Source organism: Coptis chinensis, chromosome 4 (assembly GCF_015680905.1).
Source record: "Coptis chinensis isolate HL-2020 chromosome 4, ASM1568090v1, whole genome shotgun sequence".
NCBI classification, from domain to species: domain Eukaryota; kingdom Viridiplantae; phylum Streptophyta; class Magnoliopsida; order Ranunculales; family Ranunculaceae; genus Coptis; species Coptis chinensis.
Window position 1 is genome coordinate 48,097,322 of NC_141459.1, and position 72,089 is coordinate 48,169,410.

The 72,089-nt window shown below is 37.2% G+C and overlaps 1 long non-coding RNA gene across 5 annotated transcripts; it reads left to right on the plus strand.

Moving 5' to 3' along the window:
- Nucleotides 1-18,776: 18,776 nt before the first annotated feature.
- Nucleotides 18,777-39,344, plus strand: LOC147503781 (uncharacterized). Of its 5 annotated transcripts, none has more exons than XR_015220259.1 (5): nt 18,777-18,962; nt 20,462-20,533; nt 20,821-20,912; nt 21,261-21,493; nt 39,155-39,340. It is a non-coding gene; the product is annotated as an uncharacterized LOC147503781 (long non-coding RNA). The 5 variants fall into 5 exon arrangements; XR_015220257.1 differs by lacking the exon at nt 18,777-18,962 and adding an exon at nt 20,305-20,355; XR_015220258.1 differs by lacking the exon at nt 18,777-18,962 and adding an exon at nt 20,306-20,351.
- Nucleotides 39,345-72,089: the final 32,745 nt, after the last annotated feature.

Sequence of the window (72,089 nt, forward strand, 5' to 3'; positions counted from 1 at the left end):
CGGTACAAGCGGTAGGATGATGGAATGTTGTAAGGACTTGTTCAATCCTACGATGTGTTGGTAAGGTTTTTCATGGTCTAGACCATGGAAAACGGGTAACAGATTAAATATGTTTGGGGAATTCGAAAATCCCCGTTGGTCCGCTAGAACGATGCAAGATTTAGGGCTATCGCCAAAGCTTTATAAAAGTCGAGAGAGGAGTCTCTCTTTCTTCACCATAATATCGGTGTAGTGTGTGAAATTCTAGATAGGCGTGTTGTATTTATTTCTACGAAAAATAAGCCCGATTATACTAGAATTAAAAACCTCCTCGGTAAGGCGAGGAGTGGAAGAAGGAGTACCGAATGCCTCCTTGCTACGGCGTTTGAATAGCGCCTTGTTTTACGCGTGTTCGGTAAAAAAGAGAGATTAGAACACTGAAAAACTTGACAAGTCGGTTGAATCAAACCCGGGAAACGGTTTATCTTCTTGTATGGCGCCCGCATGTAAATTCGAAGTTCCAAGAACTTAGCTGGTCGCTCTCCTTCGCGCCTCGTGGTAGAAGAAAATTACAAGTAACTTAGCTGGTCGCTCTCTTTGGCTGCGCTGGCAAGTTGTATTGATGAAATTCCAGAACATAGCTGCGGGGCTCTCCTTTGTATTGGCGTATTTTTTTTTCCGAATTTTTCGACAAAAACGAATAACCACGATGAATCAAACAAGGGTGGGTGGGTGAAATGGGACTTAAAATGACTACTTCTACAAAGAAAACAATGCTAAAGTGCAACTAAGATGGCAAATGTTTCATTTGATAACTATAAAATGAATAGTCTACCTACGAAATGAACGAAGAATTCACAACGTAAGTAAACTAAACTTATGGCTTTTACGAGTCTCAATTATCAAAGCTTCTACTCTCAATGCGAATTGCACTAAATGGAGTACGAAGTTCGTTCCACTCCTAGTTACCTAGCATGGATTGTTTTCTAAGTCTAACTAGTCACTCTTAAGTCAATGAGAGCTTTACGAAGGGTGTTATACTACGATGAAACTAAAATGAGTCTACGTTGAATTTAACTACGAATACTATGGGAATATGCTTGTTTTTGAATCTAGATAAAGGATTAGAGGGGAATTGAATCCACCTCGAATCTAACTTAATAACCTAGTATAGATTCTTGTATCTCGATTCTCACGTTCTTACGGCAAGAAATTCGAGTTCTAATCCCTAGTGTTCATGGCATTTCTACCGAGTACTAACTAGCATGTGAAGTCGTCCACCCATTCTCATGGCGAAACACGACTTTCTAGAGTGGAATAGAATCTACAAACAATTCTACACTAACAACTAAGTTTTCATCAAGGCTTCATCAACCCCTCTAATGGAGGTTTTAGCCTTGATTCATTAAACTAACATTTCCCATTGAATCTAAACTAAACATAATATAAAGATTCTAACTTTATGAAATTTAACTAATCTAAATTAAACAATAACAAAAATCTAATTAACAACTAAAATCAAACATTGAATAACAAGTAGTAAATGAAATTAGATCTAACAATTGTAATTGACAAATCGAAATTGAATCAAGAACAACTAATTTATTATCTAATTCAAGGGAGAACAATTATTCAATACTAAATTTAAAACAAGAATAAAACTAATTACTTTAATATAAAAACTAGATCTAGAACTAAGGTTTAATGGAGGCTAACTAATCTAATTTATTTTCTAACCTAACTATCTACCATTATCTATCTACCAAGCTTTTGTTCTTATACATTCAGATCCAAAATTCGTGCATGGGCTTGGAGCCATGGGTTGGGCCAGAGAATCAGGCCCAAAACCCAATTCTTTCAGTCCAAAAAGGCCTCTTCAGCTGCAGTTTGCTTCCATAGACTTTTCGTCCACTTCTGCTCCTCTGATTGGGTCAAGGCTTGGACCATTGCAAAGCTCTTTCCGAGCCGGTCGTTTTGACATAAGGTATGCCCAATTCCGAGGTCTGAGTCCAAAGATACGGCTTTCGGAAGTTCTGCTGACTTTTGCTCCTTTATCTCGCTAAAGTGGTACATTTCTGCACATAATGGACTTTGAAGCCTGAAATGCATAAAAACGCGTAATCAGTGTTAACTCTTACTTATTATTCACATAATTGGTCTATCAGTATGATTATTAAGGGGTTAAAACTACAGTTTTGGGCTCTTATCACCTGACCCGGCAAACATTTTCGTCATCCTCCTTCTATATGAGGTTCTTTTCGCATCTGCCATGCCATAACAACTTTGCCTTCCGTGGGTGTATCATCAACTAGTGCTAACCTCTCTAGTGTTACTTGGTCTGATGGGGTGTAAGGGGCAACCAAATGTGGTTGCACCCGCCATCCCGACCAAGTCATGGCTCGGAATGATCTTACCACCACGATTGGTGGGTCTCATGGTTTCGACCCTTTTCCCAATCTGTAATGCGGTAATACGGTGAGAATATGGGTAGGCAAAGCGCGCATAATGCGGCAAACCAAGACAGGCATAAGAAGGTACTTATGCCTCAAGGTATGGCCTCGCAAGAGTAGCAACTAAAACTTCGGGGAATGTCATACCGACGACGTCCCTCGCCTAAAGCAAGGAAAACGCACCACCGTATTATTATCGCGTAAGTAAACCGCCGTTCCCCTAGAATGTTCATCATGATGAATAACATGGTTGTGCCTACATTTAGCGATAGGCTACTTCGAGGCGATGTTATATTGGTCTTGGTCCATGATATGAAACACCCTCCCCATAATACTCATGGAAATAGGCATATTCATATAGGTATGAAGTTATCGTCATATATCCCCACGTGTGCATAGGGTCGGTAATGGCAACCCCGAAACCAAAGCTATCAATTGCTTACATGAATTCTATAGTCGTGCCATCAATAGCAAAGGGAAAATTTTTGTTCTCCTTCTTGGGTACAAAAAAAGTAATATTATTATAGAAGAATTCAGGTTAGCTTAGGTGAAAAGAATCATCATCACTCACCGAAGATGCCGCCATCCTAATCGCATCGATCATTTCATGAACAATGCTCTATAGGTATCGGTTCCCATCAAGTCTTCAAATGACTGTTCGGGAATCACTATAGGAGGTGTCATCTCAAAACTACTGTAGAACAGCTGCGAAAACACGGAAGAAACCTCAGAAAAATCGAATTTCGCTTACTTACGGGAAGGCGCTCGTATAGATATAGCAAGTCGCTCGTAGGTTTTGGAAATACTGGTGTTTGCTGGTCGCGCTCTGCTTGGCGCTGGCACTCGTGAGATTTTTCGATTTGGTGTTGTAGGGCGAAGTCGCGCTCTGCTTGAAGCCGGGCGCCTCGACAAAAATTTATGGCAACTAGCAGCGCTCTTACGGCGGCGGCGTTCGTAAATCAGTAAACCGAGTTTACAAGAAAAACAAAGCAGAAAAAGCTTGGAGTGAAAGGTGAGAGATGATTGTGGGGTGTAGTATGGGTTGTGAGTGTAGAATGATGGAAGTTTAAATAGGTTACGGGTTTCCAAAACGAATCGGCAAGTTGCCAAATTGTTTTAAGGCAATTTCGAAATAGAAAACTCCGCCAAACCCGAAAACGGAAACTAACCCTAGTTTTGATTTCCTAACAACCCTGGTATCTTTTAAACTTGGTTTAGAATAGTAACTTCTAAACTCTCCTACATATCATGCTACCACTACAAAAAATCATAGATATGCCGATATCGGCCTAATTTTCAACTTTGACTCCAAGACAACCTTACGAAAAGATGATCAAAATAAATTATATTAAAATAATATGAAATCCAAGCAATCTAAAACAAACAACTTAATATTTAAATCTAACTACTGAAATAAAATTCCACTAACAAAACAATAAAAAACAATGAAATAACAGGACACAACTGATGGTGAACACCTAGGCGTGAAGAAGATGGTCCCCGAGATGGAGACCGGTTCGTGGTGAAGAATGGCTTTAGCCATCCGGCTGGGGGCGACGACGCTCATGCCTCTCGGACTTCAACCGAGACGGACTCATCCACGAAAGTGGCCGCGCGTCGTAGCATCTCTATCCCTGAACAAGTGCTTCCATCATCGATCTTTGAGTAATCGTGATACCGGGCTTGGTGATTACGGTGGATAATCTCCAAGTTAGACAAGATATCTTCGACGACCCTTTCGAAAGCATTTCAACTCTCGTCTGAAAGTTCGTTTGCTTATTTCGGTACAATTTGTCTATGTCGGATATCTTCACAGATCACGATAACCGCGATCGCGAAACCAGTTTGCAGTATTATCATTCGTTCTAAATTAGAAGTATGACTATCGAAATTATCCTCAACCAACCATGTCATATCTTCCCCTTCATTATCCGACTCAACTTCATTCTCTGCAGACAACGGCCAAGTCTCTTGGATGCATTCCTTATAAATACTTACATTATAATGCAATTTGATCTTAATAGGAGCAGATTTAGCGGCGACTCTAAATGAGAGCATAATCTTAGTGATCAATACGGGGAAGAGGCCATGCTCTTTTCCCTCCTCTAATCACATTCAAAATTAGATCGAGGATGCAGAAATTATACTCATTCGTTTGCAAAATCCAGAGATATTAATCGAAGTCCGATGTCGCTGACTTTGTCTTTCCGAGGGCGTTCCTACCAATCCACCGAGCTCTGACCGGTTGATTGGTTCTCGTGGTCGTCGCTTAACGAATGAGATATCGTGATTGTATTCACCCTCTATGACCGTGATCTTTCATCAAAGCAGGAACTCCAAAGATAATGGGATTCCTGAATGGTCGTATCTAGGTTGGTTCAGGCGTGATTCCTAATAGCTCGACCAACAATTGTCCGTTACTTCCCTCCTCGTCCTATTTATCCTAATGAAAATCCTATTTCCTCCAATTCTCGTTTCTTATAAAACTGTTCTACCAAATCGTAGTGATAGAACTCCTCTGTCGAATACCACGGTCTGTTCCAATCCCTCTTAATCATATTGGCCGTAAAATGGTGCGAAATGGTCGGCCTCAAACGCGTGCTCGGCAACATTCTTCGTCAGTAAGCGCCATTGAAGTTTGAACCGATTTGGGGTTTGTAGATGGTGGTGGATGCAAGTTTGATGAAAACCAACTAAAACACGACGGTGGTGGTTATGGTAGGTACGGTGGCAGGTTTGAAGACTTGAATTGGTGGGTGTTTTCTTGGTGGAAACGGTTGGAGATTGTGTTGGTGTTTCACAAAGGGCGTGGGTGGTCTTTCTATTTTGATGTATTCTATTTTTTTTTTTATTTTTTTTTTTATTTTTTTTTTTGGTTGCTAGGGTTTAATTAGTGAAAGGCGGTTTGAGAAGATGAAGTCGCGATTATGTTTTGGAGGATGGGCGTGAGCGCGCTGTAGGTGCGCGTGAGTTGGGCCCAAGCCCAATTCGATTTTTCGACTTCCGTCGATTTTTAGCGCAACTTCAAACTAAATTTCCCCGCCGTTATCGGTCCGATTTTTATAATGAGATATGGAAATGATCAGGAGAGAATTTCCAATCCAATGATCCATAAACTACTCTATTCCGACCTTGGGTGACATATAAGATAGTGGAAAACGCCTCGAAGTGCGTGCATGACGTAAGTTATGCGAACGAATGAACACTAAATTAGATGACGTCAACCCCAATGAACTATACTAATGGACCTAAGGAACACAAATAGAAAGTTCGAGCAATCCGGATGGAAAGACTGATTTCCCACCCCCAAACAAATTTTTAAACACAAAATTTGTTTTAACATGGGTCGTTTAAAGTCAGATTCCCAAGACTTGTTGTATTGCTAGTTCTCTGGGTTTAGATATATATCTATATCTAAAAATGAAAACAATTATTATTATTATTATTATTATATTATATATATATATATATATATATATATATATATATATATATATATATATATATATATATATTTTTTGACAAACTAACTATAAGCAAATAAAGACATAATTCACACCATAGAGAAAATGACTCAAAAAATCTGAGAAAATATGCAAGAGTGGAAAACGTGAAATATGTGAACCGTGGACTTAGGATCCCGACTTACTACCACACACTCCATAGGGAGGGCCCGTTACCTTAATGGTGCACTTACCATTAAATGGAAGTGAAAGGAAGTACACCAATGACAAGGGTCATTCCTCATAGATAGGGTCCTGTAAAAGGACTTCCTCTATATCGAGGGTGACAGAAGTTCGTGAAAATGTTTTAATCGTTGACCATTAACTTGAAAAGGTCTTTGTTGTCCTGGGATTTACCAAGGTAATTGCCCCGTAAGGGGTGACTTGATAACCAAAAAAGGACCGGACCAACGGGTTTTAGTTTCCCGGGAAAATATGTAGGCGGGAGTTGTAAGGCAAAACCTTTTGTCCGACCACACAAACTCTTTTGCGCCAAGATATGTTTATCATGAACACGTTTCATGTTAGCTTTATAATCCTTGGCGAGATCGTAAGAATCGCCACGGATTTCTTCAAGCTCATTTAATTGTAACTGCGTTTGACACCCGCCTCATCAATATTGAAGTTAAGGCTTTTATAGCCCACGAGCACGGTGCTCTAATTCAACAGCAAATGACATGGTTTCCCAAATACAAGTCTAAAGGGAGACATACCTATAGGAGTTTTGAAAGCAGTTCTATCGCCCATAAGGCATCCGATAGACGCCGACCGGTCTTTCCTATCGGGGTTTATTGTTGTTTCTAAAATCTTTTTGATTTCCTATTAGAAGCTTCTACTTGGCGCTAGTTTGTGGATGATAAGGAGTTGCTACTTTGTGTGTAACTCCATACTTTTTCACTAGGGATGCAATAACTCTGTTGCAAAATGTGTTCCACCATCACTAATGATGGCTTTAGGAATGCCAAACCGACGTAGAAAATATATTCTTTAATAAAAATACAACGGTCTTATGGTCATTGCTACGGCAAGCTAGGGCCTCTATCCATTTAGACACGTAGTCCACGACAACTAGAATATAAATATAACCGTGGGAAACAGGGAAAGGGCCCATGAAATCAATACCCCAAATATCAAAAATTTCTACTATCAAGATTGGATTTAATGGCATCATATTACGCTTCGTGATTCGCCCAAGTTGTTGGCAACGAATACATGTCTTGCAATGCACTTGGGCATCCTTAAAGAGGGTAGGCCAATAAAATCCACATTGGAGAACTTTAGCGGCTGTTTTCATACCACTAAAATGGCCACCACATTCTTTGTCATGGCAGAACGATAGTACTTCATTATATTCCCACTGGGGAATACAACGACGAATAATCTGATCCGCACAATACTTAAAAAGGTATGGCTCATCCCAGTAGTATAACTTAACTCTGGCCAAGAACTTCTTACGTTCATTTCTTGACCAATTATAAGGCATAACATCAGCTGCTAAATAATTTACAATGTCAGCATACCATGGTGCTGAAAAAATAGCATAAAGATGCTCATCAGGAAAAGAGTCCGGTATGGACTCAGAATCACTACTATCGTCATTTGTAAGTCTAGATAAGTGGTCGGCAACTACGTTTTCGACCCTCTTTTTGTCCTTTATTTCTAATGTGAACTCTTGCGGAGAAGAATCCATCGGATTAATCTCGCTTAGCATCCTTCTATGCAAGAAGGTACCTAAGGTCTGCATGGTCCGTGTAAACTAAAGTTTTAGAACCAACCAAATAAGGATCTAAACTTATCTAAAGCATAAATGACAGCTAAGAATTCTTTTTCAGTAGTTGTATAATTCCGTTGAGCGTCGTTTAATGTTTTACTAGCATAATAAATAACATTGGACTTATTATCTAGTTTTACGTCCCAAGACGGCACCAACCGCATAGTCACTAGCATCACACATGAGTTCGAAGGTTTAGACCAATCGGGAGGCTGTATAATAGGTGCGATGGTTAGAGGCGGCTTTTAAGGTTTCAAAAGCCTGTTTTCTGAGTTAAAATTAAAATCAAAGATTGCATCATTCAAAAGCAGGTTAGTTAAAGGCCTAGCTATTTTCGAAAAATCTTTAATGAAACGCCTATAAAACCCCCGCATGGCCTAGAAAGGCTCTAATCTCACCGGACAGTCCGTGGTTTAGGTAGGTCGCTATCTTATCTAGTTTGGCTTTATCTACTTCGATGCCATCACTAGATACAATATGACCTAGTACTATGCCCTTTTGACCATGAATTGACACTTTTCCCAATTTAAAACGAGGCTCTTTTCTTCACACGTGTCAAGACCTTAGACGGAGTTAGACAAGCATTCTGTAAAGGAGTCTCCATAGATAGAAAAATCATCCATGAACACTTCCATAAAGCTCTACCATGTCACTAAATATATGAAGCATACATCATTTGGAAGGTACGGGGGCATTACAAAGGCCGAAGGCATTCGTTTATAGGCATATGTTCCGAAGGGACATGTGAAGGTTGTCTTTTTGGTCATCAATATCAATAATAATCTGAAAATAGCCGAGTAGCCATCCGTAAAACAATAAAAGGCATGACCAGCTAGACGTTCTAGCATCCGATCTATAAATGGTAAGGGAAAGTGATCCTTTCGTGTCATAGCATTTAAACGTCTCAGTAATCAATCTGATTCTCCATTTCGTAGGACCTTGAGTGACAACATAGTCACCCTTCCCGCTACGCACCATGGTAACTCTCGATTTCTTAGGAACTACATGAATGGGACTTACCCATTCGCTATCGGAGATTGGGTATATAATACCCGCGATCGAAGTAATCGCAAAGACTTCTTCCCTAACCACCTCTTTCATGGCGGGGTTCGGGCTGAGGTTCGCGAGAAGTCTTTGCTTTATCCTCCAAATGGATACGATGAGTGCAAACATTAGGGTCAATTCCCTTAATGTCGGCTAGGGACCAACCAATCGCAGACCGATGTTCCCTAATCACCCTTATTAAACATGTCTCTTCATCCTTAGTTAATAGAGAAGATATAATTATCGGGTGACTACCATCCGGATCAAGTTGAATGTATTTTAACTCCGGGGGAAGAGGTGTAAGCACTGGTGTGGACGGAATGTCCGTTGATGTTTCATAAGTGTCCTTATCTTGCGTAATGAAGACTTGCTTAGGTAGCAAGTCTTCGTAATCAGTATATGGAGCAACCGACGGGTCTACAATTGGTGTGGACTCCAGGATGGTGTTGACTTCCTCTAAGTATGAGTCATTTACAAAATCTGAAGTTCCAAAAGAAAGGAATTTGTACATATCGTTTTTCAGGAAACGTGTTGTTAAAATAATCTTGAGCTAAACTCTCGATCATGCTAACCTCCCCATCTACGCATCTAATCCGTAACTGTTTCATCATTTTAAAACATTTACCTCGACAAAAGATGGCCAAAAGATAAGGACATCTTTCCATCGCGACAATTTATAAGCGCATTGGGTTGCCAAGAAGAAGGGCGCCCTAAGATGATCGGTACAGAGTCATTAGCGACTTACGTATCGAGGATAACAAAATCAGCCAGGATAGTAGAAATCCTAAACCTTAACAAGCACGTTTTCCACTACACCTTTAGGATATTTAATTGACCCGTCCGCTTAATTCAACGCGTTATTTTTGTAGGTTGCATTTCTGTAGACCTATTTGTTTATACAAGTAATACGGGGAGTAAGTTAACACTTGCCCCCAGTGTCTAATAAAGGCGGTCGTCGTGTGGGAATCTCCTAAGGTGCATTTCTGAGGGATCGACCGGGGTCCTTGTACTTAACAATTCCATTATTTTCGGATAAAGTTGGGAACCTGCTATTCCGGTTAAAAGGCGTCTTTAGGTATGTTGGTCTTACGCCTAGTAGTGCACAACTCTTTAAGAAACTTAGCGTGGTTAGGTAGCTTTTTAATAGCTTCGAAAAGGAAGGTTTATCGTTAGATTCTTGAAAACGTTCCTAATTTCCTCAAAGTTTGTATCCCCGGGTTAGCATGGCTAATTTTTGAGGAACGGTGGTTTCGGCTTCTATATATTTAGATGATATGGCTCTACTTGCGCGTGTAACCTTGGCTTTTGGTTTCTTTGGTTGTGATTTAACCGGTACCTCTACCGTGGTAGGCTCCTCGGTTTCTATTGCGGTATCTAGTTCGATATCCGGTGTAGGAGAATCTTGATGGGGTAACTATAGGGCGTAGTTACTTTGTTATCAACCACTCTTCTAGAGCGGAGAGTGGTGATGGCATTTAGGTCACCTACCGATTGTAGTTTCCGTTACTAGAATTACCGTTTACCTCAAAGGTCGTGGTTTCTTTGTTTTAGGGTTTGGTATCGCTTGTCCCGAAACACGCCTTTTGGTTGGGCTTTGCTTGGGCTAACCGTTGTATGCCCCGATTTATGGATTGTAAAATCTGTTGGTTTGATTGAGTCATTGTCGGAAAAGTTGTTGGGTAACTTGTATAAAGGCGCCGATAACGATCCGGTTGTGTAGGTGTAGTAGTCACGGGTGGTGTGCGACCGAACTATCTCTCGTTGATTATTTATGGGTGGGTTGTGATAGTTATTATTGTTAACCGGAACGATACCTCTATTGGTATTATAATTATTATAATTATTCTGACCTTGTGCTTGACCTTGTCGTGGTTGCGCTTGGTTGTTATAATTATTATAATTCCCTTGACCTTGTCCTTGTCCTTGTCCTTGCCTAGGTGGAGCTTGGTTATAATTGTTTGCTTGCCTAACGTTTTGATTATTGTACCCTGGAGGTGTTACTTGTTGATTATTTCTCCAACTGAAGTTGGGATGTTGTCTCCAAGGGGCGTTAGGAATAGGATAGTTATTAATAGAGTAAACATTATCTTGTTCTGGTGGTTGTTGTTCATAAGCTAGAGGACAATAATCGTCAGGGTGCTCTGGACTCAAACAGAAATTACATGGGTTGGAGTTTACATTCATGACGCGATAGGCTTTTGTTGAGCAGAAATAGCCTCTACTTTTTTAGTTAGAGATTCGAGTAAATTTTAAGTTCGGATCGGTTTTCTTCTCAAACATATACGTGGCCTTGATTTATTTGAAGAAGAACTAGTTGAGTGGGGGATATCATCACTACCCCCAATTATTATTCCGTTTAGTTTGGTCTTCTAAAAATTTGTACCTCAGGGGCTCCTTTACTTAGGAAACTACCCCATTCATTATGTCAAGGACTTCTTTATGGTGGTGTAGAAGACCTTTGAAAAGGCACTAACTAACGTGTCTTTCGCTAAGTTATGATGTGGACACTCTATAAGGAGATCGGTGAACGATTCCATGCCTCATAAAATGATTCATGAGGATTACGCCGGAAAAAATGAATCTTGGAAAGCATCTCATCCGTCTTTAGGGGTGGGTAAAAATGTTCCATAAACAAATTTGAACAAGTTTAGCCCACGAGTCCACAGAATTAGCGCTTTTGGGGAGTTAACCAAGACGCCTTTATCGGCTAATGTGAAAGGGAATACCCTCGGTTTAATTTGTTCCGCACCTACCGTAGGATGATGGAATGTTGTAAGGACTTGTTCAATCCTACGATGTAAGCCGATAAGGTTTTTCATGGTCTAACCCATGAAAAGCGGGTAACAAATTAAATATGTTTGGGGATTCGAAAATCCCCCATCGGGTCCGCTAGAACGATGCAAGATTTAGGGCTATAATTTCAAGGCTTTGTAAAAGTCGGAGAGAGGAGTCTCTCTCTTTCTTCACCATTATGTCAGGGTATGGTGTGTGTGATAGTAGCTAGAGGTGTCGTGGGTGGTGTACTAGATAGACTTGTTTGTTGCCGTGTAATTACGTTTGTTGTTTTGTTCGACCGGACCTTAATCTCATGCAAGACTAAGTTGAGCTTAACTAAACATGCAACACTCCAAACAATTACGATATACTAGTAGAAAACCTCTAACCGGAAATGCGAGGTATGGAAGAAAGGAATACCCGATGGCGTCCTTGCTTCGCTTTTATAAATAGCGTCTTGTGTACGCGTGTTCAGGTGTATATAAGAGATTAGAACACTGAAAAACTTGACAACTTCGAAGTTGAATCAAACCCGTGGAAATCGAAATTTCAGCTAAGGCGTGCTGGCGCTCCGCCAAGTCGCTTCGATTGTAAAGTCGAAGTTCGGTGTTTGAGCTGGTCACGCTTTGATATGGGCGCTGGTGGCCTCGATTAGTAGATGAAATTCCAGTAACTTAGTGCGCGGTCTCTCCTCCTTGGAAGGCCAGGCGGTATTTTCTCGCGAATTTGTCAAAGCTGAAATGGGCAACCACAAGATGAAACAAACAAGGGTGGGTGGGTTTAATGGGACTTAAAAATGACTACTTCTACTATGAAAACAATGCTAAAGTGCAACTAAGATGGCAGCGGCGCCATTTGATAAATGTAAAATGAATAGTTTACCTACGAAATGAACGATGAATTCAATCCGTAAGTAAACTAAAACTTTTCTTTTAAATCTCAATTATCAAAGCTTCTACTCTCGATGCGAATTGCACTAAGTGGAGTAGGAAGTTCGTTCCACTCCTAGTTCCCTAGCATGGATTGTTTTCTAAGTCTAAGAAATCAAACTTAGGTCTAATGAGAGCTTTACGAAATGTTATGCTAACAAGACGCGTTAATTTAAATAACAAGATATAATAAATAACAAGATAAAATATAAACTAAAGTTAATCTACGAAAGCTACGGAATTACGATTGTTTGAATCTAGATAAAGAAATAGAGGGGAATTAAATCCACCTCGATTCCAACTTAATAACCTAGTATAGATTGTTGTATCTCAATTCTCACATTCTTACGGCGAGAATTTCGAGTTCTAATCCCTAGTGTTCATGGCATTCCTACCGGATACTAACTAGCATGTGAGGTCGTCCACCCATTCTCATGGCGAAACACGACCTTCTAGAGTGGAATAGATTCTACAACCAATTCTATACTAAGCACTAAGTTTTCATCAAGGCTTCATCAACCCCTCTAATGGAGGTTTTAGCCTTGAGTCATCAAACTAACATTTCCCATTGAATCTAAACTAAACATAATGTAAGAAATTGAGATTTACTTACTTAAACAATAATGAATCTAATTTAATGGCTGGAATGAAATAAGAACAAGAAGTGAAATTAGATCTAGAATGGAAATGACCAAATTCGAAATTGACAAACTAACTATTTTATTTATCTCATCAATCAGGAACAATGATTCAAAGATTTAATCTAAAACAGGAATTGAAATGGAACTAAAACTTAATTAATTAATAAAACTAGATCTAGAATTCTATATCTTAATTTAGGTCTAACTAGCTACCATTAACAAAGAGTGAAGCTTTGGTTTTTATACATTCAGATCCAAAAATCGTGCATGGGCTTGGAGCCATGTTTTGGGCCATAGAATCAGGCCCAAAACCCAATTCTTTCAGTCCAAAAAGGCCTCTTCAGCTGCAGTTCTCTTCAACAGACTTTTCGTCCACTTCTGCTCCTCTGATTGGGTCAAGGCTTGGACCATTGGAAAGCTCTTTCCGAGCCGGTCGTTTTGACATAAGGTAGGCCCAATTCCGAGATCTGAGTCTAAAGATATGGTCTTCGGAAGTTCTGTTGACTTTGTCTTGCTTTGTTTACGCTGCGTGGACTTTGACTTTTCATCTTTTGACCAGGCTTTACAAAGGCTTTGTCTTCTTGAATCTTGGCCTTTAATCACCGAACTCCTTAGTAACCAACCATTGCTCCTTTATCTCATCAAAGTTGCACATTCATGCACATAATTGACTTTGAAGCCTGAAATACATAAAAACACGTAATCAGTATTAACTCTTACTTATTACTCACATAATTGGTCTAAAAGTATGACTGCTAAGGGGTTAAAACTACAGTTTTGGGCTCTTATCAGTTAACATTTTTAAGACGACCAAACAGTTGCCTTATACAAATATTGATGGAGAGGTTAGCATGATCGAGAGCTTAGCTCATGATTATTTCAAAACCACGTTTCCGAATGACCAGATGCACAAATTCCTTTCCTTTGGAAGTTCCAACTTTAACAAATACTCCTTGGACGTAGAGGAAATTGAGGAAGATTTCCTTCAACTCTTTTGCAACTCTTCCCCGCCACCTCATGCGAGTCCCCCACCCTGCCAACATCCCTTTATCCCTTGACGCTATGATGGAAGATGAATTTTTCACCCACTATCCCAGTGATTCTTTTGACCCACCTATTGAGGAATGTCTAGCATATCTCAAGGCTTCTAATGATCTAGACCTGAGAGCTCTAGCTGACACTCATTCATCTTCCCTCACTAATATTCCCCACCTTCCACCCTTTCAAAGGAACCTAGAGTTTGCGCTTGACCCTTTTGTTTCTTCTGTACTTAATGATTTTCTAAATTCTCTTAATACAGAAACAATTCCTAAGGGAAAGGCACTTGACACCTTCATTTTCAGAATTGAGACAGTTCCCACCTACACCATGAATGAGTTTTGTACCAAACCTACATTCTCATTTCTTCAATTCCTTACATCTAAAATTCCACCATATCCACCATATCTTCCACAAACATCCATTTTCTCACGATCATTCAGTTGGAAACCCTCTCGTTCAAAGGCAAAAAAGAAGGTACATGTGAGGTTACATTCTAGATCCATCAGACTTCGCTTTCATGTCAATAAGTTGCATCGTAAAGAATCTTGGTGCTTGATTCTGTTTGGGGGTGCATTCTATGGTAATTATTTATGGAAAGACCCACAACTCTTTAGGTTGTTAATATATGGAAAACTGCATGGTATATTTATTAATATATCCAATTAATTGTTAAAGGTCTCAGGAATCTGACTTTAAAAGACTCATTATTAAAACAAATTTTCTAAACTCTGTTGTCTAAAATTTGTTTGGGGATGGTGTGTTCGAGTTTTCTTTCATTGATGGTCAAACTTTCCATTTATGTTGTTTAGACCGGTTAATCGTATTTCGATTCGGGTTGACATTTTCTATTAAGTTAGATTTCATTTGTTCGCATAACTTACGTCATGCACGCACTTCGAGGCATTTCCCATCTTATATGTCACCCACGGTCGCAATAGAGTTTTTTTTATGGATCATTAGATTGGAAATTCTCTCCTGATCATTTTCATATCTCATTCGCATAAATTGAACCGGTAACTAAGCGGGAATTTTAGTTTGAAGTTGCACTAAAAAAAAATCGACAAAAATCGAAAAATCATTTTGGGCTTGGGCCCAACGCACGTGCGTGCGTCTCCTTCCTCCAAAACAAACAGAATCGCGATTCTTTCCAATTCTGCCATTTCCAAATTTAAAAACCTAACCAAAAATAAAAATAAAAATAAACTTCAATACACCCACACCCACAATACAATTCCAACTTCGAATCTTCTCCAAAACACTCTTCCACCAATCCCAAAAATTTCCACCACCGAAAATCACCCAAAACCAAACGAAACTCGAACTGTCGTGCCACCCCCCGCGCCACCACTACTATTTTGTTAGTAAGGGAGTCTCAAACTCCATTCCCACAGTCCTTTTAAACCCCAAATCGTTCTAAGATATCAATGGCTCAAAGACGAAGGTTGTTGCCAGAACAAGCATTTACTGCCGACCGTTTCACGCCATTTTACGGTGATGAGATTATTAGCAGGGGTTGGAATCGGTTGTGGTACTCAACAGATGATTTCTACCACTCCGACTTGGTCGAACAGTTCTATAAAAAGAGAGAGTTGGCCGGTCAGAAAATTTTCATGAAAGTGGCTGGGACTCGGAGAGAATTATTGAAAGAGAAGTTGGCTAAAATTTTAGGCATTACGCCTGAACGCCACATAGAAGCCACCGTGCAGGAATCCCAGTATACGGGTGTTCCTGCATTGATGAACGACACCCTCATGGAAGGTCAATATAATACGACTTCTCATTGTGCTCAACAGTTATCTCTCCGAACCAACCAGCTGGCTGTAGCTCAGTGGATTGGTAGGAATGTCATTGGGAAGGAGAAAGTGAGCGACATCGGGTTCACATGTCTGCACGTTCTCTGGATATTGCAAGAGAAGAGGTATAAATTCTGTATCCTCGAGTTTTTGCTAAATATGATTAAAGGAGTTAGGAAGAGTATCGCACCATTTCCTATTTTAATTATGAAGATAATGTTGTCTTGGGGGAATAAACCAAAAACTGAGCGGAGGATGTTGAAATTGCATGCAAATGAAACCAGTTATAAGGAGTGTATCCAAAATACTTGGATGTTGCTGGAGGATAGGGTGGTGGATTCAGATGAGGAAATGGAGGACATGACATGTTTGGATGAAGATGCCTTGGAGAGGTGTACATCTGATTCAGAATGCATGTCATTGTTGAACACTAGCGTGCGTTGCATTTACGCTATTTGTAAAGATATACGAGATTGGCAAATTATAGTTCGAAATAAACAAACGAACCTTCAGACAAGTTTATAAGTACTATAAAAGGGTCAGGAAGATATCTTGTGTAACATGGAGACTATCCACCAGCGTCAACAGGCCCATTATATAGTAATAAAGGCTGAGATGGAAGCACAGCGCTTGTTCCGAGTAGAGATTCTACGACGTATGCCACCCTTGAAGGGTTCTATTTCAGATGAGTCTGAGAGGCATGAGCGTCATCGCCAAAGAACAGATGGCTCGGGTCCTTCTTCATCCTAGGCCCAATCTCCATCTCAAGATCCACCTTCATCACGTGGCTAGGTTTTCTAAAAATATGTGGTTTCGATGTTAGTTAGTGGTTTTTATTGTTTTTCTTAGTCCGGATATTAAGTTGTTTAAATTCAGTAGTTAAATTTAAATTTGGTAGTTAATTGTATTTGAATTTTAATTTTAATATACTTTGGTTCTTTTCAAATTGTGCATTGTTTATCATTAATTCCACCTTCCTGAATTGTTTGGGGGTGGTATTAGTTATTCTAGCATGATTTGTTATAGGCTCCTCCATTTTAGTACTTGTGTTAGAGTACGGGTTGAGAATATTGCCAATATGGGCATCGCTATAAATAGATATTGTGTTAGGATGAAATCTCGATAAATTAGGCAGTATCTAACCTAAATTTAACCTAAAAGATATTAGGTTTGTTTTGGAATAGAAAATATGGGTTGTTTCTGTTTTCGGTTTTGGAAATTTTATTATTTCCGACAATTGCCTTAAAACTTTTTGGTAACTTCCCGATTCGTTTTAGCAACTTAAATCCTATAAAAACTGCATTCATTCTACACTCACAACCCCAACTACATCTCACATTCATCTCTCACGTTTCATTCCCACTTTACCTTATTTTTCCTTCGCACTTCGACCTAACAACTCCCCGAAGCAAGATGGATGCGCCACTGCCTTCTCGGCCTTTGTCGGAGAAATTCTACCCTGAGTGCGACCTGCGCCCCTTCCAGCCCAAACCTGAGCGCCACCTGCACCTAAAACATTGGAATTCCAATTTTCATTCGGAGCGCAACCCGCGCCCATCCCAAGCTAAAAGTAAGCGCACCCTGCGCCCAAGTGCCTGGAACTCGAAATTCACCAGAGCACAACCCGCCCATCCCAGGCATACCTTGAGAGCCACCTGCGCCCTGGCCCTGTGGGCACCAAAAATTTCCAGTTTTTCGAGGGTTGTTCCAGGATCCTTTGCATCTATTCCAGCAAGTTTATTGTGGATGACATTCCCTCATATCATACTGGAATAGTCATTTAAAGATTTATTCCAAAGTGACACCTATGGTGTGTGGTTTCACGAAGTGATCATTCTAGCAGGATGGGAGCCACTATTGGTTGGTCCTGATAAACTTTATTCTCCCGCACTTACATCTTATTTTTATGATAACTGTAAGTTCTTTGATAGACCAGATGGAGAACAAGTGTTCTCCATCACCATTGGGGATGAACCAATGGAAATTTCCAGGTTCTTGATAGCCTTTGTGCTTTGACATGCTATGCCGGCCGAAATACAAGACTCATGGGCCTATTTGGTAGATAATATGTACATGTATAACTATGATGATTTGCATGAGTATTACGGGGCAGGAATCTTTAGGATAGAGGACCAAGGGGATTATAACGTCGCCCTTGGTAGCCTGTCTATGAACGTGGCCACTGTTATGTTTTGGATTATGCTCAACATTAGAGGGGAATGGCGTTATTCTTCTGTGAATGACGAAACTTGTGATATTTTCCTTGCTTTAGCTGGAGGACGTACACTCTATGATATTCTCCAGACCTTAATGTCTAGTTTAGCCCGAGCCCATGGCAAGAGGCATGAGTACCTTCTTATGCCTGTTTTAATTTGTCGTATAATGTTATGTTTCTTCCCTGTTTTTTGTGCCCATTTCACGGATTGGGTTGGGGTCGACATTGTGAGACCCACCAATTGTATTATTAGATCGTTTCGTGCAATGACTTGGCAAGGGTGGAGGATACAACCTCATCAGGTTGCGTCTTACACCCCATTCGACCAAGTAGCGCTTGACAGGTTAGCTATAGTAGACGATAAGTGGCATGACACTACTACAGAAATGCACATTAGCCACGGTATACCAAATGGTATATACCACTGTTTTCACAATAACGGTGGCTAATAGTCAATAACCACGGTAAATAAGGCTTTTCTAATTTTAATACAATCAAATACCACTGGGCTAGTAATACAGTGGGATATAATATGCCATATACCACGGTCCAACCCAAAATTCCTAATTTGTTTTCTCACATTAATATACCCCCACCGTTTCTATAGAAAAGGTGGCTAATGCTTTACCAAAAAATAGACCTACCGTGGGTAAAGCAATCCAACAAAACCCGAAAATCTGTCTCACGCTTAAACAGAGTCTTTTCAACTTCCAGAACTCTTCTCAAGTCTTAACTTCTATCGGCCTCTCTTTTCAACTAGGGATTTGTACAAAGGTTTCAAGTAGTAAGTTTGTTCATCTCTCCCCAATTTCGACTATGAGGTATTTTTTTTCTCTATTTCTCTCCTGATTTTGGCTGTAATATAATTAGTTTTGATGTTAGTAAGGTTTTCTAAAAGTTTGATTTTCTTCTCCAAGCAAAGAATTTTGATAAAAAAAATTGGTTCTTGTTTTGTGTTAGTCCCAACGAAGTGAGTATTACCGCAAGGAGGGGTTAAACCTGCCCACTTGTGGATGGCTTAGAATTGTAGTTCCATTGCCACTACTCACATCTCTTCTTCTGTCTCTTCTTATGATCTTGCCCTCTCAAGTCCATTTAATTGACTCCTTGAGAGCACTCAAACTATCAGATGCAACAAACTCTTTGTTGCTGCTACCAGAGAAAGCCAAGACAATTACATCATTTCTTAGCCTGATTGTACCAACAATCCCAGCTCCACTGTCACTCACTGATCCACGACCCACATTCAGTTTGGCTATCCCTTCTTCCGGGTTTGACATTCGTATCTGTGTGCGGGTGCGGGTAGTGGTGTGAGTACTTCTACAATGGTAGTATAATTCGTATGTATTTGGAGGTTTAGGGAACAATCTTAATGCTCACCCAGTTGCCCCTCAAGTTGAAATGGTTAGTGGAACACATCAGGAAAGTGATTGTTTTGGGCTTTGCGGAAGGATAAGAATGGTGGGATGTTCTAACTTGAGGAAAGAGACTTGCAAAAGATCATCCTTAATGTTAGGGAGCATCTCTTTGAATTGGCAGTGGGAAATTCAGCTTTTAGGTGGCTGGAATTTCAAGACTTTGGGATGCTATTGGGTTGGAGGCATATATTGTGAGACCACTTTTTTATTATTTAGGTAGTGCCTTGTGAAGGGAGCAGCAAGTGGGATGGCAAGGTGTGAGCACCTAATTAGGACTTCTTAGTTTCCATGCAGTCATCCTTCATTTACAGAAATGTACTTTGCTTGTACATGGATGAGATTATTTTTGTCAACAAGGGAAATATATATTCTTCCTTATTTTGGTTTGTTGAAATGTTGTGTATGGTAGCTAGAATTCTGAATGTGTTTTTGATTCAATTAATTAATTGCATTTGTAGCATTACCTTTCATTTGGGGGAATTTTATTTTATTTTTTTTAAAAGAAATCGATAGACTATAGGCTATGGACAGTTTGTTTTGAAGTCTCATTGTGAAATTATGCAAACTCATTCTAAACTTTACTGCAACTTTCCAAGCATTAAACTACAAATAACTTAGTTTTCCCCACCATGCAGTTACTTTTAAGTGAGATTTTATACTAAGAAATGACCACGCACTTAACCCCCTGGAAATAATCTATTACTTTATACTAAGCCTATGGGAATTGAATTTATAGGCTCGAAAAAAAAGACGGGATACTAAGCCTATAGGAATTGAATCTCAAGAGTACACGTAGGTATTACATAACTCTTTTCGTTGTCGGTTTTTTTCTTGGTTATATGTTGTGACTTGCCTTGTTATAAATCATTAAGGCCTTTCTTGTATTTAATTTTGTGGTGCAGATGGCAACTTGGATAGAGATGAAGGATACTTGAAGCAATTAGTAGTCGGTTAGGGTATACGTAATCCCCCTGGTTAGTGTTTTCTCTTAGCTATTTGAATAGGAACTTTTGGTGTATTTGCGTGATGCATGTGAGGTTCGCATAATTGGAATTTATTATTGTTATCGCCACTCATGACTATGAGAACACTCTGGTACATACTTTTTTCTCTTGCAATTCCTTATTAATAAGATTGTACCATGGATCACTCTCTTTTATGATTTTCATATATAATTGATTAAGTTAAAGAAGAGGCCGGTGGCTATACTAGTCTTCTGTGTGGGCAATTTCTATTAGTGACTTGCTAATGCCTACCACAGAGGCAGAGCATCTGATTCATGCCTGGATGGAGGACAAGGTAAAAAAAAAGATTAGCTGATCACGGCAGTGTACGCGAGCCCTTGTTTGCTATGTAAGTTTTTTACAGTCTTATGTTTTTTCAGTGGCATTTTTCTGGTCAAGTATGTTGTGATGAGCTCGGCAGCATCAATTTTTTATAGTGCTGGCCTGGTTGTGCTTTCTTTTTAAGATATATTGTTGCTAATAGAGCAGGTTTGTTTTAGCTTCCATCTGCAAATTAAACTACTTAACTGAGCTTAGGTGCTTAATATATTTTCTTAACCCATGCATACATTGCATACAGTTGCGATAGCAAATCTTGCGAGTGCAACTTCTTGTATACAATATCTTGTTCTTGCTTCTTTGGACCACGACTTCTCTTCATATTATTTAATTTTGTCCTTTCTTTTATATTCAGCAGAAGAGACTACCAAATGCATCTAAGAGCTTCGTATGTTGTTTTTAAATTTATGAGAATCTGGCATACACTTAAGACTGTAAACAATCTATCTTGGAATACAAGTTCAGGAGTTCAATCCCAATCTTGGAGCTCCACAAGAACTAATTAATGGAAGTTGATAAAGCTCGTGAAGTTTCAAAACCATCGGTTCCAAATGAAAAATAGTTCAGATCAATCTCCTCACGAAGCTTCAGGTACTCGACGAATCTATTTATTACTTACATTGCATGTTCATCTAGAATGAGACCAAATAGATCTAGATTAATGTTCCCCTGCTTTTTAGTGTTATGTTGGGTCCATGGCTTGCTAGTACATTTTGATGCACGAGAAGTGTTTTTTGGACAGTCCTAGGTTTGTAGAAGTGGTGTTTTTGTTTCTAAAGTATTTTAAAACCTTCTATAATAGTTTGGTAAATTAATCTTTTCACATTGGCAAGTTCTTTCTGTAAAACCCCACATTTTTGGGCTTAAGAATGAGTTGGGCCATTACTTCCAGTAATGGGCCTAAGGTGGATTTAGGGGTGCAATAGAATCCACGGGAAAAAGGGGGGAGGGAGTGCTGGAAAGGGAGGACACTTAACTCTCTCTCTGTGGTAATTGGAGGGGTTTCTCTTCCTTGGTCTCCCTCTCACAATTTCGAGGGTACACTCATCCACCTCAATATAATTACATGAAAAGGTAGGAGTGGGCAGCAAGAACACAGAAGAAGAAAGTGGAAAAGAAAGCTTTGAATGAATTGGTGCATCTAATTCTTCTTATTTTAATCTTGTCATATATTGGGTTTCACTCTTTGCTGAAAGGTTTTACAAGAGTTTGTTGGTTAAAAGTATTAAAAGGTGATCGAAGCCTGACAAATTACCATGGCATGGCAGGATGCGAAGGAACCTCATTTCTTTATTAAGGATGAAGAGGGAAATGAGGAGGAAAATGTTTAAACGGGAGTACAGGTAAGTTTTATTTCAGTTAGTGTCGGCTTATGTCCCAAGCAATTTGTTTTTATTAACCCTTTTACGGGTGGAACTCCTATAGAGTTGTGTCAGTTTTCTTTTCTATATTAGTATGTTATAACCTTGTTTTGCATATGTTCTAGAATTTCACGCGTTTCAATGGTATTTTCCTACCCTCTTTATTTAAAATACTTTGAGGACAAAGCATGTTTCTTGTTTGGGGGCATAGAAACACGTGTAATTAAGGCATCTGTTAGGATATAGATATGTATAATATGCACTTGTTTTCTAGCTAAAAAATTCAAAAAATTTAAAAAAATATATATAAATAAAAAGTATGCTATCCACTTAGGAATATTTGTATTGTTTTCTTTCTCTATGCTCTCAATAATCTAGAAGTCTCACATAGCTTTTGCATTAGAATAGTTTTTAGAAACTTAGGCTAATATGTAGGTAATAATCCTTGCATCTATCTATAAATATGTTACATGAGTATTTATGATTGTTGGTAGTAAGTTTCTGAAATCTAGGCTAGAGTACTTATTCTACAAATCCTGTGAGAATATAGCCTAAAGCCTTATATGAGTGAACATTTGAGAAATGACACAAGGGAGAAGTAAAATCCAGTTAGAGAAATCACATGTCCACTTGCTTGATTACTATACCATATCCTAAACGAGAATTTAGGCCCTCTTTGGATTGATATAGCCAGAAATTCAACCCTATGAATTATTTTCCGCTAGTCGCCCCTCTGAGCCTTTCTTTAGCCTTTCATAAACCACAAATCCTTTACCCTGTTACAAAACAAAACAAAATTAAAAAAAAAATTAAAAAAAAATAAAAAAAAAAAATCAACCTACCCAATTCTTTAAATAAGTTTAAGAATAGAGATGAATAATAGGGAAGAGAAGAACCTTTGAAATCAAGAATTCGTTAGTTGCTTCAGAAGAGAAAAGTAAGTTTCCATCCAAATAAAAAATATATAAAAGGAAATAAAGAGTTAGAACTCCAAAAAAAAAGAATCGAGGAGTCAAAAGCCAAAGAAAAAATAAAATAAAATAAAAAATAAGAATATGGCTAAGGATGGAAACAAAGTGTAGAAGCAAAAGGTAACGAATAAGGCTTTCTCTAGTTACATAATATGAAGACTCTATTATCTCAGACTTGTTCTCTTTGAATATCCATTTCCTTCCTTCTTAAACCATCTCCTAATCCCCGTAACACCTAATAAAGACCTCTAGCTCAATTAGGAATAGGTTAGTATGATAGTAAGTGGCAAATGTGTTTGATCGACTCCGGCTTCCTTGTGTGTCATTGAGTTTGTAAGGTAAAGTGTGCCCACTACACAATGGAGTAGCGAAACTTGAGCGGAAAAATCAGAGCGGTTTTTGTCTTGACATTTATGTGAGGACCTACTTAAGGACGTTATTCTGAGTTTTCATAAACGAGCCTGCTAGTTCATCTCATAGTATTACTCATTATAAATATGTTTATTCGTAGATGATAGATTATTATGCATATATTAACTTAGGTTTTGACTTGATTATTTTGTATTTATTTACTAAGTGAGATGTATAGATAATTGAGATATAGATAAAGAAACAATAGTTTTATTTCTGAGTCGTTGTAGTATAGATGAAGTTTGTGAGTACCTTCACTGGAAAAGTCTCACGAGGCTATAACTCGTCTACTAGGGAATTCCTAGTGGTTTAAGGCCTTGTTGCATATGGTCAATGCAATCGCACTCGGCGAAACGAGATTAGTTAGAACTCCATTTTTTGTCACTAATGCTAATTTCTCATATTTGCTTGAGGACAAGCAAAATGCTGTTTGGGGGTGGTTTGATAAGAGCCCAAAACTGTAGTTTTAACCCCTTAATAATACTACTTTTAGACCAATTATGCGAGTAATAAATAAGAGTTAATGTTAATTACGTGCTTTTATGTATTTCAGGCATGGAACTCAATTATGTGCAGAAATGTGCCACTTTGGCGATATAAAGGAGCAAAGGGTTGGTTGCTAAGAAGTTCTGTAATAAAGGCCAAGATTCAAGGAGACAAAGCCTTTATGAAGCCCAGTCAAAAGCTAAAAAGTCAACACGGGCAGAAACAGTGCACAAGTCAACAGAACTTCCAAATACCATATCTTTGGATTCAGGCCTCGGATTTGGTCCTACCTTATGTCAAAACGACCGAATCGGAAAGAGCTTTCCAATGGTCCAAGCCTTGACCTAATCAGATGAGTAGAAGTGGACAAAAAGTCTGCTAAAGTCAAAGCCAGCTGAAACGGGCTCTGTAGACTGAAGAAACTAGGCTTTGGGCTCAATTTTCCTGCCTAAAACATGAGACCTCAGCCCATGCACGAAATTGTGGATCTGGTCTCCTTCTTTACATAAAACAAAACTTAACTCTGAAGAAAGATATAGTTAGATAGCTTAGAATAGAAAGTAGCCATTAAAATAGCTTGTAGATCTAGTTTTTAAATTCAATTAGTTAAATTAATTAGTTTCATTTCTTATTTTAGATTAATTCTTGGGATCATTATTCTTCATTGATTACATAAATAAAATAGTTTATTTTTGTTCATTTCGATTTTGTCAGTTAAATTTGTAGATCTAATTTCAATTCTTGTTGTTATTCAATTCTTAGTTATTAATTAGATTTGAAGTATTGTTTAATCAAAATTAGTAAAGTTCAAATCTTTATATTATGTCTAGTGTTAATTCAATGGGAAATGATAGCTTGATGAATCAAGGCTAAACCTCCATTAGAGGGGTTAAAGAAGCCTTGATGAAACTTGATCTTTGTTAACTTAGAAATCGTCGTGAGAGTTTATTCCACTCTAGAAGGTCGTTGATTCACCATGAGAATGGGTGGACGACCTCACATGCTAGTTATTAATTGGTAAAGATGCCATGTATAATTAGGGATTAGAATTACCATTTTGATATGCGAAGCATTGCAATTTGGATCACGACGAGTCCTTGTTAGTTGATTAAGTCGAGTTAAGGTGGATTCAATTCCCTTTAATTCTTTATCTAGATTTAAACCCTTACCATCCTGTCATTTCGTTATTCGTATCTTGTTATTTGAATTCACATCGTAGTTCAAATTCCCTCGTAAATCTCTCATTGACTTTGGATAGACCATCAATTGTAGAAAACTTTAATGCTAAAGGACTAGGAGTGGAACGAATCTTCTATTCCAACTCTACGTCAATAGATTCGAGAGTAGACAATAAATATCTTTGATAAGTCTAGTAACAATCCAGTTTATAATTTTACTTGCGTTTAGAGTTCATCGCTTTATTTATGAGTAAAACTATCTTTTGACGTTTATCAACTGGTAAATACTATTAGATCAATCATGGTATGATTGTACGCAAGACATAGTAATGTTTTTGTAACGTCCTACATGCATTCTTTCATCATTAGCTTTTTAATATACTTTTGGATTTTTGAAGTATGAATTAAATTACTAGAATGTTTTGAATGACTTTGAAGCATATTTGATATTGAATTCGAAGGTGGATAATTAATTATAATATTATAGTCAGTTATTTAACTATACAAGATCCAAGATTGAATGGTTTTATGTATGGTGAAAGCATAGTAGGAAGAACAAGGTTTTTTTCCCAAGTATAATGGAATGAGATCATGGGAACACTAAATCATACCATTTGTAAGCACGAAGAAATGGAGAAATGGGTGCTTAGGTGAGTTTCTTATTTTGGTTCGATGAATTTATTTGTGTCCCCTGTTCACATAATGACTAAAAATCGAAATGGTATTCATAAGCTTTTGATAATACCTTAGGCGAGAATGTAGTTGAATAATTGATATCTTATTGAAACTCATAAAATTAAAAGTGGTGAGTTGATGTTAAATTAAATAATTAGTGGATTTAATTTTTACGTTTGTTTAGTAAATATCAAACATTTTTCAGTGTTCTTTTTTTTTTTGCAGTCATTGCTATGAGAACATTGAATTTTATGTTTTTTTAACCTGACTAAATTATTATGCTCAAATCATATATGAGATTTGTATGGACAAGATCCATTAATTCAAACTCCCATTTTCATTTTGGTAGGTCAGTTACAGTTTATCCTTTTGTTGTTAATGTAAAGGGCGTTGAAGGTTGATGAGTGAACGATGCACATATTTTAAAATTGTACATGATTTTATATCTCATCTTTGAAATTCCTAGACACACCAAGATATGCATTTTTATTAGCAGCCTGCTTGGTTTGGTAATGATTGGGAAAGTCATAAATGACTATAATAGTAGATTGTGCCTTTGCCCACATGGCTAATGTCACGTGTATCTATACTAAGGCTAGGAGAAATTGGATAGACCAAAGCCTATTCCATGTATAATAGAATCTGGAGAGAGGAGAGCAATTTTGTGCAGAGGGTCTTTCATCGAGTGGTGTCCCTCACTATCCATTTGCAATGAATTCATAGAATAGTGTTTTACCAAAAGTAGTTGTTGTACTTTACATCCAGGTTTATTTTCAAGCAATAGTTTCCACAAGAAGGAAAATTTCCCAATTACTAATTTTCTATCAACTGTCAAAGAGTTCCCTAATTTTTTTACATACAAAATGCTTACTAAGTGCACTACCAATGTGAGTAAGGTTAAGCAACCACTAAATAAACTTTTTGAGTAATGGTTATAAATGCATATGAGAAAGGTCAATGTCCTACAGAAATAATAGTCACATGTTATCATCTTGATTGATTAAAACTATATGTCTTGAAGTGATTCGATTTAGGTAATATACTTTTTATGGTTGATTAATCCGAGTCATAATTGTAGTACATGACCACCCAATATATACAATCAACCCAAGTTTTTAGGTTTAGGTTTATTTCTGTGAAGGTCACTTTTGAGCCACTCTCAAACATTCCAGCAAGGTTTTCATTTATTATATCAATATGATATAGAATGTTGGCGCCATTGGCATTGTCCATATGATACCCATTAATCATGCATGTATAATATCATATTTGGTATAAGCTTTGAACTAGCAATGCTTTCAAAATTGTATCAATTTATAGGATAACATCCTCCTAGACATATAGTATTAACTAGCTTTGTCACTAATATGTCATGAAGCGGTATCTCCTCAACTTTGATCTTTACTCACTTATGTTAATCTGCTTCATTTTTTGTGGTTATATAGGAGCTCTCAACCTCTCTCAGGTAATCTCTTTATCCTCATCACACTCTCTAAAATTTTGTAATCTTATGGGTCTATAGAAAATTTTGCTAAACTGATTTGCCCAAACAATTGAAAATTGCATTCAAGTGAACGCAATTGTAAAGTGCTGTATTTTTATTTTTATTTATTTATTTTTGAGAATGACTACAATACGCAATTATGGAGTTGTCAATAGTGTTAGATATGCTATTAAGAGCAATTTTCAGGGCTTTCTTTTTGGAAGGGGATTTAGAACAGGGGATGATTTCCAGTACACTTGGGATACACATGAAATAATTAGGAAACTGTTGATTGGGGATGGTGATAAGTGCCCAAAAACTGTAGTTTAAACCCCCTTAATAGTATTCCATTTAGACTAATTATATTTATAATAATGAGAGTTTATTACTATTTACTTGTTTTTGTGTATTTCATGTCTTGGAGTCAACTATGTTAATAAATACATCACTTTTGCAAGAGAAATGAGTCAAATTGATTGCTAGAGAAATTCTCTGGTTAAAACCCAAGTTTTAAGGAGAAAAAATATTTTAAAGCCTAGTCAAAGCTGGAAATTCAAAGTCAACTCGGACAGAAAAAGAACATAAAGTCAATAGAACTTCAACGGGCTGTATCGTTGGACTTATATCTCGGAATTAGGCCTATTTTATGTCAAAACAGCCTGCTCAGAAAGAGATTTCTAATGGTTCAAGCCTTTATCCAATCAGAGTAGTAAAAGTTGACAAAAAAAAGTATTGCAGTAAATTCCAGCAGAGAGAACGCTTTTAGACTTAAGTATTTAGGTTTTGGGCTTGATTTTGTGGCCCAAAACACCGCTCTCATGCCCATGAACAAAATTTTAACCTAAACCTTTGCTTTATAAAGAGGTTTAGGGCAAAACAATAGGAATCTCTCCCCCATAGTTTAATATAATTTAGGTTTTCTTATTGTAGCCTCCAACCTCTATTAAAACACTTCAAGTTCTTACTTTAATACAATTTCTTATTATTACTATGTCTTCTTCTCATTCTTATTTACATGATAGTCTAATGAGTCATAGCTAAACCTCCATTAGAGGGGTTTTGATTGAAGCTTTGATGAGGACTTGATATATTAGTGTAGAGTAGTTGTTATAGAGCTTCAAGCCTAGGTTTATGTACTTAGACATAAGTAGAATTACCCTAGACTAGAGGATAGTTAATCTGCCATGAGAATGAGTTTAAACTTCCTCTCATGCTAATTATTATATGACTAGAGATATCATAAGTAATTAGGGATCATTAAAGGCCTAACCTTTATGTTTGATCCTTGTGTGAAAACATAAAGATTAGAGTTTTGCAACAACTCTATGCTAGCATGTTAGGAAATCATTAAGGTGGATTCAAACTCCCTTTACTTTCTCCTTCATATTCATCAAATATATTTAATTGCTTTAGTTTAAATTAGTATAGATTCAATTCAATTTTCACCATATTAGTTCTATTAGAAATCATTACTCAATCTTGCGTTGTTTTCTTGTTTGTCATTGTTGAATTCGTTTAGGTCTAATCAATTAAGAGTGGAACGAATCTTTACTCTTGTTATATTTGCAATATCATATTGAGAGTAGAACTTTGATTAAAAGTAAGAATAGATTATTTGCATGTTATTAGTGTTATTGAGCTTTAATACCGTTAAAACACTATTTTTACCTTTTATCATATGGATTCGTTCTATAAGGAACTATGTTATTTGATGTGGCCCTCCATGATGAACATAGCTAAGGGAAAAACTTACTCGATTTTTCACTATGGGTAACCAAATCATTTAGACGATCTCAATTGTTTTTATTTTAGATGCAATTTTAGATGTGAAGTGATAAGCACCCAAAACTATGTTATAAATCTCATAGAGACATTACATATTATTTAATTATGTGTGTAATAAATGTAAATTAAATTTATTTTTGTATTTTGATAATACTAAAAATAAGTTTTTACTCCTACTTAACTAATTAAACTTAGGCAGAAATAAAAACTATTTATCTAATTGTTATTAAAGTTCTACTCTCGCTTATCGTGTAATAAAACTTGAGTCAGAATTCGTTCCACTCCTAATTGCTTAGAACATAACTAATTATACTAGTGATTATCAATTCCTACAACTTGAGAGTAATTATTGTGAATATAACTAATATGGTGAAAGCTATGATTTAATATATTCAAACAACAGGTTTAATCTCCCTGGTACTTAAATGGTTGCACAAAAAACCCCCGGAAGCGCACAAATGCATAAAACCTCTCTATTATTTAAAACATAACATCAAAGCCAAAACAGACCAAAATACCCCTGTGAAAACCGGGCTGATGTCATCAATCTTTACTTATAATTTCGGATTAATGACAAACCGGGCTGACGTCATATTATGTAAATTTGTATTTACATATGACAATATAAAATTACACGGTCTTCTTAACCTATTTAAATTTAAATTTTCATATGAAACTTTTTTTCATAGGAAAATTTAAATTTATATTCTGTCAGGTGTCGTCGGAAAATTTTCAATCCCAAAAGTTACTATGTAAATTTAAGTTTTCATAACTCCAATGACTATATAAATACAGTTTTACATATATATGACTATATAAAAATACATTTACATATATTCTGTCAAGTGTCGGGAAATTTTCAATCCCAAAAGTTACTCTGTAAAATTTAAATTTCTACATGAAAATCAGAAGTCGAGCTTGTTCAGATTTTAAAGTTGGTACGGTGCTAATAGCTAGTTCATTCCTGGAATTGAAAGTCTTTTCATTTTTTTCAGTAGTAATTATCCATCTTGAACAAAAAGAACTCCTACATCTTATGCGGATTAAAAATTTCATAAGTTAATCTTCTGTGTAATTAAAAAATTTATATATAAATACAAATTTGAATAGCTTAAACAACTATGCAAATATAAAATTTCATAGGTTATCTAAGTTTTTACCGACACGTTTAGTTTCAAAAACTAATATGTAAAACTATATTTCCATACGTTTTTTCATCAGGTTTGTTTTGTTCACAAATCTACTATGCAAACTTAAATTTTCATATGTAAATTTCAATTTTCTTATATCAAACTACTATGTAAATTCAAATTTTCATATATCAAACTGCTCTGTAAAATTAAATTTTCATATGTCAAATTATTATGTAAATTTAAATTTCAACATGAAAATCAGAAGTCAAGCTTGTTCAGATTTTAAAGTTGGTACGGTGCCAATGACTAGTTCATTCGTATCCACCAATGAACAAATTGAATATGGCAGTAATAGCCTAATGGCCTCTTCCAATCACGATGTCCTTCATCTATCAAGGCATCAACCATTCTCTCTAAAAGAAATTAATGAGAAGAGCATAAGTAGCTAGTTTGTACATCTTTATGATTCCTTCACCAATATAACCAAAAACCACAATGTTTTACACATGTGGTATCAAAGAAACGATGAATAGAGAAATGTATAGACAAATGATTGTGGTTCATGCAATTATATTTCTCATGAACATTTCCACAAATACAAGCAATAAGCAGATTCAACTTCTCCCCACTCAATTTTGTACCTATAAAATGGTTACCTATATAGCCACTTTTTATCACAATGAAATAAGTGTTCTTCTTTAGTGTAAGGATGAAGAATCTTCGCTACTTATCTGCTTTATTGGAAAAGGTAGTTCTTCTTCAGTGTAAGGATCTCCAGTTGATTTAAGGGCTTGATTTAATGAAAAGGATAAAATGGGAAACATACAATTTTGGGGGATAAAAATTAGACAGCAAATTGCTCATAATCTGCAAAACAGGGAGGTTAATTGGCGATGTGTAAATAATAGGGAGGTTATATGGGTACGTTTGTGATGGAGAAGTTTACATATAATCGGATTTGATTGAGGGGGCTGAGGCCCATTTCTTGCTAATTTAAGCTAAGACAATGAAATAATATGATGTGAATATGAGAAGGAATTAGGGAGATTTGATATCCACCTTAATTAATCCCTAACATGCTAGTATAAAGTTTGTTGCAATCCTAATATTTAGGTTTCACACAATGTTCAACATAAAGATTAGGTCTTTTTATCCCTAATTATTCATGGCATCTCTAACCAACTAATAATTAGCATGAAAGGAAGTTGAAACCCATTCTCATGGTGAATGAACTGCCCTCTAGATTTGAAACTCTTAAATACAATTATTCTATACTAACACATCAAGTCTTCATTATATCTTCAATCAAACCTCTCTAATGGAAGTTTAGCCATGATTCATTAGACTATCATTGAATGAAAAATAAGAAGAAGAAGACATAATTAAAGAACACTCGTATTCAAAATAGCTTGAATTGAATTAATGGTGTCTAGGCTAATAAAACATAAAACTAGGTTTAGACTAAATTAAATAACTAATTAGAGAGAGAGAGAGAGAGAGCTAAATTATAACTAATGGAAAGGTTAGAGTTAGAGTTTTGCCTTAGTCCTCTTTATATAGGAGAGGGCTAGGTTTACAATTTCGTATATGGGATTTGGAGCTATGTTTTGGACCACTAAATAAAGCCCAAAACCTAATTACTTAAGTACAAAAAGGATTTCTCTATTAGAAATTATTGTAACAGCATTTTTGTCCACTTTTACTCCTCTGATTGGATCATGGCCTAGACCATTAGAAAGCACTTTCCAAGCATGTCGTTTTGACATACAGTAGGCCCAATTCCGAGGTCTGAGTCAAAAGATATAGCATGCGGAAGTTCTATTGACTTTTATGTTCTATTTCTGCCCTCGTTGACTTTGACTTTTCAACTTTGACTGGGCTTTAAAAGGTTTTTTTTCCGTGAAACTTGGGCTTTAACCATAGAACTTCTTAGCAACCAACTTTTGCTCCTTTCTCTTGCAAAAGTGACATATTTCTTCACATATTCGACTCCAAGACCTGAAATACACAAAAGTACGTAAACAGTACTAACTCTTATTTATTATAAACATAATTGGTCTAAATATAATATTATTAAGGGGTTAAAACTACATTTTTGGGCTCTTATCAAACCACCCCCAAACAACATTTTGCTTGTCCTCAAGCAAATATGAGAAATTAAAATAAGTGGCCAAAAATGGAGTCCTAACTAATCTCGTTTCGCCAAGTGCGATTGCATTGACCATATGCAATAAGATCTTAAACCACTAGGAATTTTCTAGTGGACGAATTATAGCCTCGTAAGAGTTTTACAAAGAAGATACTCACAAACTTCATTTATACTACAACGACTAAGAAATAAAATTAATGTTTCCTTATTTATTCTCAGATATCTATACATCTTACTAGCAATGAATAAAGAATAATCAATTCGAAATCTAAGCTAATACGTGCATAATAATCAATCATCTACGGATAAACATATATATAATGAACTATGCAATGAAATGCATTAACAGCTCCATTTCTGAAATGTTGGAATAGCGTCATTAAGTAGGTCCTCACAATTATGTCAAGACAAAAACACTTTGATTTTTCCACTCAAGTTTTGCTCCCTCCAGTGTACAGTGGGCACACTTTTCCTCATAATCCCAATGATGTACAAGGAAGCTGAAGTCGATCAAACACATCTGCCACTTACTATCACACCAACCTATTCCTAATTGAGCTAGAGGTCTTTATTAGATGTTGCAGGGATTAGGTGATGGTTTAGGAAGAAAGGAAATGGATATTCAAAAGGACAAGTCTGAGAAAAAAGGGTCTTCATATTATGTAACTAAAGAAAACTTTGTTCTTACTTTGCTTCTACACTTTGTTTCCATCCTTAGCCTTTTCTTTTTCTTTTTCTTTTGGCTTTTGACTCCTTTGATTCTGTTTTTAGAGTTCTAACTTTTATATTTTTCTTTTCTTTAAATGGAAACTTTCTTTTTTTATTTGAAGCAACTAACAAATTCTTGGTTTTCCACAGGTCTTTCCCTTTTCTTTTCTTCATTTTATCCTACTTCTCAAACTCATTCAAAAATGGGTAGGCTGATTTTATTTTTATTTTGTTTTTATAAAAGGGTAAAGGATTTGTGGTTTATGAAAAGGCTAAAGAAAGGCTCAGAAGGGCGACTAGCGGAAAATAATTTCATATAGGTTTGAATTTCTGGCTATATCGATCCAAAAAAGGGCCTAAATTCTCGTTTAGGATATGGTATAGTGATTAAGTAAGTGGACGCGTGATTTCTCTATTCGGAATTTACTTCTCCCTTGTGTCATTACTCAGATATTTCACTCATATAAGGCTTTAAGGCTATATTCTCACATGATTTGTAGAATAAGTACTCTAGCCTAGATTTCAAAAACTTACTGCCAATACAAACATAGATGCTCATGCAATATATTTATGGAAAGATGCAATGACTATTACCTACATATTAATCTAAGTTTCTAAAGGCTATTATAATTTAAGAGCTAACAGGAAACTTATAGACTACTATCATCACAGAAAAAGAAACAATGCCAATATTCCTAAGTGCATAGTATACATACTTTTTATTATTTTTTTAATTTTTTACTAGAAAGCAAAATGCATATTATACATATATATCCTAATAGGTGCCTTAAATTACGCATGTTTTTATGCCACCCCCAAACAAAAACATGTTTTTTTCTCAAAGTATAGAAATAAGAAGGATAGGAAATACTATGGAAATGCATGAAAATTTTAGAGCACCTGCAAAACAAATTTAGAACATACTAATATGGGTAAAGAAAAACATATGCAACTCTATATGAGTTTCACCCGTTATGGGAATAACAAAAATTAAATTGCTTGAGACAAAAGCACACTAACAGAAAGTAAAACTTACCTCATACCCAGCACTAAGCGTTGTCCTCCCCTTCTATAAAGAAGTGAGGTTCCTTTGCGTCCTGCCAAGCCATGATAATTTGCCAGGCCTTACGCCATTTATCATCTACCTTTGCTAACCTGTTAAGCGCCACTTGGTCGGATGGGGTGTAAGGTGCAACCCAATTAGGTTGTAGCCACCACCCCGGCCAAATCATAGCATGGAAAGAGTGTATAATGCAATTGGTGGGTCTCACAATGTCAACCCCAACCCAATCCGTGAAACAGGTACAGAACTCAAGAAAGAAACATAACATTATGCGGCAAACCAAGACAGACATAAGAAGGTACTTATGCTTCAGACTATGAGCTCATGCTAAACTAAACACTAATGTCTGGGGAAGGTCATATAGCATACGTCCCTCAGCTAGAGCAAGGAAGACGTCACAAGCAGTGTTATTCGCACAAGAAAAATGCCATTCCCCTAAGATATTCAGTATGATAAAGAACATAATAGTATCTATGTTAAGGGACAAGCTACCAAGGGCTACGTTATATTACCCTTGGTCCTCTACATGAAAAATCCCCGCCCCATAGGTCTCATGCAAATACTCATAGTTGTAGATGTACATATTATCAACCATATAGCCCCATGAATTTTGGGCAACAGGCATAGAAAGTCCAATAGCAAAGGCTAACAAGAACTTGCTTAAATTCATTATTTTACCATCAATGTCGAAAGAGAACACTTGTTCCCCATCTGGTCGATAAAAGAACTTACAATTATTATAGAAATAAGCAGTAAGTTCAAGAGAATAATATTCATCAGCGTTTACCATTAGAGGCTACCATCCGGACTGCACAATAAAGTTGTGGAACCAGTACCCATAGGTGTCACTCTCGAGCAATTCTTTAAAGGAAAGCTCCAGTATGATTTGAGGAGATTTCATAGCAAACAAACACACGAATCAACTCTTAGAAGTGACTACAGAAAACCCCAGAAAATAGAAATGGAGGTATGTTGAAATATGAGCGCAGGCGCGCTCAGAATGGCCTATGGAAGAGGGCGGGCGCGCTCTGTGTTAATGCAAAATAAGGGCGTGCGCACTCTGAACAAGGCCTGTGGTATGAATTTAAGAGGTGCAGTGTGAAGTATATGGTGTGCCATGTATTTATAAAGCACTAGTTTCTTAAACAAAGTTCTCCAAGGTTCTCAAATTGATAAGGAAAGAGATTGAATAAGAAAAGGGTTGCTAAAACCAAAATAGAAATAGCCGAGAGCACAGGCTCAGTAGCACTTCTATATGGTTTTAACAGCCTATTTAAAATAGCAATCTCAATGTTTTAAACTCTTGAGGTTGCACCAAACAACAGTAGCTAATTCTAGCTACACCACATTAGCAACATGCTCATATATAATATATTCTTACAACCTTGCAATATTAACTTCCAAAAACATGTGGATAGTGTAAAAATACAATGTTAAACAAATAATACCACCCCCAAACAAGTCGGAAAGGTGGGATTCATGAAAAATATATATCATGCTTGGACAAAACTTAAACTAACTTGAAATTCAAATAACAACCAAATACATAATCCAATATTAACTACTTAACTAAACAACTGGGAATAAAAATCTTACTAAAATAGGGAAATCTCTTAAAAATAATACAACTAACGAACTAGCCACGAGATGAGGAAGGAATAAGAATAGGAAGTTGAGAGATCAAGAATGGACAGACCAAACACCCCCACCCCCAAACAAATTTTTGCAAACAGGGTTTAGAAAATTTGTTTTAAACGTAGGTCTTTTAAAGTCAGATTCCTTAAACTTACTAGACTAATGTTTATCAGATTTAAATATTTTTTTACTTTTTATGAATAAGGTTTAATATAACAGAAAACAATAAAGCAATAAGGACGTAATCACTACATAGAGAAACATGACTCAAAAACGAGAAAACATGCAAGAGTGGAAAGCGTGAATTACGTTAAACATGGACTTAGGATCCAGTACTTACAGCCACACACTCCAAATGGAAAGCCAGGTTACCTTAATGGTGCACTCCCATAACATAAGATTGGAATGGAGTCCACTGAAGAATAAAATGAGTCTTTATAGTCAAATACTCGAGACTTTATCTAAAACATGTATTAACATGCAGTTTACTATATATCAACAATCTAAAGAGTTGCAGGTCTGTCCATAAATAATTAACACGGACTTCAAACCCAAATAGAATTAGGCACCAAGATTTCCTATGACGTGGCATAGTGGAATGAGAGTAGATACTGATAGATATAGAACCTAACCTAGCATGCAATTTCTTCTTTTTTCTCCAACGAAAAGATGGTCAAGTGAATGATCATGAAAAAATAGATGGTTGTGGAAGATATATGGGATATGGATAAGTTTTAGAAGGAAGAAATAGAAAAAATGAGAATGTGGGTTTAGCACAAAACTCATTGGTGGCGTGGGTTGGTATAATCACACATCTAAAAATGAAAGGGTTGGGTGGCTTGTCCTTGGGTATTATTTTTATATCAGAAGGGTATAAATAATCATGAAGCACAGGAGAAACAAAAGGGTAAAGTGCAGTTAACCAAGACGCCGCCTTATCGGCTAAAGTGAAAGGAAACACCCTCAGTTTAATTTGTTCAGAACCTACATTAGGATGATGGAATATACTGAGAACTTGTTCTATCCTACGCATATGCTGATAAGGTTTTTCGTGGTCTAAACCATGAAAAATGGATGACAAATTAAAAATATTTGGGGGAATTTAAAAATCCCCCACTAGGTCTGCAAGATCGATGCAAGACTTAGGGTCATCATTTAGGGCTTTGTAAAAATCAGAGAGAGGAGTCTCTGCTTCTTCAGCCATTGATGCAGGTATAGTGAGTGATATTCTAGATACGCGTGTGCGTTGACATTTACGATAGATAACGTTAGATGGTTTTTTCTTACCAGACCTTAATCTCATGCAAGGCTAAGTCCAATATGAAAGAAACACTAACAACAGTCAAACAACAATCTGATATGCTAGAATCTGGGCTTTAAAAAGGCTTTTTCTCTTTGAAATTTGGGTTTTAACCATAGAACTTCTTAGCAACCAACCTCTGCTCTTTTCTCTTGCAAAAGTGATATATTTCTTCACATATTCGACTCTAATACCTGAAATACACAAAAGTACGTAAACAGTACTAACTTTTATTTATTATAAACATAATTGGTCCAAATATAATATTATTAAGGGGTTAAAACTAGAGTTTTAGGCTCTAATTATGCTTTTACAGGTTTCGTCAGTTAACGACAAAATTCTAGTGAAATCTACATTTTAGTATAAAAAGGTTGTACGGAATAGTGCTTGAACATGAAACATTCTCTCTCAACCCATTTGATGCTCAAAAAGGCGTGCTTGAACATGAAACATTCTCTCTCAACCCATTTGATACTCAATACCGATCATTTTCGGGTCAAATCAGGACAACGGTGCAGAAAAGTTATAGAACTTCTGATGATGATATTTTTTAATTATGGACTCCAAATTTAGCGAGTAAATTGTAAAAACGATCAATGCGACGAGCTCTAAGCAAAGACATGAAGTTATGAAAGTCTACATGGACCCACCACTGGTCAAAGCCAATGGACCCATCGCATATTTGACTTCTCCATTATTGCTCCATGTGTAGTCTGATAAGTGCTCAAAAAGTGCTATTTAACCCTTGATTATGCCTCTTGTTTAGCCATCTTAGTGGACTAATAGTGTTTGTAAGTTATGTTTTATGATTCTACAGGTCAAAGAGAGAGTTTTGTGGAATATTAGAGAAAAAGGGGTAAAACAGAGCAATTCGGAGCATTAAGGATCACATGGGAAGCTCGTGGACAATCATGGAGAAGGCCAAGGAATTGGAGTTATTAAAGATGCGACTTGGACTTATTTTAAAGCCTATTTGGAAGCCCAAGGCCAAAAGATTCGTTGCTTGGACCAAAGCCCACAAAAGAGGATAGAAGGATAGAGCAGAAGAGACAAAATAGGCTTACGCGTCTGAGACGCATGGATCAAGCGTCCAGACGCATTGATTGCGTCTGAGACGCATGAATAGTGTGTCCAGACGCATGGATCGACACTGTAGCCAATTTCTTCTCAGTTTTGGAGACGAAGTTGGACTCTGAAAGAAGTCTATTTGTATTAAGAAACAAATGACGGTTTGGAATGCTTCTAGAGCTTATTGTAACCTCTATAAATAGAGGACCTAAGTGCCTCATGTAATTTGCCAATTCACTTATACTCTTGTCCCCAGAACTTGAGGCAGAGAGAGATTAATAATAAAATATTGGTTTTAACTAGCTGAGTCTTAATAAATTAGTCTTTCTAGTCTTATGTTCTTCGACTCTTCTTCTTCTCGTTTGACTAAGGTCCGTAGCTATTATCTTTGAACGTCTTTCGTATCTCATTTAGAAAATTTTATAGTAAGTACTATTTGTTAAGGATGTAAACTTTTTGATAGTTATGGGACTTGGATGTATATATTTAACTTGTGTTTTTGATAATGATTTTGTACGAAGTGCTTAGATGATCTGGCATTAGTCGAGACATTCAAGTACTTTGGCGTACTTTGTCTTGATGATCTCATTTTGCAAACCGGTTACTTAACCGCCCGCATTGGTCGAGACGGTTAAGTAGCTGGGTTAATCAATGAGAAGTATATTGCTTAAATTTTCAGGTTATGACAGGATTTTTATTTATGAAATGTTGAAAATACAGAGGAGATTCTGCTAAATTTTTTTCAGAAAAAGTCATGTATCTTAGGTATATAGTTGTTTGAGATTTGGGGCGTGACACTTTCCTAGCTCGATAGATCATTTTGTTGTTGTTGGGTGTGTTATGTAGAGTATCAATTCGATGAAGGGGGAAAAGCAAGAAGACCAAAAGAAAAAAAAAGAATTGCATGCTCTCCAATCTGACGATCATCACTGCTATTTAAGTAAGGTATTATCCGGGTTCTTTATGCTTATATTATCCGAGCTCTATGTACTTGTAGCATATTTATTTATATCATGCATTCACTTACCTTCGTCTGTTAGAAAGGTGCCAAATGCTGCATTTTTTTTTTGTAAGCTTGCTTGTTAAAGAGTCCACAGGGGGGGTAAATTCCTTGAATGAATATATGCCACCGATTTTAATTGTTTTGATCCTTGAATGAGTACTTTTTTATTTTATTTTTTAATCACGACTATTTCTTTTGTAGGGTGACCAAATTTTGTTTAATCTTGGCTGAATGTTCATGGGACGAGAATGCCAACATAGAGGAGGATGTTCTTGGTGAAGTTATTTCGAATACAAAACAAAATAGAATAAGTTGGTTTGGAGGTTTTTTATAATATATTTGTATTGATTATAATTTGGATTTTCGATTGGGAAGGGATTGTTTTCAAATTGTGTTAGCAATTCAATGTCTTTGTGTTGGATGTGTAAATTTATTTATTTTGTTTGTGTTGCACTATGAATTGTTTATTTGAGCAATGTGTTTTTAAATCTAGTGTGGATATATATGGTGAAAATGGGCAGGTTGCAGGTTGAATGAATATAATTAGAATCAAATAATTAGGGGTTTAAAAAAAAAAAAAAAAAAAAAACTATAAACCACGGTTTGATAAGAACTGAGGTATAAGCAATTTATATAACCCACGGTTTGTAATGACTATACACCACGGTTTGATAAGAACCGAGGTATAATTAGTTTATATAACCTACGGTTTGTGTCCAACCGTCGTATATATTATCACTATTTCCCACGGTTTGTAAATATAAGACCAAACTTTTTGGACTATTAACCACGGTTTGTAAATCCTAATACCACTGTTTTACTTAAAACCGTGGTATATAAGAGGTACTTTTCCCCACGGTTTTGTTAGAAGTATTTGTCACGGTGGTTGTTACCACGGTATGAAAACAGTGGCTAAAGGCTTTTTACCACTGTAAATAACAGTGGTATATGAGCTTTTCTGTAGTAGTGGTTCTTCGTGTTTTTCCTTCTATATGATAGGCTAATCTTCTCCTTCAAGGGAGGAGATGAAGTCGATGCTTAAGGTTTAATGATTTTTCTGGTTCATGGTGTTCTTTAATCAGGTTAGTTCTTTATGTTTTTAGTTATTAGTTACATTGCCCACACCGGGGGATGGAAGTATAGAATAGGGTTTATGTTTTGCAATATTAATATCATGCTAGTGTTCTTTACTTTTCTTCTAGTAGTATAGTTTTTTAGAGTTAGGGAAGTATTCTTTGTGTTGCATTAGAAGGGGTAGCTCAGGGAGTGGCTGCCTAGGGGAAGTATTCTTTGTGTTTGCCTTAAGTGGTGATTCATTGAATGGCCCCCCTATTAGGAAGTACTCCTTGATGTTGCTCTTGGTAATACATTGAATGGCTGCCCGAGCTTATATAAAAGGAAAGAAGATATTAATAGCATAAACATAGGAACAACCTTAAGTAGAGTTAATTGTTAATGATGTTTCGTCCAAAAGGGCATCGGCACTCGCTCGATTGCCTAATTGTAGTCTACTTGTAAGAACAACCATGAAGCAGAAGGTCATAGATTAAAAGTATTGGTGGATTCTAATCTCTTGAATTCCCTCTCTTATAAATTCTCAATAGTTTAGTTAATTTAGTTTAGCATTAGAATCTAAAATCTCTACAATCATAGTTTTTAATCCCTTAAACCCTTTTCCAGTCATGTCCTTCACATAACATACACTTAAAAGTGGAACGATACCCTACTCATCCTTTACTTATTGAGGGATAATTAGGTTTTGATACGCTTCTGTTTTGTTCAACAACCATACACCATCTACATACACAAAAAGAGGCTTGTCAAATGGCGCCGCTACCGTTTTAAGTTGTTTATGTTTAACGTTTTTTTCAAGATTAGAATTTTGGATCTTGAGGTAATTTTAGCCGCATCATCCATCCTTTTAAGAAAGAAATAAGCTTGAAAGACATCTCGAAGACAAGATCTGCCATCTAGGTTAGTCGAATCTTCATTCTTTTTATTTTTAGTATAGTTGCATTGTAGTTTAGTTTTATTGCTTTCTAGTATAATTGCATTTAGGACCTTTTCAACAATTGAAGTTGTAAGCCAACACAGCGAAACATCAAACTCTAGTGTTTCTTGTCTGAATCTTGACAAACGGACTATCATCTGTGGGCAGTGGTACTTAAGCAATCCAAGTGATTCACCATAACCCTAGAAGAGACAGCTTTAGACAACGGGCGAGATACTAGCTGCAAAGCCCAACCCAGTTGAAGGAAAGTAGTTTTACATTTTAGTATAACTTAGAATAATTGCATACTATTCAAGCATAGTAGGATAGTTTTTTGTTATTTTCGCATATCATTTTCTAGTGTATTCCCCGTCGTCCATATCATCGTCCAGTAAGAACACAACAGTGGACAAAGTTTAACAACCGACTCACAAGAATACTAGACGAGATTGATACAATGGCCGCACGCAATGATGGAGGTGTTTTGGACACCAATAATCCTGAAGCTATCCCACCCATGCAAGCACAACAGAGAAAGAAGCTGAGTGATTTCTATTCGCCAATCATTGGAAACCCACCCAGTAGTATTGTTTTTTCAGAGACAGAAGCTAACCAATTTGAACTTAGAGCATCAGTAATCTCTATGCTTCCAAAGTTCAATGGTTCAGACAATGTTCAGCCTTATGTTCACATGAACAAATTTCTCAGTCCTCAGAACTTTCAAGAACCAGAATATCAGGGATGAGAGTATCAAGTTAATTCTTTTTCCACTCTCACTCGAAGGTAAAGCATCCGAATGGTTAACTGCACAACCGATCAATTCAATCAACAACTGGGAGAAGTTGAGAACAAAGTTTATGAACAAGTTCTACCCACCCCAGAAGATAGATGCCATGCAGCAAACCATCAGCAATTTCAAAGGGAAGGTGACTGAAAAATATCATCAAAGCTGGGAGAAATTCAATAATCTGCTAGTCTCATGTCCACATCATGGTTATGATAAGAGCCCACTGGCTTATTTTTTCTTTCGAGGACTTTCTACTATGAACAAGCAGATGATACAGTCAATGCATCAAGGTAAGTTTACATCATTGGATGGAGAGGAAGCCTACAACTTTCTCGAGAATTTAGCTGAAGACACTCAACAATGGAGTACTAGCAACGAGGACGTAGCTAGAGTGGAAGGGGTGTCGAAGCAATTTGGCAACCAAATTCAAGAAGACCCAAATCAAGCAATGCTATCAATTATGGCAAGCCTATCAACAGGACTTGAAACTCTAAACAAGAAGTTTGATCAGCTCTCCATGAATCCTCCAAAAGCAAACAATTTCCAAGCTAAACCTCAGCCAACCAAGCCTTGTTATGCCATTTGTGAGCTATGTTCTGATGAAGGCCACACCACTGAAGAGTGTTCGTACTATCTGGATACTAATGCAGAGGCATGTAGTATCAACTCTTTAGGAAGAAATAACCAGTTCAATCAGGGGCAGAATTATTGGAAGCCACAAAATACAAATCAGAGGAATTTTCCTCCGTGATTCCAAAAATCACCAAATCAATACCGAATAACCGATGATCGGTTCAAAACCACCAACAACCATACAGAAATCAACAGTCATACTAGAACCAGCAATACCAAGCCAACACAAACAGAAAGTTAGTACCAGATCTTATGAGTGGATATATTGCCCCTACGCCTCAGTCGAGCAAAGCAGTTATTCCACATCTGGAAGAAGCTATCAACACCATTGTCAATGAGCTGAAACAGACAAATCAAAGAACCCAAAAGTTAGAGAATAACTTTAGTGTCATTCAAGGCCAGATAGGGCAAATCGTTGCCGCCTTGACGGAAAGATCGAAAGGAGCATTACCAAGCCAGCCGGAGCCAAATACGAAAGGAAGAGGTGTCCTGCAAGTGGATAACCTTGAGATTACTCATGAACAAGTTAATGTTGTCACCACTCTGAGATCAAGCAAGAAAGTTGATAACAAGATTGTCTATGAACCAGGAAAAGATTCTGCGGAGCCTAAGGTAACTTATGTCCCTACCATCCCACCCAGTTCTAACACTCCAAATATATCTAGTGTTGTGCCACCTGCTGAAGAAACTGTTGCAAAAGAAACTGAAGGAACTACTGTGGAAGTAAGTAAGAAGAAGCCATCACGAGTAACTCCACCTGTCACTCCACTATCTGTTACTAAGCCAACCGAAGCCGAAAGAAGAGAACCGATATTGAAGAATCCGCCAACACCATTTCCTTTGAAACTAGTGAATACCAGGAAGGATGACCAGTACAAGGAGATTTGCGATGTATTTCAGAATTTGCATATTAATATCCCACTTCTGACCGCCATCAAGCAAGTTCCCTCGTATGCCAAGTTCGTGAAAGATCTAGTGAAGAAGAAGACCAACATTCCGAAAGAAGCTTTTATCGTTCAAAGATGTTCATCGTACCTACATAATCTAGCGGTTGTGAAACTGAAAGATCCTGGAAGTTCAACTGTTACATGCAGAATTGGAGATTCTTTGGAGGAGCAAGCTTTATTAGATTTGTGTGCCAGTGTGAATATTTTACCATATTTCGTCTATGAGAAGTTGGGCTTGAAGGATCTAAAACTGACTGATGTTACTTTACAGTTCGCAGATAGATCAGTAAAGATACCTAAAGGAATCATTGAAGACGTCATAGCTAAGATCGAAGATTTCTATTATCCGGTTGATTTTATAGTACTCGACACAGAACCTACATCTAGTAGGCAGATACCAATCATTCTAGGCAGACCATTCTTGGCCACTGCAAATGCACTCATCAACTGTCGAAACGGTAATATGACGTTATCCTTTGGTAATATGAAAGTCGAGACCAATGTTTTCCATATGTTACAGCAACCTCAGGAGGTGTGTGCTGTGAACGAGGTATGCATGATTGAAGCGTTAACACAGGATTATCTGACTCATTCATATCCTACTGACGAGTAGTTGAAAGCTCCGACAGACTCAGATTGTGAGGAACTTAGTGTCGAGGCAATCAATGTGATTTTGGATTCATCACCTGTCATGAATGACAGCAAGTTCAGAGAAAAGTTTGAATTGCCTAAACTTGATGGACCATCTAAATAGCTTAAGAAGGAGCCGCCTAAGCTAGAATTGAAGCCTTTGCTGTCTACACTTAAGTATGTTTTCTTGGGAGATTTGGGAACCTACCCAGTAGTCATTACATTAGATTTGACTGAGGAGCAGGAATCCAGGTTAGTAGCACTTTTAAAGGAACACAAGTCAGCTATAGGTTGGACAATTGATGATATCAAGGGGATCAGCCCTATGATAGTTCAACATAGGATTCATTTGGAAGAGGATTCCAAGACTTCTAAGCAAGAGGTCATAAAACTCCTTGACGCCGACATTATCTACCCTATTTCTGATAGTCAATGGGTTAGTCCAGTTCAAGTTGTGCCAAAGAAGTTCGGAACCAGAGTAATCGAGAATGAGAACAATGAGTTGATTCCAACCAGGATTCAGACTAGATGGAGAGTTTGCATCGATTACAGGAAGTTGAATAGCGCATCGAGAAAAGATCATTTTCCATTGCCTTTCATCGATCAGATGTTAGAAAGATTAACTGGACAAGCTTACTACTGCTTTCTTAATGGTTACTCAGGATACTTTCAGATCCATATTCACCTTGAGGACCAAGAGAAGACCACATTCACATGTCCTTTTGAGGATTGTCTGCATCATCTCTCCTTAGTCCCTAAACGTTGTTGCGATACCAACTTAGTTCTGAACTGGGAAAAGTGTCACTTCATGGTAAAGGAAGGGATAGTGCTGGGTCACCAAGTTTCAAAGGAAGGAATTCTAGTAGATCGAGCGAAAATGTCTACAGGAAGAAAGTATGTTGTCGAAAGATCAGTTTTGAGATGGAAACCTAAGTATTCCCCACCTGTTAGTTTATGGGATTTACTCCCTGTTGACCTTCAAAGGAAGATTATTTCTATGGCTCGTGTAGGGTTCGATAAAAGTCCATTTGCACATAAGAGGAGAGTGCGTAAGCTAGGTTGCTATAAGAATTGTCATTCTGAAACTTGTCATGGGTTACAGCCATTAAGAGAAAATTGTTGGTACAAGGTATACTTTTGTCAATCACATGCTAAGAGAGATCAGAAGAATTCCTACAAAGTGGAACCTAGTGGGTGGGAATACTAGTCTTGAGGATCTGACTATAAAGGACTCAAAAGTCTTGAGAATCTGACTTTAAAAGACTCACATTACGTCTTAGGGATCTGACGTAAAAAAACCTAAAAATTTGTTTCTTGAACTAATTATGATATTCGGCATCAATGGTAATATCCTACCTTTTTCTCATCCATTTCATTTACTTCTTTATACATTGAGGTCAATGCATGCATAAGTAGGGGTAGGGTGTACTTGATAAATGAATTTTGAAAATTAGTTTTCAAAAACAAAAATATTTTTGTTTCTATATCAGTAGCATGAGAGAAATGAATTTTAATGATGAATCTGGGATATATATTCTATACTGCTTAGTGTTGAGTTTGATAGATAGTTAATATTATTGATTTTATTACCGCTTAGACTATTTATTATGCTCGGACATAGTTCTTATTGATAGAATTCTTTATCAAGGCACCACCATAATACTTAGTCAGTTTTGTGTACTTTTGCTAAAAGAGATATTTAAACCCCTAGTAAACTGGAAGTAGAATTTTTTAACTTATCCCGTGAGACTTGAGCTTTATACCCATTCTTTGGAGAGTTCTTACGAAAAATCCGAGTCTTAGTTACTCAACATCTTTCAGTTCTTTATGTCGTTGTAATATAGTCTCATTATTTGTTGATTTGGTTAATCACGAAATGACATCAACTGGGGAGATAGCCATTAGGTCTTGTAGTCTATTCGAAACAGAGTATCATACTGATAAGTCAAGTAGTGAACTCATTCAGCCTTTATCCCACCTAGTAGGACTATCATGTTAAACCCTTTTGAGCTTTACAATAAGCCATTTTCTTTCATAAAACCCTTTACCCTTTACCTAACTCCAGACAAGGAGTATAGCCAAAATCTTTATCAGCCATACCCATATGTTTCTGAGAATACGAGGGGCACAAAGAGGAAGAAATAGTATAAAAGGAAGATTACAAAATAGCTAAACCTTCTTTTGTGGAGGGTTAATGGAGCTCATGTAAGGAATCCGACTCTATTTTTTACCTTATGGTTATTTACTCAGGGCGTTCAAGCCTAATCTTACATCCTATCACAAAATGGTAGCAACCGTTCAAATTTGAGGAGTTGGATTCCAAATTCAGTAGCGGTTCACGAGTAGCGCTCGCGACTCTTTTGTAAGATCATACTCCCATATTTGAACGACAGGTGTAATTAAGGAAAAGCTAGGAGTTGAAAGGTACTCTCGGAGATGATGTATTTGTTCAACTCTTCATGCTAACAGGGTGTTCTCAGAGATGAGTTCATCGTGTTAGGGATTACGACTCGACACTCGCCTTTGATTTGTCTATGAATCATAGGAGAGACTAGAGATGCATGACACGTTTTAAGCAATGTAGGAGTAACCTTCATGAGTGGATTTGATTCTCCAAAATTCTCTATCTCTTAATTTCTTTTTGTTAGAAAAAAATGAATTTTCACAAATCCATTAAAATATGAATGAGTAGTTTGTCTCCCAAGTTACCCCACTTGAGATGAAATGGGTTTTTTCTTGAAACAGTACGTAATGTGAGAAAAACCTTTTAAAAATGATGCACTTGTTCGAAACAATGCATTATGCCGAAAAGGTGCGACCTTTCGAAATGTGCCTTTGGTTGAAAGCGGTCATCATCCGAAAAGGTGTGACCTTTCGAAATAGGCACTGGTTCAAAACAGTGATTTATGCCGAAATGGTGTGTCTTTTCAAAACATGTGACTTTTCAAAGAGTTGCTTACTTTTTCCCAAGAGTCACTATGTTGTTTCAAAGAGGCACCAATCACCTATAAATAGTGGATGAATTTAGAGAGAAAGATACACCAGATCACATAGAGTTCTGATCTTTCTCTTCTCCCTTTGTTCTTAGTCAAATACTATGTTGTGTTCACTGATTCTATAGAATTGAAGTGCTAGCTTTCTATATAAGGAAATCCGTTCTATCTTGGGAGACAGTTTCCCATCAACCTTCAAGCACCGTGAGGGGAAAAATCTGTCTTAAGGACATAGTGTATCTACACTAGGCTCAGATTTAATTAAGAAGTACAAGACACTTACAAGACAAAAGGTTTGTATAGTTTGGTAATTGGTAAAGAGTAAGTACAATTAAGTTGTATATTCCTAACAACTTAAGACAGATTTCTTTTTCTTCTTCTTCTTTACCGAACAGAATTTGTTTCTGTTTTCTTTTCTTTTTTGGTTTAAGGAAATAACAAAGTGTAGTTATATTTCAGAATATGGCAACACCACCAGTTACTCCTATTGTTACTGTTCCTACTGCTGTTTCCCATTCTGTTCCTCATGGGGAGAAGCCTGAAAAGTTCAATGGAACTGATTTCAAGCACTGGCAACAGAAGATACTCTTCTATCTGACTACCCTGAACTTGGCAAGGTTTCTATGGGATAAGGCTCCTGATGTAAGCCCTGATGAAACCGACAAAGAGAAGTTTTTGGCCAAGGATGCTTGGTTTCATGCTGATTTCTTGTGTAGAAATTATGTCCTTAGTGGGTTGGCTGACTCATTATACAATGTGTATAGTGTGTTCAAGACTGCTAAGGAACTTTGGGATTCGTTGGACAAGAAATACAAGAGTGAAGATCTTTGGCATGAAGAAATTCATAGTTGGCAGATTTCTTGATTTCAAAATGACGGATAGTAAGACCGTCATAAGCCAAGTCCAAGAACTTCAAGTAATCCTCCATGATGTCATTGCTGAAGGAATGACCCTAGGAGAATCTTTCCAAATGGCTGCTATGATTGAGAAATTACCACCATCTTAGAAGGATTTTAAGAACTATCTTAAGCATAAACGCAAAGATATGAATCTTGAAGAACTGATTGTCTGTCTAAGGATAGAGGAAGATAACCGCCTATCTGAGAAAAAGGGCAAGGATCCCATGGTGGCAAAGGCCAATGTTGTGGAAGGATCAAGTGCTAAGGGAAAGAGGAAGCACCAAGACAAAGCTCAAGGTGAAGAGAGTAGTACACCTACTAAGTTCAAGGTCAAGTGCTACAATTGTGGGAAGGCTGGACATAAGGCAAGTGAATGTCGCAAGCCAAAGAAGTATAAGAAGCAAAATACTGAAGCCAATATGACAATGGACACGCTTTCTGACAATGTTAATAACATGAACCTATCTGCTGTGGTTTCTGAATGTCTCATGATTGGAAATGAAAGGGAATGATGGTTGGATACTGGTGCTACTCGCCACATATGCTCCAACAAGTCGATGTTCACCACTTATCATGCTGTGGAAAAGGAAGAACAACTCTTTATGGGAAACTCTTCTACGTCCAAGGTTGAAGGCAAAGGAAAGGTGGTGATGGGGTTGACTTCTGGGAAGGAACTAACTCTGAATGAGGTGCTTTATGTGCCTGACATTCGCAAGAACTTGGTTTCTGGGTCGCTGCTGAGCAAGAATGGCTTTAAGTTAGTCTTTGTTTCTGATAAATTTGTACTAACTAAGAATGATGTATTCGTGGGAAAGGGCTATCTTCAGGATAGGCTCTTTAGGATGTCTTGTTTTACTATTACGCCAAAGAGTGCCAATAAAGTTGAATCTTTTGTTTACTTGATTGAGTCTTCACATATATGGCATGGTAGATTAGGACATGTTAATTATGATACTTTGCGTAGATTAATTAATTTGGACTATATACCAAAATTAAAAATAGACCCACACCATAAATGTGAAACTTGTGTAGAATCCAAGTTGACCAGATCATCCTTTCATTCCATTGAAAGAAGTATTGAACCTCTAGACTTAATACACACAGATATATGTGATCTTAAGTACGTGCAAACTAGAGGTGGTAAAAAGTATTTCATTACTTTTATTGACAATAGCACTAGATATAGTTATGTTTACTTGTTGAGAAGTAAAGATGAGGCAATTGAAGTGTTCAAACACTATAAAAATGAAGTTGAAAATCAACTAAGCAAAAAAGATTAAGGCTATAAGGAGTGATAGAGGAGGTGAATATGAATCACCTTTTGAAAGTTTCTGTTCTGAACATGGAATCATTCATCAAACTACGGCTCCTTATTCACCTCAATCAAACGGTATTGCGGAACGCAAAAACCGAACTCTAAAAGAGATGATGAACGCTGTGTTGTTAAGTTCTGGTTTAACCCAAAATTTGTGGGGGGAAGCTTTGCTTTCTACCAATTACATTCTCAACATGATTCCTAACAAGAAGACGCTTAAAACACCATACAAATTGTGGAAAGGTCATCAGACTTCCTACGAATTCTTAAAAGTGTGGGGGTGTCTTGCTAAAGTGGAAGTCCCTAAACCTAAGAAGGTGAAGATAGGACCCAAGACTATTGATTGTGTATTCATTGGATATGCAAACAATAGTAGTGCATATCGTTTTTCTGGTTCATAAATCGAGAGATTCAAGATATACATGTTAATACAATTATAGAGTCAAGGAATGCTTCATTCTTTGAAAAGGCGTTTCATTATAACATGTGTATAGAGTCAAGTTCAACAAAGAGAACTTTAGATGCTACAACTAGTAACCATCCTACACAAAGCGAAATTAAGGAGGAACCTAGGCGTAGCAAAAGGTCAAGGGCGTCAACGCGTCTTTTTGGACTGATTTTCTAACATACTTGTTGGAAAATAATCCTCAAACATTCAAGGAGGCAATGTCATCTCCAGAAGTTACTTATTGGAAAGAAGCAATAAATAGCGAGATTGAATCCATAATGCAAAATCATACATGGGAATTGGTGGATTTACCACCAGGTTCCAAGACTTTGGGATATAAGTGGATATTCACAAAGAAATTTAAGGCTGATGGATCAATCGACAAGTATAAAGCTAAACTTGTGGTCAAAGGCTTTAGACAAAAGGAAGGATTGGATTATTTTGATACTTACTCTCCAGTTACAAGAATAACTTCCATAAGGATGCTAATAGCAATAGCATAAATACATGGATTTGAGATACATCAAATGGATGTAAAGACGGCATTCTTGAATGGTGAGTTAGATGAAGAAATATACATGGAACAACCCGAAGGGTTTATTGCTCCTGAACAAGAAAGGAAAGTTTGCAAGGTTGTTAAATCTTTATATGGATTAAAGCAAGCACCTAAACAATGGCATGAGAAATTTGACAATGCAATGTTGTCAAACGGTTTCAAAATAAACGAGTGTGACAAGTGTGTCTATGTCAAAAGCACTCAAAAGGGATGTGTCATTGTTTGTCTCTATGTAGACGATATGCTAATTTTGGGTAGTAATATGGATGTCATAAAATCTACCAAACAAATGTTGTCTAGTAAGTTTGACATGAAAGATTTAGGTGTCGCTGATGTTATCCTAGGAATTAAGATCTCTAGGATGGAGGATGGACTTGTTCTATCACAATCTCATTACATTGAGGCGATTCTTGTCAAGTTCAAGAAATATAACATCACACCAAAAGGTCACCGGTTGGCGTAAATCTTCATTTAGCCAAAAATCTTGGAGATAGCATATCTCAACTAGAATACTCTCGTATACTTGGTAGTTTAATGTATGCCATGAACTGTATACAAGGCGACATAGCATACTCGTGAGTAAGCTAAGTCGATATCTGAGTAATCTGGCGAGATCATTAGACCGCCATATTGAGAGTTTTGGGATACTTAAAGTATACTCAGAATTTTGGTTTGCACTATACAAGATATCCGACCATTCCGTATGGGTGCTGCGATGCTAATTGGATATCGACACTAAAGACTCAAAGTCCACAAGTGGATATGTCTTTACACTTGGAGGTGTGACTATTTCTTGGAAATCCTCAAAACAACGCGCATGCATAGCGAGGTCCACTATGGAACCAGAATTCATAGCATTGGACAAAAATTTTGGAGAAGAAGCGAGAGTGGCCGAAATTTCTTAGAGGATATTCCAAAGCTGGGCTCGACTTGTGCGGCCGTGATGTGTATACATTGTGTGATGACCAATCTGCTATTGGTAGAGCCGCGAGTAGCATGTATAGCGGGAAGTCTCGACCACATCATACGTAGACATATCTGGATTAGACAATTGCTCTCAAATGGAGTTATCTCAATCGACTATGTAAGGTCAAAATATAACATTGCGGATCCGCTTACAAAAGGTTTAACAAGAGAGCAAGTAGAAAGATCATCAAGGGGAATGGGCTTAAAGCCTTTGAGATAATCAACCAAGAGTCATCATAATGGAAAAACCAACCTAGTTGACTGGAGATCCTAAGATCTAGGTTCAATGGGCCAACTAAATTATGTTTGTGACTCAGTTAGCACTGGAGAGTAATATTATACTCTAACCCATTCCTATATAAGACAGTGTATATCTGCCGTGAGAACCAGGATAAGTCAAGCTTTTAATGATTTACTATATCTTGGAAAGTTATGTTATCCAAGTGGAGTATTGCAGGATACTCTTTATAGAAATCACCTATGTTAGTGCGCGAAGTGGGGCCGCTTACTATGAGAATTTTAAAGTCAAATGTCTCAAAAGCACTATCTGAAACCAAGAAGTGTTCAAGGCCAAAATGAACACAAACGTGAGAACCAACAGTATTCGAGAAGGTATTACGTGAAGATGATTGTCTAGGTTTATACAAACGGCTGACAGTTCAAGGACATTAATTGAAGTTTACTGATCGTCCAATTAAATCCGATCGTCTTTCACTAAGGCAAGTTCAAGGCCTCCCATGCTACTTGACCTGATGCGGTATCATTTCATTTGTAAAAGAATAGAAATCCGATGTTTATGATAGAAGAAGCCAAATTTTCATTCATGTGGGGGATTGTTAGAAAAAAATGAATTTGCACAAATCCATTAAAATATGAATGAGTAGTTTGTCTCCCAAGTTACTCCACTTGAGATGAAATGGGTTTTTCTTGAAGCAATGCGTAATGTGAAAAACCTTTTAAAAATGATGCACTTGTTCAAAAGCGATTGCATTATGCGAAAAGGTGCAACCTTCGAAATGTGCACCGGTTGAAATAGTGCATCATCGAAAAGGTGTGACATTCGAAATAGGCTTCGGTTGAAATAGTGTTTTATGCCGAAATGGTGTGTCTTTTCGAAACATGTGACTTTTCAAAGAGTTGCTTACTTTTTCCCAAGAGTCACTGTGTTGTTTCGAAGAGGCACCACTCACCTATAAATAGTGGATGAATTTGGAGAGAAAGATACACCAGATCACACAAAGTTCTGATCTTTCTCTTCTCCCTCTGTTTTTAGTCAAATACTATGTTGTGTTCGCTGATTCTATAGAATTGAAGTGTTAGCTTTCTATAGAAGGAAATCCGTTCTATCTTGGGAGACAGTTTTCCATCAACATTCAAGCACCGTGAGGGGGAAAATCTGTCTTAAGGACATAGTGTATCTACACTAGGCTCGGATTTAATTAAGAAGTACAAGACACTTACAAGACAAAAGGTTTGTATAGTTTGGTAATTGGTAAATAGTAAGTACAATTAAGTTGAATATTCCTAACACTTTTTGTGTAAGTGTTTAAAGGTTTAAGTTTGTGTAATTTTTAAGTTAAGGCAAAAATTAATTCAAGTAGTATAAACTTCAATCAAAATCCTTCTCACTATAGATTCCCTTTGAGTTGTTCTAGCACCTTTGTCATATTTGCTCTAAGTGTTTAGGCATGGGACGAAACTTTTACTCGAATTGTGCATCAACGTGAATTTGTGAGTAAAGTATTTGACATAAGTGAAGATTAGTGTTGTGTTTGAACCATATTCCCATGATTACAAATCTACTATTATCATGAAGTTTAAAGACAATATTTAGTGTGTTAGCTTATTCTACTGTAAACTAATTTGTTTGCATATTTTCTGACTAATTTTTTATTTTGGTTTTTGTAATAATGCTATTGCATATTGCAGGTTGTTGTTTCTCAGTGGGTGAGTTGAAGCCATGAGAACCCAAAAAAACAAGTTATTGTTATCCGTGCCAAGGACGAAAAGAGATGGGGTGCAGCTTTTAAGGTAAAATTATCTGTAAGAAGGATCCGTTTTTTTTTTGGTAACTTTTTGGTAACTGTAAGAAGGATCCGTTTTTTTTTTGGTAACTGTAAGAAGGATCCGTTTTTTTTTTTGGTAACTATAAGAAGGATCCGTTGAGAAGTAGTTCTAGCCATGGCCCAAAATATCGCCGATATCTCGCCGATATATCTCGGTAAATTGGTACACCGATATCGATATTTTTGATATATATCCATTGAATATTGAACTCCTTCTTTTCCGAGATATATTGGAATTTCCGATATGAAACTTTATATCGCCGATATAATCGATATTTCGATATAATCGATATATCGGTTGATTTTTTGACCATTTTTAAATATAAATCCGATATTTCCAATATATTTCCGATATATCCGATATTTTCGATATTTTAAATAGTTTGGACTGGTCACCAAAAAAACCGATATATCCAATATATCCGATATATATCGGTTTTTAGGTACACCGATATATTAACCAATATCGATATTTTGGGCCTTGGTTCTAGCTGATGCTGATGCATATAACATTCAACAATTATATTGATTGGGTAAAGGTGGTTTATTACGACAACCAGATGAAGTACCCTTATGTGTACAACTTTGTTGATGTGAGACGGCATATTTCTATTATGTTTCTTTTGAAGATACAATAGTTTATTGAGCTTTAATTTTTCTTTATTTACTTGTGTACATACATATTTTTGAGATTGTGATTGCTTGGGATTTTTAGTTGCATGTAGCGTTGAATAATATATTGATATTCAATTGGTTTGGTGATGCGGTTATGCGAATTAGATGATTTTGTGCAACTTCCGTATGATGGGTCGTGTCCTAGGATTGCCATGGGATTTAGAGATAGACCAAGGATGTGTTCTTCGAGTAAAAGCCTCCAAGAGATCTTTCCCGTTAATTTTAAAATTTACTTACATGTTCTAGATAGAAAGAATCTTTCGAGTTGTTTTCAATAGATATGTATTAGGTCTAATAATTTAGCTTAATTACATTTCATATTGCGTAATAAAAGTGCGTGGGAATGATAATCAATTGTCTATATTTTGAAAAATGTTGGAGAAACTATCTTGCATTGTTTTCAAATTACAACCATGTCGTAGCCGTTAAGCCATATTAGCATTTGAAGCATTGTACGTTTTACAGGTTCCCTTCTACATACTTGGATCTATTAAGTCAACATATCTGGGCGCCAAAGTTTATCGCATGCATGGAGGTAGAACTAGCGACTACACACCAATTCCATGGTTGCGTGAGAGCCTTCTGGAGTTCTGGGCTGAATTAATTACTACTTTCACCATCATGTTCTTAACAGCATCAATATTGATCATATGAAGCTCGATCATAGTGTAAAGTTTAAACCAGATACCCTCTACATTTTGCCACAAAATCTGCTCGATCATAGTGTAAAGTTTAAACCAGATACCCTCTACATTTGGCCACAAAATCTGATAACAATACTGGATGGTTAGGAAGTACGTCATCTTTGGGAATATATATTAGAGAATTGCTAGCGGTCCTGTCCCTACCATCCTATCTCCATACAGACAAGAAAATACTACTTGTTTACCCATACTAAAGTTTTTCATTTGTTAAGAAAACATAAAACAGTGAGTTGACTAACTTTCTTTCCTATTCAACTTAACAAAACCCTAATTAACAACTCATTGCTTAGCCTCCGGAATCCGATCAATGCGTGTTATGATTTTTCATTTTTTTAATCTAATTTGGTTAAACAAAAAGATAAATCTTCACTTCCACCATAGAATATAACTCATTTGTGTGGTTGAGATCTTTTTGAGTCCAACATCAACCAAAGATGGGTCTTCCAATTTTATATGTAAATCATCTAAAAAAGACTACACCTTTTAATTTTGGAATCCAACTTGTGAATGGTGATGAGTGGGGTAGAGAGGGAGAAGAAATTAGGAGAAGAAAAATCAAAATAATTGGGAGTAAAGAGTTATACACAAAACAAGTTAAATAAAAAGATGAGAATGGTGGCGGTGGTTCTCGATGGTACCCAGGGGGTTCAACGGTGGCAGGAGGTGGTGGTGCTTGATGGTGAGATATGGTAGTTGTGCCTAACTAAAGATGTGGGTGGAGAGTAGAGACAGTCAAGTTGAGTAAATGAGTCAAGTTGAGTTCCAAAATTTTACAAGTACACGGTCAAATTTATTTGTTCTTTATTGAGTAGGATGGTCCTACCCCTCAAAGGGGCAGGACGCCAGCAATTACTACTGCCATCGTTTTCAATTTACTATTGATTAAATTTAGCTACTTTATAAATATGATTAAGTTGTCATTCTTGTAAAGGTTATATTTCGTTAATCTTATGGATGTAGGCAATCTTTGGGGAGAAAGGTGTTTGAGGGATTGAATTGACCAAGTTCGTATTTGGACGAACTGTCTACGTATCAAGTTCTCTCTGCTGGGGGGAGACTAGAATCGGGTCAAACGTAATTCCTCCTCTTCTTTATATAGGCAAAGATGTCCGCGCTTCTTCCTCTCCCACGTCAGGTCAAGTTTTGGACTTGATGACATTTAAAGAGCCATCAATGCGTCATGTGAAGAAGTGGGGGTATGCGCAACTATAGCTCCGGTCTTTAAGGTGACAGCCAGGCCATACATTACTAGTCGTTGGGGTGTTGGCTAATGTGAGCATTCTTGATGCCTAATGTTCTGGACATGGGCGTTCTGGGAGCAGAACGTTCTGGACGCCTAACGTTCTGGTGCTAATGAGGTCGCTTGACTTGTATGAACTAATCATAAGCGACTTGGACGTGTGGATTAGTGTGGTCGTCTTGGTATGCTGCACACGTGCTTAATATTTACTGTAAGTGTATATTACTCCCTCACACAGCCCCCTCTCAGTAGGTCATTTGTTTTTTTATAGCGATCTGGTGAGAGATTTGAGTTGGCACGTGGGATAGCTGATTTGAAAAGTTACAACTGAACCGCCTCATTTTGTGGGGAGACATGACACATTAGGGCTAAATAAAATTATTACACTTCTTTGGGAAATGAATTGGTGGCTTGCGATATACGCCTGGATAAATGAAGGGTTCATCACTTTGCATCCTACTGAGAACAAGAGTGTAAGGTTAGTTTCTTTTTCTTTGCCATTTTTGTTTTGCGATTTTTCTTCTGCCATTTTCTTTGTATGTTGGGTTGTGAAGTCGTTTGTAGTTGTTGGTTGTTGTTGGTAACTTGTGAAAGAAGATGAAGTATGTTTGATTCAGACAACACTCGATCTGAGGAGATTCGAGAGGTTTTGCTGAATGAAGAAGTAGAGGAGGTTGGTTCTGATTCTGTGGTCGTGGTGGTGAGCAGTTCTGGTGATAGGGTTGCCTCATCCTCTAGTTGTTTACTGCCTAGGGTAGTGGATAAGCGAGCTCTGGGAAGCTTTGGGGATTTGAGGCATGCTTATGATATTTGTGTGAGCGACCTAGAAATACACGAATTGGGAGAAGACACTGACGTCTTTAGTAATGTGTTTGTCCCTCGGGATTATGGGGTGGTAGTCTGTGAGGGCCGCAGGCAGCTATGAGCTGGTATGAGACTACCGTTCTCAAAACTTACTTGTAACTTTTTGAACTTTTGTGAGAAAGCACCTTTCCAGTTTGTTGGCAACACCTAGCGCTTGCTTAGAGTTTTTGATATGTTGAATGAGAGTGGGGAATACCGTATAGAGATCGCCGATATTATTGAGCACTTCACTGTGAAGCGATCTCGTGCTAATAATTTTAGCTTGCAGACGCTCACCAAAAAGTTGAGCGTTCTGGACGGTGTGAGCAACGAGCCTTGGGAGAGAAGGCCGTTGTTAGTAATTGGAAATTATTGTGCTAGTGGGTTTGGAGTCAACACTAAGGTTTGTAACGTTGTTGGTACGTTTCTGTGTTCTTTTCTTACGTAACTAAGGAATATATGTGGTATCTAACTGATGTTTGAACTGATTGTTTTGCAGAGGTCACTATAACGAGGCGAACTAAACGTGGGGTGATTGAGAAGTTTGCTAAGCTGAGTCGAGCTGAGAAGCAGGAGAAACTGCCTGAGGTAGCAAACTTCTTTGTAGAGAAGGGAGGTCGATAGATCTGGCTGAAGAGAATAAACCAGAAGAAAAGAGCTCGTGGTCGGGTTGAGAGTGAGTCCTCAACTGAGTCTGTGATCGAGAGGAGCAACAGTGGAATTGTCATCGGAGAGGAGAGAAATAGAAGGCGTAGCGGGAAAACTTGAACTGAGGGCGGTGTTGGGGCCTCGGGTGCTGGTGGTAGGTCGGATAGGCAACCTGGAGCTGGCCCAAAGGGGAGGGTACATGAGGGTGCCTCCTTCGATGTGGAGGACATCTCCTTCACCGCTCGTGAACGGAAAAGTTCACTGAAGAGGAAGGCTGATGAGCCTGAATCGAGAGCTGCGAAGGTTGCTAGAGTGGCTGAGTATGTTCTTGGTAGCAGTTCTGGCACTGCTAGTGGTGAGCGAACTGTGGGAAAAATAGTTCGGGGGCCCAAGTCGAGAGCACTGGTCGATTTCAGTGTTCTAGGTTTTGGGGTTGTTAAGACTGGGCTACGCACATCACTTGGGGATGCATCTGGTGGTAAGGGGAAGGATAAACTGATTGTCTAGGAATCTGGTAAGGGTTCGTCTGTTAAGGGTAAAGACGACCTAGAACGTAATCTGGTGTGTGTAGATAAGGGTACTGGGAAGAAACGACTTGTTAAGAGGTCGGACTGTAGATACAAGTCTACACCTATAGCGGCCTGTTTGTTGGAGGGGATGACGTTGGATAGGGACAGGAAGGACCTGGATTCTAAGGATCTAGGTGAGAATCTAAGGACGATGGACCTGGCACACTATTTGGTAAGTGTTACATTTGTTCTTGTTTGATTGACATAGCTTTTTTGCTTACATGTGTGTTGGAGTGTGTAATCTTTTGTAACTGGGTGCAGCTTATAGCTGACTATCAAAAACTGAAGACGGCGACCCAGATTGCTAAAATGGAGAAAGACGAGCTTGAAAGGCTGAAAAACGAGCTGGCCAATGTTCGGGATGTGCAGCAGGTGGAGTAGAAGGAGATTAGCGATCTGAAAGCTCAACTCGCTTCCGTGACTTTGGAGAGAATGATTGCGGTTAACGAGGTGGGCAATCTGAAGGATAAGCTCGTCCTAGCTAACAACTTTGCCTAGAAGTGTAAAGCGGTGACGCTACAGGCGAAGGATGCCTATGATTCGATGTGCGTTGAATTAGACAATTTTGGAACAATCTGGCGGCCGGGGAGGAGCATTCTCGTCTGGGGGGGGGGGGATTCCCTCACCCATAGATGTCACTTCCTTTCTTGTCGTGTTGCCTATTGCTGCTCATGTTGGTACACCGCCTGCTGATGACGGGCTGGAAAAGAGCTCTGTGGACCTTCCTATTGTAACCTCGAATGAACTTGTCTTTCCTACTGAACAGGAGCCGCTTCAAGTTGAAACTTTTGAACATATTGTGTAGGAAATTTGTTTGAGTAACTTTGGTTGATTGGCTTTGAGCCTGAAACATTAGAGCTGGTTTCCTGAATGTATCCAGGCAGTTCGCCTTTTTACTTGTTTTTATACTTTACTGAACTGGCTTCCTAGAATGTTCTGGGCAGTTCGCCTTTTATATTTGTTGTGGCATGGGCCAGATACATTAAGAGCTGATAACCTGGGGCGACCTAGGCAGTTCGCCTTTAGTATTTGCTTTAATTTTGGTATTTGGACGAGCTGGTTTCCACATAAGTGGCAGTTTGGTAGTTTTAAAGAACTAGTTTCCTGAGTATGTTCAGGCAGTTCGTATTTTGCACTTATGAAATGTATGCTTGCTTTGAAGTATTAGCTTACGTTTGTCTGAATGCTTGTTACATGTTGTTTTGACATCTCAGTAGGAATTTGACCTAGAGATATAAGTCTCGTTGTCTAGGAAGACTTAGGATGCCATGAAGAATTTGAACTCGACTGAGCGTATTGCTTAGGAGAGCGTTTTGATTGTTACAGAAAACGTTTTGTAGTACGTTGATCCTAGAATTGTAGGTATTCAATGAGTGAGAAGTGTTGTAGCTTAGTAGCCTTTCAGCTCGATTGAGCGTTTTAGCTTAAGTAAGTGTGTTGCTCTTAGAGAGCGTTCTACACTAAGTTGACCCTAGGAGTATAGGTTTCCAACTATTGAGAATTGTATGAGCTATGTAGCCCTAAGCTCGAGTGAGCGTTTGATCGTAGAGAACATTTGAGCTCTGGAGAGCGTTTAAGTTCGTTTGAATGTTTTGCTCTTAGAGAGCGTTCTGCACTTAGTTGACCCTAGAAGTATAGGTCTCCAACTAGCGAGAAGTGTTAAGGCTAAGTAGCATGTGAGCTATTGATGTTCACCTTTTGAGTATATTAAAGATTTGATTCTCTAATTTGACAAAGTGCAAATACAAAGATTTTTCCTTACTCACGATATTCATGTGCATAGTTTTGAGTAGGGATTTCGAACCATCCTAAGTCTAGGACAACTTACAACTTGTTTTTACTCTTTTAGGAAACTAGTGAGTAAGTTTTAAGCTATGTTTGAATTGATACTAACTACTTGGTTTCTTTTAATGCAAAAAATGAAAACTTTAAGTTACGTAAACACGCAACTAAAACAAAGATAAAAATTGACTTCTAGATAGGTGTGGAGAGTTAGTTCTCCTCATGTGAAGATAACCTCTATTGTATGATTCTGGGTTCTTGCATCTTAATCTTCCTAGAACTCATAGACAAGTCCTAATAAAGATTAACTTGATCCCTAACACTATGACTCATCTCTAAGATCATATTGCTAGCATGTAGAACCAAAGCAATGACTTATCTCTAAGATCATCACCTTGATTCCTAACTAGACTCTACACCAACTACCATTTTGGGATAAGATGTAGGTCTAGTTGTTCTTCCTAAACAACTTACTAAAATCACATCACAAAGGTTATCCCTCACATGAGCATCATTAACCCCCCCACAAAGGGAAGGTTTTAGCTCATGATCCTAGGGATAAAAATGAAAGATGCAAAATAGAAATGTAAAATGAGAGAGAGAACAAAAAGAAGAAGAAACTACAGAAGAAATTACTTACCTTAAGAAAATTAGATTTTATTTAGAAGAAAAACAACAAAAGTTTCTTCCATTAAAACTATTACAAGCTTTTCATAAAAACTAAAAACTAAAAACTAAAACTAAAACTAAGGAACTAAAAAAAAACAATGAAATGATAAAAGAAAAGAAGTCAAGGGAGTAAATGGAGTGCATCCCCCCTTGTTTTGTTTTTTCCTTCCTTTCTAGAATTCTCCCCCTCATCCCACGTGAAAACACACACACACATTTAATTCACTTTTATCCACCACATTAAAACAAAGTGACACCTTGCTTTTTTTCACTATTAACACCTAATCTTATTAATTACATACAAGGTGTCAATTTTGCACCAATAATTTGGCACTTTTGTCTTGACATGCTATATGATTTATGACTCATCTCTTTTTGTGGGCCCAAAAAGTGAGTCCATGTGCTATGTCCATTGGTGGGTCCAGACGTCGATTTTTGTAATTTCTGGCCTAAGGTAGAGCTAGTCGTGATGATCATCTGGGCAACTTGCTTGCCGAAATCGGAGTCCAGCAGGTTAACGAGATATGAGCTCTAAACGTTTACGCTTTCCTTTACATAGTCCCATTCTGACTCGATTCTGTCATGTTTGAGTCCCTGGCTTTGATCCGTCTTTGTTTAGCTTCACATGGCTGATTTGGAAGAATTCAACTATACATCGTTCCCCGTGCTTTAACGCAGGTTTAAATAATATTTTCATGTTTACTGCGAAGACCTGCAAAAGTACGAAAATATACTTATTTCATGATTATTAAACACATGATTAACCAAATTTATATGTCTCAATGGGGTTTAATACTATAGTTTTGGGTGCTTATCACACTACCCCCAAACAGCATTTTGCTTGTCCTCAAGCAAAGAAGAGACACTAAAACAGATAAGTGGCCAAAAATGTGTAGTCCTAACTAATTCTCGTTTCGCAGAGTGCGGTTGCATTGATCATATACAACAAGGCCTTAAACCACTAGGAATTCCCTAGTGGACGAGTTATAGCCTCGTGAGAGTTTTCCAGAGAAGATACTCGCAAACTTCATTTATACTACAACGACTCAGTGACAAAAACTCGTTTCCTAAATTAATCTCAGATATCCATACATCTCCTTAGCAAGGAACGAGGATTGATTTCTTTGAAACTCAAGTTAATATGCATTCAATAATTAAAACATCTACATATGATCATGCATACAGTGAACTCTTCATTAAAATGTACAAACAGGGCCGTTTCTAGATCCTTTGGATAACGTCCCTAAATGGGTTCTCATAGGTATATGTCGAAACACAAATTTGCCCATAATTTTTCCACTCGGGTTTTGCTAACTCCAGTGTGCAGTGGCACACGTTTTCTCACATCTCAATGACAGTCAAAGGAGCCGAGGTAGATCAATCACGTCTACTACTTATTATCACACTTTCCTACTCCTAATTAAGCTAGAGGTCTTTATTAGGTATTATGGGGCTTAGGTGATGGTGTAGAAAAAAATGGAAATGGATAATCAAAATTGACGAGTATGAGAGAATAGGGTCTTCAAGATATTTACACTAGAGAAATCCCTGTTTTCTTTCCTGCTTCTAACTAAGTTTCCCAACCTTGCTCTTAAGCCTCTGGATACTGATGATGATTTTTATTATTTTTTATTTTTTATTTTTTATTTTTTTTAGAGTGGCTTAAGAACATGATTCTTTTTTTTTCCTTTCTTGAAGCAAGTAACTGACTTTTATTTGGGACAAGTCTTTCTCTTTATTTTTCTACATTTCATTCTATTTCTCATACTCTTCATTTGGGTAGGTTTAATTTATTTAGGGTTACTAGACAGGTAGGGGATTTTTGGTAAAAATGAAAGGTTTGATGAAAGGTTCATTAGATTGACTAGCGGTAAAAATTTTAACAGGTATGAATTTTTGGCTAAGTCGATCCAAAGATGGCCTAAATTCTCGCCTAGGGTTCGGATGGTGATCAAGTAAGTAGACGCGTGATTTTCTCTATTCGGAAAAACTACTCCTCTATGTCATTACTCACATATCACACATATCGAGGCTTTTTGGCTAGATTCTCATAGGATTGATCGTTTAAGTAACTAACCGTGGGTTCCATAAACTTACTGCTATGTACAATCGATGATACTCAGTGCATGAATATTCATGAAAAGATATATAAACTATTGCATACATATTATCTTAAGTTTTTTAAAAGCAAATCCTAATTCGGATAGTAATGTGAGATTTCTAGACAATTTTCATCATTGAAAAGGAAACAAGACTTTGTCACTAAGTACAATTATTAACAAGAAAATAAAAACTATATACATGCTACAATTTACCTAATTTTTGCTACAGGTTTAAAGCACCCCCAAACATAATGATGTTTAGTCCTCGAAGTATCAATAGATAAAGAAAGAAATTACCTGAGAACTGTGAGCAAAATTAGGGCTGGATTGCTGGAACACAAAGTTTGGATAACCTAATATATTATACAGAAATAAACAAAGAAAAATAGTAGCACATGAAACATAACTATTTACAGTTAGATATATGTACAATGGCATGCTCAAATTTACCATCCAACAGGATGTGTTGGTCTAGCGTCCTCTAAAATGAAATGCATTTTCTTAGCATCGCGCCAAAAGATAATAGTCTGCCAAATTTCTGCCCATTCTTTGTCTCCAGATTTGTTCAAATGTGTCATCATTTTTTCATCCTTCGAGTAACAACGAACATGCCTCAGGTACCGAGCGGGACGTTTCCATTGCCTAAACTTTAATGAATGAATGATTTTGTTTGTTGGGCACATAAAATCTACCTTGACCCAGTCATGAAAAGTAGTTGAAAACTGTGGGAAATGTGTCTTCATGATTCGGCAAGCGGTTACAAGTAAAAGTATATACTGATCCTGAAGAGTGCGAGCTCATTTCAGATTGGAGATAACACAACCTAAGATATCAAATAATGTATGACCTTGAGCCAGTGCATTGAATACTACGCAGGTAGCCTCATTGGCTGTAGAAAAGTGCCAATCTCCCATGATGTTCAGGAGTATAAACAACATCGCAGTCCCTATGTTCATGGTCATGCTTGCTAAGGGAATGGTGATGTCGCGCCATGGCACATGGCCATCTCCTTCTCGTGTAATCCCAAGACCATCACCGTAAGCTTCACGAAAAACATGCCAATGAAAGGAACGGTAAGAATTATGATAGATGTAATACCATGATGCGGCCGGTTCGTGATATGGAATATCCAAAGTTAGGGCAAGCTGTTGTTCAGAAAAAATATGTCGTGTGTCACCAACTAGGATTGTGAAACCGTCTAAGTAGAAGCCATGCACTTGGTTGAATGCTGGTGTGTCTTCCATATTAGCATAAAAGTATGCAGCCAAACTCGGAGAATAAGTGTGGTCAAGTTGAAGAACTAGGGAAGACCACCCAATGTTAGTGATGTAGTCACGGAAGAGATGGCCATAAGTATTAGAATCCATCATAGACTGAAAGGAACTACATGCAAAATGTTATGCATGGCATTTTCATCAAAGAAATCTGTTGAGTTTGAGTTTTGGCCATCCATTTCATCTGGCAGAGTATCTGGCGTTCAAGAGCCACCGGCACAGTCTTTGTGAAGTACAGTAACAACCACTCTTTGAAGAGGTATTTCTGGGAAAATTGCTGGATAACCCCAACGCATCATAATTTTTGTGACTAAAGTAGGCAGAGGTGCTAACCTTTTTGTTTTCCTAGTGATCGTGTTCTAGAGGTGTTGGATTATGCAAAAATCATCTCTTTGATTCTGCATAATCTAGAGTAGGTGGAGTTGAGGCTTGGTTACTTCAGATTGGTGTGACGTACCCACCACATTGTGTCCCAACCATTGGGGGCAGCTTCGTTGATTAGGATTTTAAAGGTTATTGATTGGTAATGAAAAACAATGTGATTTTTATTTCCTCGACTTCGCCACCGAGATATGGTGGCACATAGTAGTAGATTTGATGGAATCAAAGTTCATGTGTATTTTTGTGATAATTTCCTTAGTCAATTCAAATCCATAGGCATGGAAATAGAATTTTTTTTCAAGTCCGCTAAATTGGTAGAACATTAAGTTCATGATATAGAAGAGGCATCCATCCTCGATGGGTCATAAAAACTATCTTTGGTTCTTCTCGGGCACTATCTTTCCTGGTTGATCCATTTGAAAGTGTAAGTGATGGAGGGATAGTGGAGAAACCGTGAAATGAAAATGGCTGAAACGAAGATATTTATAGCCAATATAAGATCTTGTACGAATCAGGATGACAAGTGCAGTTAGGTCCAGAATTAATATGTGAAAACACAAATGAACCATGTGGTGTTGGTGCACACAATTATGTACAGAAACTATGGGTATCCATAGTATCTCTTTCCATGTCAGATGTCCAACGACAATTAATGAGGTATTAAAATGATAGAAAGTATGGGGGAAGGTTTCACAGGGCAGTTAGACCTACACGTAATTTCAGAAGTGATGATCAGACCTCAATAAAGGAAGTTGGATATAATTATCGAGCTGCGTGCATGACAAGTTTTAGGCGTACCGTGTAGAGTGCACGATCTATTCTGAAAACAATAAGTTGAGATTGAATTATTTTGGTGAGTTATAAATTTTTCTTCTTTGTTATGGTTTTGATCGTTGCTTTATTTTTATTTTTTTTTTAGAAGGTAAAAATACAACTAATACACACAAATATAAAATAGGGAACTTCTCCATTTAATACGTAAACCGTACAAATGTGTGAGAATTATTTAACATACCATACTAATATACAAAACGACAAAGGGAAATAGAGATGTCGGTTACATAGATCTAGATATTCTGGAGGATGTTATGCATGATCGACAATAGAACAATGATAAATATTGTTATCACGAATAATGTGATGGCCCATTCGCGTTACTCTATTTCCAATCGCTCAATTGGATCCATTATGTTGAAGAAAATGAGAATTTGTGAAGAGGAATTTGTGGAGAGTGAGAGAAGGGGATGAGTGAAGGTTGAAGAGGAAAGTTGGATTTATAATGGAAAATCTGACCGTTGGGTATCTGACTGTTTGGATCAGTCCGTTGGGTATTGACCGTTAGGCTTAGAGAGTAGGCCCAGTGCATCAAGGAACAAGCTACCATTTTAGGAATGACAATAATCGCATAACATAAATAATTTCTCATTCAAACCGGATGGAATTACAAAATTATGAGAAGATAACCAAATGACATAAGGAAACAACTGACATAGTCATTTCTAAACCAAGGGAAATAAACAGCTACTGGGAATCCTCAGGGTTAGCAGAAGATGAACTAGGGTTTCGACGATGTTGGCCGCAATGACCTCCTGGCTGAACTGACTGGTCTGGAATGTGGCCTAAAGACTGCAGTAGTTGATCTTGGAATTGTCGTTGATTTGCCATCATCATTCTCTGGAAACGGCCTTGGCGATTACGCATTTCTTGCTGAAAGTTATTTTGGGAAGTTAGCATCTCTTCCTGACGAAGAAACATCCTGCGCATGCTAGTGTTCATGTGTCACAAGGCTTCCATAGGATTGTTGATTCAGCAAATGGCGTTGTCATTAAAATAATAGGGCAGTAAAGGAGGAGGAGGAGTCACATTATCGCGCTCAACATCATCTCTAGCTATTGGTTCCCAGTGATCTAGAACACAAATCTAGAAAATTCCAAAAATTTTGAAAGACCTTGTTGGAATGAAAGGAGTAGTAGACTGGAACCTGATAAACGTAAAATTTTGAATATTTCTACTCACGAATAAATGATGAAACTCAAACGCAAGTAAAACTAAAACTTATACGAAAACAGTGTTTATCAAAGATTTCTACTCTCGATACTATTGAAATAGAGTTGGAATAAAAGACTCGTTCCACTCCTAGTTCTTTAGCATTCAATGTTTTCTAATATTGCAAATATATCCAAAGTCTAATTAGAGTAATGGTGGGATTATACTACGATGCAAATTCAAATAACAAGATACTAACTATAATGATTCAACTACGAAATATTACGAAATACTAAGGTTTGAATCTAGATAAAGAATTAGGGGGGATTGAATCCACCTTAACTCGACTTAATCAACTAACAAAGATTCGTCGTGATCCAAATTTCAATGCTTCGCATATCAAAATGGTAATTCTAATCCCTAATTATACATGGCATCTCTACCAATTAATAACTAGCATGTGAAGCAACCGAACCCATTCTCATGGTGAACTAATTACTTTCTAGAATTGAATAGATTATCACGATGATTTCTAAGTTAACAAAGATCAAACTTCATCAAGGCTTCTTCAACCCCCTCTAATGGAGGTTTAGCCTAGAATCATTATGCTATCATTTCCATATGAAATTGAATTACACATAATATAAAGATTCTAACTTTATTAAATTCAACTAAACAATAATTGAAATCTAAATTAACAACTAAGAAATCATTAAATAACAAGAATTAAAATTAGATCTAAGCAATTTTAAATAACAAAATCGAAATTATCAAGAACTAACTATTTTATTAATCTAATGAATGATAAACAATGATCCCAATAACTAATCTAAAACAAGGAATGAAACTAATTAATGGAATAAAAATTATTAATTAACTAATTCAAAAACTCAAAACTAGATCTAGATTATTCTCTCATGGCTACCTTCTATCCTAAGCTAATTGATACTTAAGAGCTAAGTTTTGTGTGTGGAAATGGAGGGGACCAGATCCACATTTTCATGCATGGGTTGAGGATCCATGTTTTGGGCTGGAAAATCGAGCCCAAAGCCCAATTTCTTTAGTACACAGGGCCCTTTACATCTAACTTTGACTTTAATAGACTTTTCATTCACTTATGCTCCTCTGATTAGGTCAAGATTTGGACCATTGGAAAGTTCTTTCCGAATTGGTCGTTTTGACATAAGGTACGCTCAATTCCGAATCCTGAGTCCAAAGATACGGTCTTCGGAAGTTCTACTGACTTTTGTGTGTTGTTTCTGCCCGCGTTGACTTTGACTTTTTAGCTTTTGACCGGGCTTTATAAAGGCTTTTTCTCCTTGAATCTTGGCATTTAATCACAGAACTTCTTAGCAACTAACTCTTGCTCCTTTATCTTGCCAAAGTGGCACATTTCTACACATAATTGACTTCAATGCCTGAAATACATAAAAGCACGTAATCAGCATTAACTCTTATTTATTACTCGCATAATCGGTCTAAAAGTATTATTGTTAAGGGGTTAAAAACTTAAAACTACAGTTTTGGGCTCTTATCAAACCACCCCAAAACAGTATTTTGCTTGTCCTCAAGCAAATATAAGAAATTAGCATAAGTGACCAAAAATGGAGTTCTAACTAATCTTGTTTCGCCGAGTGCGATTGCAGTGACCATATGCAACAAGGCCTTAAACCACTAGGAATTCCCTAGTGGACGAGTTATAGCCTCGTGAGAGTTTTCCAGTGAAGTTACTCACAAACTTCATTTATACTACAACGACTAAGAAATAAAACTATTGTTTTCTTATCTATGTCTCAATTATCTATACATCTTACTAGCAATGAATACAGAATAATCAAGTCAAAGTCTAAGCTAATATATGCATAATAATCAATCATTTACGAATAAATATATATACAATGAGTAATACTATGAAATGCACTAGCAGGTCTGTTTTTGAAAACTCATAATAGCGTCCTTAAGTAGGTCCTTACATAAATGTCAAGACAAAAACCACTTTGATTTTTCCACTCAAGTTTCGCTACTCCAGTGTGTAGTGGGCACACTTTATCTTACAATCTCAATGACACACAAGGAAGCCGGAGTCGATCAAACACATATGCCACTTACTATCACACTAACCTATTCCTAATTGAGTTAGAGGACTTTATTAGGTGTTACGGGGATTAGGAGATGGTTTAAGAAGGAAGAAAATGGATATTCAAAAATGACAAGTCTGAGATAATAGAGTCTTTATATTATGTAACTAAAGAAAACCTTGTTCTTTACTTTTGCTTCTACACTTTGTTTCCATCCTTAGCCATATTTTTCTTTTTCTTTTTCTTTGGCTTTTGACTCCTTTGATTCTATTTTTGGAGTTCTAACTCTTTATTTTCTTTTCTTTTTCTTTTTTTTTTTTCTTTTTATTTGGATGAAAACTTTCTTTTCTTATTTGAAGCGACTAACAAATTCTTAATTTCAATGGTCTTTCTCTATTCTATTTTTCATCTCTATTCTCATACTCATTCAAAGAATGGGTAGGCTTATTTTTATTTTTATTTTTGTTTGTAATAGATAAAAGGATTTGCGGGTTATGAAAGGCTAAAGAAGGGCTCAGAGGGGCGACTAGCAGAAAATAATTCATAGGTTTGAATTTCTGGCTATATCGATCTAAAGAGGGCCTAAATTCTCGCTTAGGATATGATATAGTGATCAAGCAAGTGGACGTGTGATTTCTCTATCTGGATTTTACTTCTCCCTTGTGTCATTTCTCTAATGTTTCACTCATATAAGGCTTTAGGCTATATTCTCACAGGATTTGTAGAATAAGTACTCTAGCCTAGGTTTCAGAAACTTACTGCCAAACAATCATAGATACTCATGTAATATATTTATAGCTAGATGCAAAGATTATTACCTACATATTAACCTAAGTTTCTACAAATTATTCTAATGCAAAAGCTACGTGAGACTTCTAGATTATTCAGATCATAGAGAAAGAAAGCAATACCAAAATTCCTAAGTGTATAGCATAACTTTTTTTTTTTTTTTTTTTTTTTTTTTTGAAATTTTTGAATTTTTAACTAGAAAACAAATACATATTATACATATCTATATCCTAATAGATGCCTTAATTACACGTGTTTCTATCCCCCCCCCCCCCAAACAAGAAGCATGATTTGTCTTCAAAGTATTTAAATAAATAGGGTAGAGAAATACCATTGAAACGCGTGAAATTCTAGAACATCTGCAAAACAAGGTTATAACATACTAATATAGAAAATAAAAACTGACGTAACTCCATAAGAGTTTCACCCGTTATGGGGCTAACAAGAATCAAATTGCTTGGGACATAAGCAGACACTAACTGAAACTAAAAACTTACCTTAACTCCTGTTTAATCATTTTCCTCCTCATCCTCAATAAAGAATTGAGGTTCCTTCGCATCTTGCCATGCCATGGTAATTTGCCAGGCTTCACGCCACTTATTGTCTACTATAGCTAACATGTCCAGCGCCACTTGGTCGGATGGGGTGTAAGGCACAACCTAATGAGGTTGTATCCTCCACCCTTACTAAGTCAATGCACGGAACGATTGAATAATACAATTGGTGGGTCTCACAATGTCGACCCCAACCCAATTCGTGAAATGGACACAAAAACCAGGGAAGAAACATAGCATTATACGGCAAATTAAAACAGCCATAAGAAGGTACTTATGCCTCTTGTTATGGGCTCGGGCTAAACTAGACATTAGGGTCCGGGGAATATCATAGAGTGTACGTCCCCCAGCTAAAGCAAGGAAAATATCACAAGTTTCGTCATTCACAGAAGAATAACGCCATTCCCCTCTAATGTTTAGCATGATCCAAAACATAACAGTGCCCACGTTCATAGACAGGCTACCAAGGGTGACATTATAATCCCCTTGGTCTTCTATCCTAAAGATTCCTGCCCAGTAATGCTCATGCAAATCCTCATAGTTATACATGTACATATTATCTACCAAATATGCCCATGAGTCTTGTATTTCGGCGGGCATAGCAAGTCCAAGCACAAAGGCTAGCAAGAACCAGGAAATTTCCATCGGTTCATCCCCGATGGTGATGGAGAACACTTGTTCTCCATCTGGTCTATCAAAGAACTTACAATTATCATAAAAATACGATATAAGTGCAGGAGAATAAAGTTCATCAGGACTTTACCAATAGTGGCTCCCAACCTGCTAGAATGATCACTTCGCGAAACCACGCACCATAGGTGTCAGTTTGGAACAAGTCTTCAAAAAGCTGTTTCGGTATGATCTGAGGAATGTCATCCCCAATAAACTTCGCTGGAATAGCTGCAAAGGATCTGGAACAACCCACAAAAATCAGATTTTTTCGTGCCTATTGTGGTCGGGGGCGCGGGTGCACTCAACCTATGCAGGATGGGCGAGGAGCGCTCTAGTGAATTTCGAAGTTCCAAGCACTTGGGGCGCACTCACTTTTGCTCAGGATTGGCTGGTCGCTTCGGGATGAAAAACTGGAATTCCAGTGTTTTTTTAGCAGGCAGTCGGCTCTGGGTTTGGTAGGGCGTGGGTCTCACTCTGATGAAATTTGGCCGACAAGGTTTTAGGGCATAGGTGGCTCTATTGGGGCCTTGGTAGCTCGAGCATTTCTTGAGTTGCTAAAATGGAGAAGAAAAATGGGAAACGTGGGAGTGAAAGGTGAGAGATGAAAGTGAGGTGTAGTGTGGGTTATGAGTGTAGAATGAAGGAAGTTTATGTAGGTTTTGATCTTCTAAAATGAATCGGCAAGTTGCTAAAAAGTTTTAAGGCAATTGCCGGAAACAAAATATTTCCGAAACCGAAAATGGAAACAACCCATATTCTCTATTCCAAAACAAACCTAATATCTTTTAGGTTAAATTTAGGATAGAAACTGCCTAACTCATCGAGATTTCATCCTACCACAATATCTATTCATAGTCATGCCCATATCGGCAATATTCCCAACAATCATCGCAAAATTATATAATAAATTTGTGGATCATATAAAAATCATGCTAGACTAAATAATATCACCCCCAAACAATTCGAGAATGTGAGATTAACAATAAAATCAAAGCACAATTTGAAAAACCAAATTATATTAAAATTCAAATTCAAATTCAAATACAATTAACTACATAATTTAAATTTAACTACTGAATTTAAAAAACTTAATATCCAAACTAATAAAAACAATAAAAACAACTAAATAACATCGAAACAACATATTTTTAGAAAACCTAGCCACGTGATGAAGATGACCCTGAGATGGAGATTGGGCCTGGAATGAAGATGGGGCCTGAGATGAAGAAGGGTCCGATCCATCTGTCCTTTGACGACAACGTTCATGCCTCTCAGACTCATCTAAAACAGAAACCTCCAGGGATGGCATGCGTCGTAGAATCTCTACTTGGAACAGGCATTGTGCTTCCATTGCTGCCTTCATCTCTGACTTCAACTCTTTATAATGCCCATCGTGATGCTGAAGGAGTGTTCCCATATTATACAAGAGATCATCCTAACCATTTTCGAGGTTTTCAAAACTCGTCTGAATGTTCTTTTGTTTATTTCGAATTATAATCTGCCTATCCCGTACATCTTCACAAATAGCATAAATGCAACACATGCCAGTATGTAACACTGTCATGCGTTCTGAATCAAACGT